The sequence below is a fragment of the Leptodactylus fuscus genome, chromosome 4, assembly GCF_031893055.1.
Source record: "Leptodactylus fuscus isolate aLepFus1 chromosome 4, aLepFus1.hap2, whole genome shotgun sequence".
Lineage (NCBI taxonomy): Eukaryota > Metazoa > Chordata > Amphibia > Anura > Leptodactylidae > Leptodactylus > Leptodactylus fuscus.
This window is the reverse complement of record NC_134268.1, coordinates 88,577,550-88,649,638: the sequence shown is the minus strand read 5'-3', so window position 1 is coordinate 88,649,638 and position 72,089 is coordinate 88,577,550. Positions and strand designations below refer to the sequence as shown.

The 72,089-nt window shown below is 44.2% G+C and overlaps 1 protein-coding gene across 1 annotated transcript; it reads left to right on the top strand.

The window, feature by feature from the left end:
- Positions 1-28,750: 28,750 nt before the first annotated feature.
- On the top strand, positions 28,751-54,027 carry RPP40 (ribonuclease P/MRP subunit p40). The gene is made up of 8 exons (XM_075270770.1): positions 28,751-28,875; positions 37,405-37,549; positions 40,746-40,811; positions 41,844-41,939; positions 42,028-42,153; positions 46,224-46,416; positions 49,631-49,765; positions 53,801-54,027. Exons 1-8 carry the CDS (start codon positions 28,759-28,761, stop codon positions 53,997-53,999), a joined length of 1,077 nt encoding a protein of 358 aa, XP_075126871.1. The 5' UTR covers positions 28,751-28,758; the 3' UTR covers positions 54,000-54,027.
- Positions 54,028-72,089: the final 18,062 nt, after the last annotated feature.

The window sequence follows — 72,089 nt, the reverse complement described above, 5'->3', positions numbered from 1 at the left end:
TCTCCACTATGTTACAAAGCATATTACAGTGATAAACAACATACCTTTGTTATGTATGTATGTATGTGTATTTCAAGAAAAAACAGGCCTTCATCTCCTCTGAGCACTGCTCCTGCTCCTTAAGTAGGATGAGTGATGGCATAGCAAACAGAGGATCAGCTCCCACTGCAGGAGATGGTAAGGGTCTGAATGGCAAGAGCAGCACTCCATGGAGGTGAAGGTCTGCCTCCAGTGCACCAACTTTTCTATTTGCATAAGACTTCTAAGTTGTGTGAGATCAATCCACTCTAAGTATCACCGTATTGAAGTCCAAATTACTATAAAAAGATTTATGAGCCAGCTAAGAGAAACACACACAGTTACAAGGTGCAAGTATGTGACCAATATGGATTCTGGTTTTTAATGGCGGATAGTGAGGTTTTTATACATTATAGGTGTGGTTATACATTGCAGAGACAAAGAGAAGGTGCGATTAGTATGAGTAACATTATTATTATTATTATTATTTATTTATATAGCACCATTAATTCCATGGTGCTTTACATTTGGGGGTTACATACAATACACAGAATATACAGGTAGATATAATACTAACTGTGACCGACTGGCACAGTGGGGTAGAGGGCCCTGCCCGCGAGGGCTTACAATCTATGGGACCTATGTGTGTAGTCAGTAGTAAGCCACATGTATAGTCAGAAACTTTCTGTTTAGTTAGCGCTCAGACGAGTAGGTTTTTGTTTGTGCCTTTTTTTCTGAAGTAAGCCTGTATTTTATTTGTTTTTCTCCAAAATAAAGACACAAGCGAAAAACCCTGGTTTTACAGGACATTGTGTCCCTGTCTATTACTGTTTCGGTTTGCTTCTGCTACAGTGCTAATCTCCCTATATTATAAAAATGAATTTCTTTCTGTCTGTCTGTCTGTCTGTCTGCCTGTGCTCTAATGCGAACCAAACGACTGGACCGATCTTCACCAAATTTGGTACAGAGATACTTCAGGTATCCGGGAAGGTTTAAGACGAGACTCCAACTCGCTCGGACGTACCGTTGCTGAGATACAGCATTCCAAACACAGTGCCCCCCCCTTAGCCAATACAAACCTGCAAGTCTTTCACTCATATTCCAACTGCAATACACACGGTCACTCCACATGCACAATACAACACTGATATCCAAACTGAGATACACGCATCAGAGGATTAGATACACAGATCAGCACACAGTATCACACACCAGAGGATTAGATACACGCGTCTGCACACAGTCCCACAAACCAGAGGATTAAATACGCACTTCTGCACACGGTTCCACATGCCGAAGGATTAGATACAGGCGTCTACATACAGTTCCACACTCCAGAGGATTAGATACGCGCATCTGCCCACATTTGTACATGCCATAGGATTAGATACACGCGTCTGCACAGAGTACCACATGCCGTAGGATTAGATACACACGTCTACACATAGTTCCACACGCCGAAGGATTAGATACGCGCCTCTTCACACAATACCACACAAGGGAGGATTAGATACGTGTGTGTGCACACAGTACCACACTTTGGAGGATTAGATACATGCCTCTGCACACAGTACCACAAGCCAGAGAATTAGATACGCGTCTCCGCACACAGTATCACACGGGGGAGGATTAGATACGTGCCTCTGCACACAGTACCACACGGGGGAGGATTAGATACGCGCGTCTGCACACAGTACCACACGGGTGAGGATTAGATACGCGCGTCTACACACAGTACCACATGCCATAGGATTAGATACGTGCGTCTGCACACAGTACCACATGCCGGGGGATTGGATACGCGCGTCTACACACTGTTCCACACGCCATAGGATTAGATACGCACCTCTTCACACAATACCACACAGGGGAGAATTAGATACACGTGTCTTCACACAGTTGTACACGCCATAGGATTAGATACACGCGTCTGCACACAGTAACTCATGCCGTAGGATTAGATACGCGTGTCTACACACAGTACCACATGCCGTAGCATTAGATACGAGTGTCTGCACACAGTACCACTTGCCGTAGGATTAGATACGCGCATCTACACACAGTTCCACACTCCAGAGGATTAGATACACACGTCTGCACAGAGTACCACATGCCGTAGGATTAGATACACGCGTCTACATACAGTTCCACACTCCAGAGGATTAGATACACGCGTCTGCACACAGTTGTACACGCCATAGAATTAGATACACGCGTCTGCACACAGTACCACATGCAGTAGGATTAGATACGCGAGTCTACACATAGTTCCACAAGCGGAAGGATTAGATACGCGCCTCTTCACACAATACCACACAGGGGGGGATTAGATACGTGTGTGTGCACACAGTACCACACTTTGGAGGATTAGATGCATGCCTCTGCACACAGTACCACAAGCCAGAGAATTAGATACGCGTCTCAGCACACAGTATCACACGGGGGAGGATTAGATACGCGCATCTACACACAGTACCACATGCCATAAGATTAGATACGCCCGTCTACACATAGTTCCACACTCCGAAGGATTAGATACGCGCCTCTTCACACAATACCACACAAGGAAGGATTAGATACGTGTGTGTGCACACAGTACCACACTTTGGAGGATTAGATACATGCCTCTGGACACAGTACCACAAGCCAGAGAATTAGATACGCATTTCCACACACAGTATCACACGGGGGAGGATTAGATACGCGCGTCTGCACACAGTACCACACGGGGGAGGATTAGATACGCACGTCTACACGCAGTACCACATGCCGGGGGATTGGATACGCGTGTCTACACACAGTACCACATGCCATAGGATTAGATACGCGCGTCTGCACACAGTACCACATGCCGGGGGATTGGATACGCGCATCTACACACTGTTCCACACGCCATAGGATTAGATACGCACCTCTTCACACAATACCACACAGGGGAGGATTAGATACACGTGTCTTCACACAGTTGTACACGCCATAGGATTAGATACACACGTCTGCACAGAGTACCACATGCCTTAGGATTAGATACATGCATCTACATACAGTTCCACACTCCAGAGGATTAGATACGCACGTCTGCACACAGTTCCACACACCATAAGATTAGATACACACATCTGCACACAGTACCACATGCTGTAGGATTAGATACGCGCGTCTACACACAGTTCCACACGCCAAAGGATTAGATACGCGCCTCTTCACACAATATCACACAGGGGAGGATTAGATACATGCGTCTGAATACAGTACCACACTTTGGAGGATTAGATACATGCCTCTGCACACAGTACCACATGCCAGATAATTAGATACGCATCTCAGCACACAGTACCACACGGGGGAGGATTAGATACGCGCATCTGCACACAGTACCTCACGCCAGGGATTAGATACACCTGTCTGCACACAGTGCCACACGCCAGAGGATTAGATACACGCGTCTGCACATAGTACCACATGCTGTAAGATTACATATGCACGTCTGCACACAGTTTCATTTACCGGAGGATTAGATACACACATCTGTACACAGTACCACACCAACAAGGATTAGATACTTGCGTCTAAACACAGTACTACACGGGGAAGGATTAGATACAGCTTTACTCCAGGTATCCATAACAACTGATCACAGGTTTTTCACTGATACCCAAAATGAGATACACATAATCACATGACGCTTATGGACATACACACAAACCACATACAAAATACACCAGTGCAAAACTGGACAATTCTTATGAGGCCACTACACAAACATAAAATGTAATATACCCGTGCGAAGCCGGGTCCTCCCTCTAGTATCTCATAAATATATGTACTGTATTTATGCAAGACAGGAAGAGTATTGCATGACATCAGAGGATGTATCGGGCATCATTGAGAAAATGCTAGGAGCTGCATGCTGAGAGGGGCTGCCTAGAATAGCACTGACACACAACTAGGAAGTATATGCCAGGAAGTATTGCATGAGGATTGAAAGTATGAGGAATTGTTAAAATGGTCCAAACATACAAAGTCAAGTTTGTCCCTTCATGTAACAGGAGTTGATAAAAGATTATATAGTAGTATTATGTGAAAGACCATTTGTTTGCATTTGTCTCTCAAACAATCTAACTTGATGTCAAGTTCTAGCTTTGGAGATGGTCCAATAATTACTGATGTCATTAGACTTTGCCCTGAGCATTAAACAGGAAAAAAGCACATAATGAAGCATTAAAGGGGTACTCCCACGTCGCATACTCACCCGTCTTCGTTCCTCTAAAATCTTCTGTCTTCCGGCTTTGTTTCGTCATTGGTGGGCGGGGTCACATATGCAAAGCCAAGCGGCGAGATGCCGCCGGCCCTGCGTGCGCGCTCATACACCAGTCTACCCTTCACAATGCAAATACAGACCCGACACCCTGCGGGTCTGTATTCGCATTGTGAAGGTTAGACTGGTGTATGAGCTTGCACGCAGGGCCGGCGGCATCTCGCCGCTTGGCTTTGCATATGTGACCCCGGAGCGGAGCGGAACAGCATCGCTTCTGCCGCTGCTGTCTTCATGCAGGGCAGAAGCATAGCGATGTGCCTGTGCCGGCGTCTAACAGTCCCCAGCATCCGCCTATTACAGCGGATGCCGGGGAGTTAGATGCCGGCACAGATGCCAGCAATATCTCTATGCTTCTGCCCTGCATGAAGACAGCAGCGGCAGAAGCGATGGGTGGGGGGGGGGGGGCGGGCGGAGGAGCGGAATAACAGCATCGCTTCTGCCGCTGCTGTCTTCATGCAGGGCAGAAGCATAGCGATGTTGCTGGCTTCACCTGTCCCCCAAAGGGTAAACTACCCCCCCCTCCAGGCTCGCTCCCGTGTACTTAGCCCCTCCTCCCTCCCCCCTGAGAGCAGGCAGACACATCACTTGACTCAGGAGCAGCTAAGTCAGGGCTGTGGCCACAAAAAATGAATAAAGTGAGATAGTGGCCAAACAAAGCAGTTTTGCTGAAGCATTGTATTTAGGAAAAGTCTTACATTCACATTAATAAGCAGTATAGCTAGGATCCTTGTGACGGGACAACCCCTTTAACTTCTCTCTCTCTCTCTCTCTGTATCCTAGTATATTGTTATTTGGTTATCACTGGTTATTTAGCATTACTATATACATATGCATGTCTCTTCAACAGGAAATGTTAGTAAAAGCAGCGATTGCTATGCATCTCACTATATGTGCTGTTTGTTGTGTGATTGTGTGTCTGCACATTAACTATAGTAGGTGAGAGTGTTAATTGGAGCCTTCCCTTATACTGTGTAAGTCCTGATGAAGACAGAAGGTAGGTTTGTTTATAAGGGATGTCAAGTGGTGTATCTCAGATCTGTATTGACAATCTGACCAGGTCGGCCAATCAGATAGTGTGTCAAGTGTTGTAGCCCAGACCAATGGTGATAGCCTAGCCAAGTGACTAGAGCAATGGGTGCCCTATTGGGCAAGTGAAGTAGACACCAAAACAAAAATCCAGATGGAAAATGTTTAAGCAAGTTTGTAAATAATTGAAGGATTCATATAGAGCTGAGCTTGGTGCTTGTATGAAAGGTGTGTTTGGATATTGTTTTAAGAAATTCCCCAGAATGGTAATATAGCAACTGTGGATTTTGTAATCTACTTCCTCTTGAACAAACTTCAAAAAGTAGTAAACAGAAGGAGGCCTAATCTGACAAGATTTAGAAAATGTAAAATACGATCCATTTCCTAATGTAGATTTTCAGTTTTTCATAGATTGTTCCAAATGCTGCAAAGAAGGATCACGTAAGACAAGGACTTTTGGCAGCCATGTAGATTGAATTCCATTCGTAGTTTTAGGTTCAGAGGCAGAGTTGAAGGCAGTCACTGATACATGTAAAATGGCTGCAGTTAAGACTGCAGATGTATATGTGGATTACAGTTATGCTTTTTGGGATTGCCACTGGTTATGGGCTCATCTGGTGTAGTAGGGACTTTGTTGGATCTGAGGGCAAACCAATCAAACATGTATTATTCTTTAATCTATTTGTTAAAAGCCATAGAGCTACCAAAGAAGGTGGCTATCAAAGGTATAAGTCTGTACAAAGGAGACAACCCCAGAAGTCATGGGTAACCTGATAACAGATGAGGTTGCCAAAGCTGAAGCATTGAAGCTACTCCCTGTGACAGAGGTTCAAAGTATACAGGTAACCAGGGCATGTGGATCTGTCTGTCTGAAATCTACTGGAGAAACAAATTCCACAGGCGAACGTTGCCAGTGGAAAGAGAAGACGACACAGGCATTTGAAGAATTGGTAAGCAACTTTGTTTGCCAAGAGCCCTGTACCTGTAATTACCCATCCAGCATGCAGCCCCACTTACTTAAGTAAAGGAGGCAATATGTTATATAGTACCCTTACATTGGTTGGTGCAGAGATTCACCAAATGCAGCAAAAAGGTTTGTGCAGGTTTACATAATCTGTGCTTGTCATAACCCAGATAAAACTGTGAAGGTACCTACCCAACACATTTCACAACCATCTTAACCTTTTCAGAGATTGCAAGTGGACTTTGTCTAACTGCCAAAGGTGGGTCAATATGAGTATGTCCTTGTCTGCTTTGGTCTCTTTTCAGAATAATTTGAGTCTTCCATTCACCATGTCACCTTCAGAGTATTGGCAAAGTGGAAAGGCCTAGGTTGGAAGTTTAGAAGTCTAAGGAAGAAATACAGAAGTCATGGACAGAATGTTTGCCCTGGTCCTGTTTTTGTGTAGACCACCCCTCTTTAGAAAGATCATGCTTGCTCCATAAGCTATTCTTGATTTTAACTCCTTCCCAGAACAAACTTACATAAATGCCTCATGTGTGATTCCTACTGTCACTACTACCCAATAAAGGGTTTGTTTGAGGATAACACTCACATCACCTACATCATGTGTTACAGTGAATAAGGCTAGAGTTAGCCGCGCCACTGTGCAGGTGCCACTAGCCCCCCAAGTGTATCTATTTGAAGGCCTGGTGACTGAAGTCTGAAGTCCTGATGACTGAAGTCTAAAGGCCTGAGGCCTTGAACTAATGGACATCACTAGACTCTGCTGTGTTTCCTCCTTTTTAATGCTCTGCCAGGCCTTAACTGCAGTGGTTTTCAGTTGCTGTTTGTTTGTGGGACTTTAGTCTTTAACCGGTTAAGGACCGGGCCCAAAAGTATGTTAAAGACCAGGCCTTGGGGTGTGGCCTGGATATGGAGGAGTGAGGACGCACACTGCCTCAGCTCCGTTCCTAGCCTTCAGATCCTGGTGTTTTTAGTGCTGACCGGCACTTCTACACTCACCCAAACCATGGACAGATCCCGGCGAAATCTTCAGAGGTCCTCCTCGACACCTCCTGTGGCCTCCAGGGATACTTCAATAGAGCGCTTCCTCCGCATTCCCAAGATGGCCGCCGCCATCGGATCCCCACCATGTGGCTCTGCCTCTCTGCCGCCCGCGAGCAGCCCTCCTGCTACCTGCAGCTCTCCAGCGGCCCCGGCTCTGTCCTCCATGGTGTCTGCGGTCCCTGGCCCTACCTCCAGTCCACCGGCTCCCTGGCTGCTTCACACCGATGAATGCCATGCGGCCCTCCCCTCCCCCACATCGGCAGGGGGCTCCGACACAGTGTGGCCTTCTCTTCCTCCATCACCTGTGGCTCCTCCGTTGTCTCCACGCCTTGGCCTCGTAGAGGACTCTCCTCAGTTCATTCACTGCAGTGGAGGTAGGCCTACTTCAATGTCTCCCAGTCCATCCTCTCCCTGGTTGGCTCCTGCTGTAATGTCTGTCTCAGACCCCCGAACCCTGGCGCCTCCTGTTGTTCCTCCTGGCACCTCTGTCCCTGGCCTTGGCCCTGCACGTGGCCTGGTGGGCTCCCCAGTGCCCTCTCCCTCTGGTATACAGGACCCCTGCCCTTCCACTTCTCAGCTGCTGCCTGCTGCGGGATTGTGTTTCTGGGGCCCCATGACAACTACTCCTGGCACTGGTTCTCCTACTGCTGATGGTGCTGCACTTGGCTGTGCTCTGGGCAACAACACAGTCTCTGTTATGTCCATTACTGACACTCTCAATGAGCTTCACCGACTCAGCGCCCACCTGGCGGACATTCCTACTAAGTCTGACATGGAGGAATATGTCTCGCGGTTGGAACAGTCTTATAAATCTGAACTTTCTGCGGTTCATTCTGCCGTCCAACAATTGGAAGGAAAAGTGGACACTCTGGAATCTTCCTCTGCCTCTCAGGGTGCCTAGCTCACCGCCCTTGATTCTACAGTAGCTTCTCATACTCAGCAGCTGCAGTACTTGTCGGATCTTTTGGATGATTTGGAGAACCGTAACAGGCGGAATAACATCAGGGTGCAAGGGTTTCCCAAATCCATTGAGCCCCAGCAGCTGGACGATACTCTGTGCCTCATTTTAAACTCTCTGCTAGGGGCCCCTCCGGACTCCCCAATTGAACTTGACCATGCTCACCGTTCTCTGGGACCACGCCCTCCCGATTCCTCGAACCCCAGGGACATCATTTGCAGGGTTCACAGATATCAACTGAAGGAGGCGATCATGTGCAAAGTCCAGGAGTCCCCCCAAGTCACGTTTCAGGATGCTGAGCTCCAATTACTCCCTGATCTCTCTCGCCTCACTCTGGCCAAGCGGAGAGCCCTGAAACCGCTCCTGGATGTTCTAGTTCAACATCAAGTGCCATACTCCTGGTGCTTGCCCTTTCATCTCCAGGTCCGCCATAACGGCCGCATGGTGTTTCTTTCTCACCCGGATGAGCTCCCATCCTTTGCTGCTGCCCTGGGACTTCCCTCTGTTCCTGTTGTCTCCTGGCCCTCATCCTCCGGAGCTCTTCCCTTGACTTTGCCTGCCAGGCCTCAGAGGCGCCGCTTGGGTGCGACCTCTGTGGCAGACAACCAGGACATTACACCTCCACCCACCTCTTGATTATTGAGATTATTGCTGTGTCATGTTTTTCTTCTGATGTTGTATTTTATGCAGGGTTCTGCCTGTTCCTGGGGTCTGCAGGTGGCCTTGCGGATGTTTTTTCCGTCGGCTCCTACGTTCCCCTTGGGCACGCATCCCTTTACCACTATTAAGTCGTTTAACATTGGTGATGTCGGGATTCTCCCTTCTCCTTTGCTAAGCCGGTCAGCTTTTCCATCTTGTATGTGTTGCTCTTGTTCTTTTTGCCTTGTGGTCTGGGGGTCCGGGGCGGGGTTACGGCTCCTCTGTTGAAAAACCCGTTTCCCACCGGGGCCTCCACTCTACTTAGTAGTCTGGGTTTTGGCATTTCTTTGCCTCTTTCCCCGCCCTCTTCGAGTGGAGGTTACTCCTCCACCCCACTTTTCTTCTTTTGCACTCGGTTCGTCTTTGTTCGGTTCGGTTCGTCTTTCTCTTTGTCTGCCCCCCCATTCCCTCTCATCTTCTCCTGCCTGTTTTTCCCCTCGTATCTCTGTCTCCCTGCTTCCTTATCCATGTCCTCTCTTAATTTCTGTACGCTGAATGTCAGGGGTCTTAATGTTCCCTAAAAACGTAGTCAAATTCTATACCAGTCGCATAAGAAGTACTCTCACATCGTTATTTTGCAGGAAACTCACTTCCAGAAAGATCATATGCCGGAAATCCATAGTCTGGTTGCTATATCCCAAACCAGGGTCAACTGTCATATTGCAGATCCCTGATCAGCAAGTTGGCAGACTTGTGAAGGTGTGGTAGTTCTCGGGGGCGATTTTAATTTCGTCCTGTACCCATTGGTGGACTCCTCTCCCCCCCAACCCCCTCACGCCCATTCGCAGCTGTGCCGCCTCGCTGCTACTCTCCATCGATCCCAGTTAGTTGACATTTGGTGCATCCTGCATCCACAGGGTAGAGATTATACCTATCACTTCCCTGACCACAACTCCTATAGCCGCATAGATTTCTTCCTTACGCTGGGTTCACACCTGCGTCTGGGGTCTCCGTACTATGGTTTCCGTCTTCTGCATGGCAGAAGACGGAAACCATAGATCGGGTCCGGCCGTGCGCGGCGGTGAGCGTTTTAGGCTCTCCGCCTCGAAACCGGATTTTTTTATCCGGACACAGAGTAGTGCATGTCCGACTCTGTGTCCGGATTATAAAACCCGGTTTCGCGGCGGAGAGCACAAAACGCTCACTGCCGCGCACGGCCGGACAGCTTTCTCACCCATTCAAATGAATGGGTGAGAAAGTCTCCTGCAGGCTTCCGTCTCCTGCATCTGTTTTATGCAGGAAACGGAAACCTGCAATAAGGACCGACAACGCAGATGTGAACGAGCCCTTACCAGTCATCATGCTCTTTCCTGGTCCCCTGCTGTTCACATCGATTCAGCCCTCTGGTCTGACCATGCGCCCATGTTCATCTCTCTTGAGGTTCTGGGCCTAGCGCATCGCCCTTTTACATGGACGTTAAACAAAAGTCTGCTGAAAGACGCTACTTGTAAATCAGCCATCGATACAGCCATCGGGGACTTTCTCCTTACCCATGCACACAGAGCCAGTTTTAGACAAAGTGGGGCCCTGGGCAAGTTTAACAGTGGGGCCCTAAATTCCAAGGAGTAATCTAAAACACATAATCACTATAAAGTACTTTACTCTCCGCATGATTTGTGCGCACACCACGTGGAAAACACACGGATCCCATTATAGTCTTTGGGGTTTGTGTGCTTTCATTTTTATAGCATATTTTGTAAGGTGAGATGGCGAAAAATCGGGTTTTCTCCTTTTTTTTTTTTCGGCGTTCACCGTGTACATTAAATATTATTTCAGTTTTGTTGTACAGACTGTTACATTTGCGGTGATACCAAATATGAATTGTTTTTATTAATTTTTAGTGCTTTTTTTATATAATTCATTTTTTAAAGAAAAAAAGGGATTTTTGGGCTTTATAACATTATTATTTTTTTCATACATTTTATTTTTTTTTCACTTTTTTCAAACTTTTTCATGTGTCCTTATACAACACTTGAATCAGTTGATGCTTTGATGAAAGCATCAACTGATTCTGCGTTGTAGCTTGCAAGACACAGCATTCACAGACATCGCTCACTTCCTCCATCGCCCAGCAGGATCAACCAGAAATGTGGGGGCTCCATCAGCCTGGGGTCACTGGCCAGACCCCAGGCTGCCTTTTACTCATATCGACACCCCCCGATCTCGCCGCGGGGGGGTGCCGATGGGGACATTAACTCGGCGGATCTCTTTTGAGTACACATCGAAGCGGTTAAAACGTCCAGCCGGAGCTGTGTTCGACTGGACATTATTGAGGGCGGGGTTAGGTGTTAGTAACACCTAACCCCTGAAACCCCCCGCACCCCACCCCCCGCCAAGGAGGTACCTAAAGACCGGACATATTTCGGCAATGGTCCGATCTTTAGATACCAGGACCGAAGGCCGTAATTTTACGTGTGGCGGTTCTTATGTGGTTAACAAGTGAAATGCTGCTCAGTTGGGTTGAGATCAGATGACTGACTTGGCCATTCAAGAATATTCCACTTCTTTGCTCCTAAACTCCTGGGCTGCTTTGGCTTTATGTTTTGGGTCATTGTCCATCTGTATTATGAGATGCCGGCCAATCAGTTTGGCTGCATTTGGCTGGATTTGAGTACACAGTATGTCTCTGAATATCTCAGAATTCATCCGGCTGCTTCTGTCCTGTGTCACATCATCAATAGACACTAGTGACCCAGTGCCACTGGCAGCCGTGCATGCCCAAGCCATAACACTGCCTCCGCTATGTTTTACATATGATGTGGTATGCTTTGGATCATGAGCTTTGCTACGTCTTTGCCATACTTTTTTCTTTCCATCATTCTGGTAGAGGTTGATCTTGGTTTCATCTGTCCAGAGAATGTTCTTCCAGAACTGTGCTGGCTTTTTTTAGATGTTTTTTTTTTTTTTTAGAAAAGTCCAATCTAGCCTTTTAATCCTTGAGGCTTATGAGAGGCTTACACTATGCAGTGAACCCTCTGTATTTACTTTCATGGAGTTTTCTGTCTATGGTAGATTTGGATTTTAATACACCTACATTCTGGAGAGTGTTGTTCACTTGCCGGGACTTTAAAGATGGTGGCCACTCTGCTACAGAGAGGCCGCCATAGTGAGTAGGTCTCAGCTGTAGAATACTGTAGAATATTCTACAGCGGAGACTTGGCATTAATGCCCGCAATAGGAGTGCACTCTGAGCATGGGATTGCAGGTCAGGACCCCCCCTCCAATGAAAAAATGGCCATGGGGGCCTTATAAAGGCTCTCAAACTTGTATCTTCCTTATCAGATGCAAGCATCTCATAGGGATTTAACTAGTCAGGGTTTTCTCCTATCGCTAATCGACAAGCTCTGTATTTAGGAGACCGGGCACAAGAGAGAGGCTTAAAACTAGGTTTAATGGACTGTACCAAGTGCAACTTACCAAATTCATGCCATTGAAGCTGCAGGGCACGCCATGCTAGCAACTGTAAATGGTATTGAATCCCCAAGTAAATACATCATTCTGTCTGGTTTTTTGTCTTCTGAAGTACCAGGCATTGATTTCCTGGTTTCCAAATCCCATAACTTTTTTTTTTACTTTCTGTTCACAGAGCCATTCACGGTATTGGCAATTTGGGACACTATCATCACATCACAGCTTACAAAATTTAGGCAACCTAATCCAACCTCCGAGACAAAACCCTTTGCAGAACCCTATAAACCACTGTGAAAGTATATGGGGTTTTTTCTACCAAATTTACGAAATACTGCATCCAAACAGTATGTACCTTCAGAGCTGGCTCCAGGAGTTGGTGGGTCCCTTGGGCATCTCAGTGGGCAGAGGCAGATCCAGGGCCGGGCAACCGCCCGGGGCCCCACGCCCGGCGGGGCCCCGCGGCGTAGCCCGGAACGCAGGTCGCATGGCCAGCGGCAGCACAGAGCATAGTTCGGCAAGTGCCGGAGCCCACATAGCCTCTGGGGGCCCCCGGCACTTGCCCGCCCCAGCACAGAACTAACGGGGAATTCTGTACTGGAATTCCCATTAGTTAGGGACCGTTGCTTTCAGCAATATGTGCAAATGCACATACCGCTGAAAGCTGTCAGTGCAGGCTGTGGTCGCGCGGCCCACGGCCTGCACTGACTGTAGAGTGACCTCTGCCCCGACAAAGCGTCTTCCAGGGACTGACGTCATCAGCGCTTGCAGCCAGAACATGGAGGAGGACGCTGGCTGCTCTTCGTAGGACATGTCATGTGGAACTTCAGGTAAGTAAAATTCTCGGGGTGTGGGGGCCCTACTGTGATGCACATAATACTGAGTGGGGGTCTACTGTGTGGGGGCCCTACTGTGATGCACATAATACTGAGTGGGGGTCTACTATGTGGGGGCCCTACTGTGATGCACATAATACTGAGTGGGGGGTCTACTGTGTGGGGGCCCTACTGTGATGTACATAATACTGAGTGGGGGTCTACTGTGTGGGGGCCCTACTGTGATGCACATAATACTGAGTGGGGGTCTACTGTGTGCGGGCCCTACTGTGATGCACATAATACTGAGTGGGGGTCTACTGTGTGGGGGCCCTACTGTGATGCACATGATACTGAGTGGGGGTCTACTGTGTGGGGGCCCTACTGTGATGCACATGATACTGAGTGGGGGTCTACTGTGATGCATATATTACTGAGTGGGATACTGTGTGGGGCCCTACTGTGGCGCATATAATACTGAGTGTGGGGCCCTACTGTGGCGCATATAATACTGAGTGTGGGGCCCTACTGTGGCGCATATAATACTGAGTCTGGGGGCCCTACTGTGGTGCATATAATACTGAGTGGGATACTATGTGGGGGTCTACTGTGGTGCATATAACCCTTTGTGTGGGGGCCCAAAGTGGAGAATATAATACTGTTTTGGGGCCTAAAATGGAGCATATAATACTGTGTGAGGGGCCACTGTGAAGCATATAATACTGAAGGGGGGATCTATGCCCCAGGTGAAGAGCTATTGGTGCCGGTATTGTAGCTCTTTACAGTCAGTCAGGAACAACTTCTTCACAGCAGTGTGGGGAGGAACGCCCCCCCAGTACTCGTCCATAGACGAATATTATCAGGAGGGGAGGGGGCGTTCCTCCCCTCTCTCACAGTACAGCGCTATTGGCACTGCTGTGAAGAAGGACGTTCGAGAGTGTCAGAAACGCCCTTCTCATTGTGAAGAGCTACGGTACCAGCACTGATAGCTCTTCACATGGGGCACAGATCATGAAAGTCGGCTTTCTAGCGGTATATAACAACTGTAGGGGGACATTAAATAATGGGGGTCACTGGAGGAGGACATTAAACCATGGGAGTGCAGTGATGGAAGCCAATAGCCTGGGGAACATTAAAGGGGGTGTGCAGGATAACATTTTTTTTTTTTTTTTAAATTATAGGTGAAGCTAGGCATCAGACATACAGCTCTATAAATAGATGGTGAGACCCTCCTTTATCTGTGAGCAGGAAGCTAGGTCACATGTGTGGTGCAGACACAGGAACAGGCTCGCTCCCGTGTACTTGGCCCGTCTCCCTCCCCCTGTTGGTCAAATACAGCTAACTAGTTAAAAAAAACGCCTCAAAAACGCATTTTTAGGGCTAATTTTTTCAAAAAATCCTGGGGGGGGTGTTCTATACCCCCAGACACCCCGATAAGTAGGGCCCCGCCATAGTCAATCGCCCAGGGCCCCGCAAAGCCTGGATCCGCCACTGTCAGTGGGGCTCCTGTCAGTCATGGTGGCTCAGTGGTTAGCACTGCAGCCTTGTAGTGCTGAAGTCCTGGGTTCAAATCTCTGCCAAGGGCAACATCTGCAAGGAGTTGCTGAGGGAGAAGAGGCTCAGGAGAAGAGAGGCAAATGAAAATATGTGCTTGTAATTTTCCTTCATCTTCACTGGGACTAAACTTATTACCTTCTGGAGTTTGAGCCGAACACAGAATATAATAGTGTTTGATGGGTGACGAACCCCAAAAGTTTTGTGTTCTGGCAAACTCAAAACTTTCTGAAAATGAATCACTTTGCTCATCCCTAGATACAATGCAGTTTTTAACAAACTTTTAAGACAGAAAAACACAATTTTAGGCCGGGCCCCACATTGCAAAAATGCAGCATTTTACAGTACCTGCAAAGCGAATGAAATTCTGGCTAATCCCATCCAAACATTGCAAAAAAAAATCTGCAAAGGTAGAGATGCGTTTTCAAAAAAGCTTGCGTTTTTTTTTTAAATAATTGCAGCATTGCAATTATATCTGCAGAAAGTCTGCAGAGGAAAACTGTGAAAACGCAAACACAATGCTTCTCTCCTGTGCTTTATTGTTTTTTGTTTGCTGCGCTATGCTACGTGGGGCCTTAGCCTTAAACGTTGTTCAATCTGTATTGTGGTCTCTGTTTTAAATGCAGACCATAACAAGTGTTCAGAATCATAATAGAATCAGTCTCTTCCAGCATGTCTGATTTACCTATACAGTGCACTACTTCTATAACGTCCATGCATGTCAGGGGACTGTAGATTTGAGGTTCTCAGTACCTTCTAATAGATGTCTGCATGCAGCGTTCTTCTGTCCGCTTGAGAAGTCGGACATCTTCACTTGCGGACAGGGAAGAAAGGGCACGGAGTGCAAAAGAACGCACCCGATGACCATTGAATGACAGGTGTCACGGACACAGCTAGTGTCCGCTCCTAATTTCCGTGCCAGATTTTGAGCGGACACTAGGAGCGGACACTACCTGTCGGACCCCGACGGTAGTGTGAACGCTCCCTTACAGTGGTGCAGATCAGAATAATAAATGTAAGAGAAAAATAAACTTTGTTAAGGCTATTCCTACGTGTATTTATTGTAAAAAGGGTATTCTAATAATAGAATCCCTTTAACTCATTAACCACTCCATATCTTCATCATAAATAATACTGAGAAACAAAAGTGGCAAGGTTAAATTAAAGCAAAACTTAAAAAAAAAGAAAAGAAAAACATTGTAATGGGGTAGTTTTATTTGCCGTTGCACTATGACATTAAATGATCAAACTACACTGTACAGTATTTGCTAGAGAATAACTAAGCTAATGGTGCACCCTGCTGGTTAGTACTGATGTCAGCAGCTTTGGTAAATATTAAAAAAGATTTTAATATCTATTTATTAAAGGAAATAGATATAAAGATTCTTATTAAAGAACACAAATAAGCTTTTTTCCCCTATTACGCTTAAAGAGGACCTTTCACCATATCTGGGCACAGGCAGTGTTATATACTGCCAGAAAGCTGACAGTACGCTGAATTCAGCGCACTGTCGGCTTTCCCGATCCGTGCCCGGTGTAAAGCGCTATCGGTCCCGGTACCGTAGCGCTTTACAGTCAGAAGGGCGTTTCTGACCATTAGCCAGAGACGTCCTTCTGCCTCGCGGCGCCAATCGCACTGTGCTGTGGAGCGGGGAGGAACGCCCCCCTCCCGCTCCTGATAATGCTCGTCTATGGACGAGCTGTGTGAGCAGATGGAGGGGGCATTCCTCCCCGCTCCACAGCACAGCGCGATTGACGCCGCGAGGCAGAAGGACGTCTCTGGCTAATGGTCAGAAACGCCCTTCTGACCATAGAAGAGCTACGGTACCGGGCCGTAAGCTCTTCACACCGGGCACAGATCGGCAAAGCCGACAGTGCGCTGAACTCAGCGCACTGTCAGCTTTCTGGCAGTATATAGAACTGCCTGTGCCCGGATATGGTGAAAGGTCCTCTTTAAGCATGTTGTCTGACATTGTACAAAAATGGGACTGGGGCTGTAAATTGTATAAAAGTGAAAGAAAAAACATAACCCATCAGCAATAAACATCAATTTCACTGCAGAGAACCGTTGGTCTTGCTCCATTTGTTTATACAGTGGGGCAAAAAAGTATTTAGTCAGTCACCAATAGTGCAAGTTCCACCACTTAAAAAGATGAGAGGCGTCTGTAATTTACATCATAGGTAGACCTCAACTATGAGAGACAAAATGAGAAAACAAATCCAGAAAATCACATTGTCTGATTTTGTAAGAATTTATTTGCAAATTATGGTGGAAAATAAGTATTTGGTCACCTACAAACAATCAAGATTTCTGGCTCTCACAGACCTGTAACTTCTTCTTTAAGAGTCTCCTCTTTCCTCCACTCATTACCTGTAGTAATGGCACCTGTTTAAACTTGTTATCAGAATAAAAAGACACCTGTACACACCCTCAAACAGTCAGACTCCAAACTCCACTATGGTGAAGACCAAAGAGCTGTCAAAGGACACCAGAAACAAAATTGTAGCCCTGCACCAGGCTGGCAAGACTGAATCTGCAATAAGCAACCAGCTTGGATTGAAGAAATCAACTGTGGGAGCAATAATTAGAAAATGGAAGACATACAAGACCACTGATAATCTCCCTCGATCTGGGGCTCCATGCAAAATCTCACCCCGTGGGGTCAAAATGATCACAAGAACAGTGAGCAAAAATCCCAGAACCACGCGGGGGGACCTAGTGAATGAACTGCAGAGAACTGGGACCAATGTTACAAAGCCTACCATCAGTAACACACTACGCCGCCAGGGACTCAGATCCTGCAGTGCCAGACGTGTCCCACTGCTTAAGCCAGTACATGTCCGGGCCTGTCTGAAGTTTTCTAGAGAGCATTTGGATGATCCAGAAGAGTATTGGGAGAATGTCCTATGGTCTGATGAAACCAAACTGGAACTGTTTGGTAGAAACACAACTTTTCGTGTTTGGAGGAAAAAGAATACTGAGTTGCATCCATCAAACACCATGCCTACTGTAAAGCATGGGGGTGGAAACATCATGCTTTGGGGCTGTTTCTCTGCAAAGGGGCCAGGACGACTGATCCGGGTACATGAAAGAATGAATGGGGCCATGTATCGTGAGATTTTGAGTGCAAACCTCCTTCCATCAGCAAGGGCATTGAAGATGAAACGTGGCTGGGTCTTTCAACATGACAATGATCCAAAGCACACCGCCAGGGCAACGTAGAAGTGGCTTTATAAGAAGCATTTCAAGGTCCTTGAGTGGCCTAGCCAGTCTCCAGATCTCAACCCTATAGAAAACCTTTGGAGGGAGTTGAAAGTCCGTGTTGCCAAGCGACAGCCCCAAAACATCACTGCTCTAGAGGAGATCTGTATGGAGGAATGGGCCAACATACCAACAACAGTGTGTGCCAACCTTGTGAAGACTTACAGAAAACGTTTGACCTCTGTCATTGCCAACAAAGGATATATAACAAAGTATTGAGATGAAATTTTGTTACTGACCAAATACCTATTTTCCACCATAATTTGCAAATAAATTCTTACAAAACAGACAATGTGATTTTCTGGATTTTTTTTTCTCATTTTGTCTCTCATAGTTGAGGTCTACCTATGATGTAAATTACAGACGCCGCTCATCTTTTTAAGTGGTGGAACTTGCACTATTGGTGACTGACTAAATACTTTTTTGCCCCACTGTATGTCATCACTTTCATTCCAGCAAGAAGAGATGTGAGTGTAACTGCACACACTAGAGGATGTGTGGTGATTTGTGGTAGGGTTCTCCAACCCAATAATGCCTGTGAGGAAGAAACCCTGGCATAAACTAGTTATGAATAAAAATCAACTATACAGTTTATTTATTTTGTAGCTGGTAAAGCTTGGGACAAATAGCTTGAAATAAGATATTATCCCAAAATGCCTTGCACCACCACCACTTCCTATATCATCTCAGATCTGGCTTCAGTATGGTCAGGGATGGCTGAAATGTAAGATATTTCAATCTATTGGTCTCAAGCTGTACTAGGTACAAAATTAAAGGGGTATTCCCATCTCAAGGATCCTATCTATACTGGTAGCTTATGTAAATTGAAGACTTTTCTTAAATATATTACTTTAGAAATGCTGCTTTGTTTTCCTGCTATGTGAACTTATTCCTCCCATTGTTTACACAGTGTTTCCATAACATCGCACATGTGTGATAGATAGGACAAGTAACGTCACTCACTGTTATCAAGCAAGCTAAGGGGGGGGGGGGAGAGTAATACAGGAAGTGAGAAGAAGAGACAGCAGGAAAACTGCTGAAACAGTGAGATAGGAAAAACCCTTAAATCAACCTGCATTCATAACTTGTGTGTGCTGTAGTATACTTCTCCAGGCAGCAAGGACTGGAAAATGCAGGTACTGTGTTGCTATTGCTACAGCAGGGAAATTATTATTACTTTTTTTTTTACTTTATACAATTCTCCGCATCTGTTTCATTTTTATGAGGTGAACAACCTCTTAAAGAGGACCTTTCATGTTCTCGGGCACACACAGTATTATATACCGCTAGAAAGCCGACAATGCGCTGAATTCACCACACCCTCCTGACAGTTGTGTCCATAGCGATGTACTGTCAGAAGGGGCGTTCCTTACCGCCCAGCCATGACACTGAGTGGTGAGAAAGGCCCCCCTCTTGACAGTACTCATCCATAGACTAGTACTAGGGGGGTGATATAGGCAATACATTTCTTATCACTTTGGACCAAACTATAGTTCTTGGCTTGAGGACCGCCACTGAAGTGAATAGAGCAGGGTCGTGCATTACTACAGAGTCCACTGCTACATTCACAAAACTTCCCCCATTGTCAGGATTGGTGAGGACAGGAAATACATCATTTTAATGGTGTTACCCCTTTAAATCTTCCATTTTAAAAATTAATGACCAAAGTAAAGCTTATTTTGGGCCAATTGTAACAGTTCCGAACCAACTCCCTCCTTCCTGAGTAGTCAAAACATACAGTTTTCCAGTAGTCATAGGAAGGCCAGCTTCTAAGTGATCACAACAGTGCTCCCATCCTCACCCGGCAGTAACATGTAGCCTCCCCTCAGTGATGCAATTACTGACTAATAATATATTATGCAATAAGCTTCTTAGCAACCATCATGTTATCCTTTTTGAGTATACTGCAAAAATTCACATAGATTAAAGTTAATCTCACAGATTTCAGGCCATTTACACAGCAGTATAAATTATGCAGCAATGAGTAAAATAGCAGATTAGAAAAAAACAGTTTATCAAAGCCACAGAATATCTCACGTCTGCACATGTATAATATTAACACTTAGCTGTAAGCAAGCCTTGCATTATACAACAGTACAGTGTGTGTACATGAAGAGTAACTGCTATGTCTGTTTTATGACCATTACATGAGATACCGGTATATATTTTGCAATTTTTAGCAATTTCCTCTTCTGTGGGCTCTATATGTAGTTTCCACTTGAGTTGATGGGTGCCGACTAGCTGCCACACACAGTGAGTAAAGGCAGATCTACTCTATACAGTGTTGGCCAAAAGTATTGGCACCCCTGCAATTCTGTCAGATAATACTCAGTTTTTTCCAGAAAATGATTGCAAGCACAAACTCTTTGGTATTAATATCTTCATTTATTTTGCTTGCAATGAAAATGAAAAAAAGTCAAATCATTGATCATTTTCACAAAACTCCAAAAATAGGCCGGACAAAAGTATTGGCACCGTCAGCCTAATACTTGCTAACACAACCTTTAGACAAAATAACTGCGCACAACCGCTTCCGTTAACCATCAATGAGTTTCTTACAATGCTCTGCTGGAATTTTAGACCATTCTTCTTTGGCAAACTGCTCCAGGTCCCTGAGATGTGAAGGGTGCCTTCTCCAAACTGCCATTCTGAGATCTCTCCACAGGTGTTCTATGGGATTCAGGTCTGGACTCATTGCTGGCCACTTTAGAAGTCTCCAGTGCTTTCTCTCAAACCATTTTCTAGTGCTTTTTGAAGTGTGTTTTGGGTCATTGTCCTGCTGGAAGACCCATGACCTCTGAGGGAGACCCAGCTTTCTCACACTGGGCCCTACATTATGCTGCAAAATTTGTTGGTAGTCTTCAGACTTCATAATGCCATGCACACGGTCAAGCAGTCCAGTGCCAGAGGCAACAAAGCAACCCCAAAACATCAGGGAACCTCTGCCATGATTGACTGTTGGGACGTTTTTGGCTTTCTCAGGTAAGATTTGGCAAACTCCAGCCTGGCTTTTTTATGTCTCTGGGTAAGAAGTAGGGTCTTCCTGGGTATCCTACCATACAGTCCCTTTTCATTCAAACGCCAACAGATAGTATGGGTTGACATTGTTGTACCTTCGGACTGCAGGGCAGCTTGAACTTGTTTGGATGTTAGTCGAGGTTCTTTATCCACCATCCGCACAATCTTGCGTTGAAATCTCTCGTCAATTTTTCTTTTCCGTCCACATCTAGGGAGGTTAGCCACAGTGCCATGGGCTTTAAACTTCTTAATGACACTGCGCACGGTAGACACAGGAACATTCAGATCTTTGGAGATGGACGTGTAGCCTTGAGATTGCTCATGCTTCCTCACAATTTTGCTTCTCAAGTCCTCAGACAGTTCTTTGGTCTTCTTTCTTTTCTCCATGCTCAATGTGGTACACACAAGGACACAGGACAGAGGTTGAGACAACTTTAATCCATTTCAACTGGCTGCAAGTGTGATTTAGTTATTGCCACCACCTGTTAGGTGCCTCAGGTAAGTAACAGGTGCTGTTAATTACACAAATTAGAGAAGCATCACATGATTTTTCAAACAGTGCCAATACTTTTGTCCACCCCCTTTTTATGTTTGCTGTGGAATTATATCCAATTTAGCTTTTTGACAATTATTTTTGTGGTTTTCCATTGAAGACAAATTAAATGAAGATAATAATACCAAAAAATTTGTGATTGCAATCATTTTCTGTAAGAAAATGAGTATTATCTGACCGAATTGCAGGGATGCCAATACTTTTGGCCAACACTGTAGCTGTCTCTCTCATTCAGATGCAACCCCAGGATCATGCAAAACATACATTCACCAACTAAAAAAAAAAATAACACACCAAGAAGGAGCTGTTGGAATTGAATGAAACATATTTCTGAATGTAATGAATGTTAATATTTATTAGGGAAAACTATCACTGAAAAGAGGCTCTACTGTACTACCCTTCTGGGCCATCTCTAGCCTGGAAACAAGATGATATACTGTCGAACATGGAGGTATACAGGTTCCTTATGGTTTGTCCTGCCATCATTAAAGGGATTCTACCACTAAAACGCTGTTTTTTGTGCTTTACAGGTCGGAATAGCCTTTAGAAAGGCTAACGTCTCTTACCTTTAGACGTGGTCTCCGCCGCGCCGTTCCTTAGAAATACCATTTTTTACCGGTATGCTAATGAGTACTCCGCAGCAATGAGGGTGGGCCCCAGCGCTCAAACGGCGATGGGGGGCGTCCCCACTGCTGCCCAAGAACCCACTCCAGCGCCGCCTTCTTCTTCACCTGCATCCTCCCATTCTCTGTCGTCTTCCTTCTTCGCCAGCTCTGACGCCTGCGCAGTCGGCTCTGCCAGCGAGACACTGGTAGAGCCGACTGCGCATGCCATCCAGCGGCCATATTTTCGAGGCCGCAAGGCAAGACTGCGCAGGCGTCAGAGCTGATTAAACCCATAAGAAATTGTTGCAAATGAATTTTTTTTTGCAATTGCACCCCATTCAACTCATTCACAATTTTTGCCAGCTTCCCAGTACATTGTACAGGATATTGAATGTTGCCATTACAAAGTACAATTTGTCCCACAAACAATAAGCCATCATGTGACTCTGTGTACTGAAAAATTAGAAAACTATGGCTCTTGGAATAGGGGAGAGGGAACAACAGAAATGGAAAAACAAAAATTGACATAGGCATGAAAGAGTTAAGAGGGCTGTTTAAGATTGAAAGGAAATAGGAAAAATGCAAGGAATGGTAAAACGTAAAAGAAGCATTAGCGATGTGTTAGATTGAATCCCTGCACTCATTTGTTTACCTGGCAGCAGTGATGACGTCACGTCTACAACATATGATCATATCAGCCAATCACTGATTATCTAGTCACATGATGTAGATGTGATGTCGCCATTGATACAGCCAATATTGACTGTACAGGAATTTTATGCAGTAAGCAGCGGTGAACCTAGCCTCTCTGCTGCCTGAGGCAGATGATAGAAAGACACCCCCCATCCCCCCGGACTGAATTGTGTGTAAGGGGGTGTACTGGTGGTAACATTACAGTAAATCCAGTGCAGTAACGTTACAGGAGACGTCTCTGACTAATCGCTCACATTTCCCGACCCTTCCCTTTGGAATGCCATGACCAACTTCTTCCAGCTGTGAATTGTGCCCCACAGTGGCCCAGCCAACCTCTATTATGCCCCACAGTGGCCCAGCCAACCTCTATTATGCCCCATAGTGGCACAGCCATGAACTATTATTATACTCTGGGGTCTTTTCAGACCCCAGAATATAAAGATTGGAGATTCTGGGAGGTGACAAACATAAAAACAACCGTTACTTACCTATCCCAGGCTCCAGTGCACTCCCTGCAGCCTTCGGCCATCTTCAATGTTGGGCCTGATGTCATATGGGCCAGACTGGCGTCGTGACACATAATGACGTTGGCCTGCCCCATGTAACGTCTATGATATTACCATAAAGGTCCGAAGCCTGCTAGGAGTAACACTGGATCCAGGAGAGGTGAGTAACATTGGTTTTAATGTTTCTTCACCTCCCCTGAATCTCCGATTCTTATACTATAATAATAGAGGTAGTTGTTGGGGTTCGCGGGCCCGCACCTGCTCACAGCTGTCTCTTCTCCCCTCTTCTGTGTCTTATAGTATAAGGGAAGCGGGAGCAGCCATAAACAGGGATAGGTAGGTAAATAGGCCGTTAACTGCTGGGGATACTCCAGCAGGTAACTGCCTATTAAAATAAAAATTATCCTCACCTACCTGCGATTCCTTAACCCCTTAGCGACCTTTGACGTACTATTACGTCATGGACGCGAGGTACTTCGCGCACCATGAAGTAATATTACGTCATGGTGATTCCGCCCGCTCACTAGCTGAGCGGGTGGAATCGGAACTGAGTGATAGCTGTTACTGACAGCTATCACCCTTTTCCATAACCTCCGGTCGGTACTTTTACCGATCGGAGGTTTTAACCCTTTGATTGCGATGGTCAAACATGACCACCGCAAACAAAGGGTGCCGCGATCTCTTCCCCCCCCCCGCCGGCACCCCCCGGACCGAGATCGGGGGGTGCCGGTATCTGTAATACGTAGTCTGGGGTCTGGTTAGTGACCCCAGACAGCCCTGAGCACTCACTTACCTGGTGATGCTCCCGGCGTCTTCTGGAAGTGAGCTGTCCCGTCCGCACAGCTCACTTCCTGTGTCTAGAGTGAGACACGTGCAGGCTGTCACTGCAGCCTGTGTCTCAGTCTAGAGTAGAGAATCAGTGATGCAATCTTCACTGATCCATGTGTCCCATAGGGACACAAGAACAAGTAAAAAAAAAAGTGTAAAAAAAAAAATAAAGTATTTGAAAACAATTAATAAAGTTATAAAGTCCCAAAAATCCCTTTTTTCTATAAAAAATGAATTATGTAAAAAAAACACAAAAAATTAATAAAAACAATACATATTTGGTATTGTCGCGTCCGTAACAACCTGTACAACAAAACTGAAACAATATTTAATATACACAGTGAACGGCGGTAAAAAATAATGGAAAAAACCCGCCGGAAGTAGTGATTTTTTGCCATCTCACCTTACAAAATGTGCTATAAAAAGTGATCAAAAAGTCATATGCACCCCAAAATAGTACCAATAAAATGCACAGGTTGTCCTGCAAAATATAAGCCCTCAACCAACACTGTCAAGCGAAAAATAAAAATGTTACGCCTCTCAGAAGATGGCGATGCAAAAATCACTGATTTATGTCCCCAAATGTGTTTTTGTTCTGCAGACTTAGGGTGCATTCAGACTACGTAACGCCGGGCGTGTATGAGAGCCGTACACGCCGGCATTACGGCAGACTGCCGAACACTTCCCATTCACTTCAATGGGAGCGCTCGTAAACGCCGCTGTTACGAGCGCTCCCATTGAAGTGAATGGGAAGTGTTCGGCAGTCTGCCGTAATGCCGGCGTGTACGGCTCTCATACACGCCCGGCGTTACGTAGTCTGAATGCACCCTTAGTATCGCATAAAAAAATAACATAAATGAGGTATCGCCGTAACCGTACCAACCCGCAGAATAAAGGTCACATGTTACTTATACTGTACGCTGCATGGCGAAAAATGTAAAAGGTAAAACTCAATACCAGAATTGATTTTTTCTCTTTTAAATCCAGCAAAAAAAGAGTTAATAAAATGTAATCAGTAAGTTTTAGGCACCCCAAGATGGTGTCATTACAAAATACATCGCATCCCGCAAACAACAAGCCCTTATATGGCCACGTCAGCAGAAAAATAAAGAAAATATAGCCTCTACCAATGTGAAGACAAAATCACGCAAAATCGCCAAATCATTAGAACACAACTGGGTGCGGCAGGCAGGGAATGTATAAGCTGTGCAAGCGAATATCAGGGGACACCCTATATTTACAGCTTATGAGGGAAAATATACCAGAAGTGACCCCCGTGTGACTCCCCCAATCATAGGAGGTACTGGGGGTACAGTAGGGAATTTAGTGTCTGCAATGTCCTCCGCACCGCTTATATATTCCCTCTTCGCCATCCGCTGTGCAGTCACGTCCGGGATACTAATACTCACTACACCCCCTGATAAATTCTTTTAGGGGTGCAGTTTTCAAACTGCGGTCACTCCTTTGGGGAATCCACTTTTCTGGTACCTTACAGGCTCTACAAACATGACATGGCATCTAGATACCAAACATCTGAATCTGTACTCCAAAAGCCGCATCGCGCTCCTTCCCTTCTGCCCCCTGCTGTGTGCCCAAACTGCACTTTATGCCACATGTATGACACTGGTGTAACCGGGGTAATGTCATATGTGAGTATAAACTGATATTAGGGCACATATATGACACTGGTGTACCCCGGATAACGTACGTAATGTCATATGTGGGTATAAACTGATATTAGGGCCCAGCCAGACACAGAAGGGAAGAAGGAACATGGCACCTCAAAACTATTCCAGCAATATATGCCCTCCAAAATCCAAATAGCGCTCTTTCCATTCTGAGCCCCAACATGTACCCATACATCAGATTATGATCCCATATGGGGTATTGCCGTGTTCAGGGGAAATTGTGTAACAAACTGTGGGGGGCTCTTAATTCTCTAAGTACTTGCAAAAATTAAAAATATGGCGCTAAATGGACGATTTATTGGAAAAAAAGTAATTTTTCATTTTCACATCTCAATGGTAAAAAAATCTGTGAAACACCTGTAGGGTCCAAGTGCTCACTAAACCCCTTGATAAATTCCTTGAGGGGTCTAGTTTTCAAAATGGGGTCGTTTTTTTTTTTTTTTTTTTGGGGGGGGGGGGGGGGTTTCCACTGTTCTAGCACTTCAGGGGCTCTCCAAATGCAACATGGTGCCTGAAACAGATTTCAGCTAAATTTGCCCTCCAAAATCCCAATAGCGATCCTTCAGCTCTGGACTTTACAGTGTGCCCATACATCACTTTACATACACATGTGGGGCATTTCTGTAGTTGGGGCAAAGTGCTTGACAATTTGTGGGGTGCATTTTCTTTTTTAACCCCTTGTGGAAATGCATAATTTGGGGTTAAAGCTACATTTTATAGCAAAAAATGTCACTTTTCCTTTTGTTGGGCCAATTCTGTTACACTCCTGTAGGGTCAAAGGGCTCACTAAACCCCTTGGTAAATTCCTTGAGGGGTCTAGTTTCCAAAATGGGGTGACATTTTGGGGGTTTCCACTGTTTTGGCACATTGGGGGCTCTGCAAAAGGGACATGGTGCCTGAAAAGTATTCTAGTAAAATCTGGCCTACAAAATCCAATTAGCGCTCCATCCGTTCTGAGAGCGACCGTGTGCCCGTACATTAGGGTACCAGCACATACGGGGTATTGTCGTGTTCAGGAGAAATTGTGTAACAAAATGTGGGGTGCAGTTTCTCCTTTAACCCTTTGTGAAGATGAAAAATTTGAGGCTACAGTGACATTTTATTATAAAAAAAAGTAATTTTTCATTTTCACATCTCAATGGTAAAAAAATCTGTGAAACACCTGTAGGGTCCAAGTGCTCACTATACCCCTTGATAAATTCCTTGAGGGGTCTAGTTTCCAAAATGGGGTGACATTTTGGGGTTTTCCACTGTTTTGGCACCTTGGGGGCTTTGCAATCGGGGCATGGCGCCTGAAAAATATTCTAGCAAAATCTGGCCTACAAAATCCAATTAGTGCTCCATCCGCTCTGAGAGCGACCGTGTGCCCGTACATTAGGGTACCAGCACATATGGGGTAATGTCGTGTTCGGGAGAAATTGTGTAACAAAATGTGGGGTGCAGTTTCTCCTTTAAACCTTAGTAAATGTGTAAATTCTAGGGCTAAATGAATATATTAGTGACAGAAATTGAAAAATGTAAATTTGACCTCCATTTTGTTTTAATTGTTGTGAAATGCTGAAAGGGTTAAGAAACTTTCTAACTGCTGTTTTAGATTCTTTCAGGAGTGCAGTTTTTAGAATGGGGTGACTTTTGGGGGGTTTTATTAGAGAGGCCTTTCAAGTTCCCTTCAGAACTGAACTGGTCCCTTGAAAAATGTGTTTTGGAAATTTTCTTGAAAATTTGGAAAATTACTGCTTGACTTGTAAGCCTTATAATATCTGAAAAAAATGAAAGGGTGCTTAAAATTTGATTGCTACATAAATCAGAGACATGGTTAATTATATTTATGAAAAAATTCGGGTAGTATGACTTTCTATTTGAAAGGCTTGCAATTTCAAAGTTTGAAAACTGCATTTTTTTCAAAATTTTCACCAAATTTCCTATTTTTTCATAATTAAAGACAAAACATATCAACGAAAATTTACTACTGACATGAAGTACAATGTGTTACGAAAAAACAATCTCAGAATCACTTGTGTAAGTTAAAGCGTCTCAAAGTTATCGCCATTTAAAGTGACACATGTCAGATTTGAAAAAAGAGGCCTGGTCCTTAAGTCACTTTTGGGCTGTGTCTCTAAGGGGTTAATGGAGCCGCTGCCTCCTCCCTTCACCCGTGCATAAGACGTCTGTGTCTCAGTGCAGGAAACATGATGACGTCTTAGCATTGCTGCCTGCGCCGAGACGTCAGAGGTCTAAGCCAGCCAAGACAGGTCGGCTCAGCTTTGTATTCATGTCTTGGGCTAATTTAGGGGGAAAAAAAGTAAAAATGCCACCTCTCTGACAGTGCGGCCTGAGGCGGCCGTCTCACTAGCGCTGTGCCCCTGCCGATAAGTAATGTTTGTTTTCTACAATCTTTGACCCATTATATTTGATTTTGGTGAATGAATATAGCCCACAGTACCAAACACTCTAGGTCACACAAGGTCAATATCTCTCCATGTACAGCCTGCACCAAATGTACCGACAGATAACATGTGCTGTGCCTAATATTCTGTACAACCACTGATTAGTACATGACTATGGCATTGGGCCAAACACATGAGCTCTTCCTGATAATAAAGCTATAGGGACATTGCACTATGAGCTCTCCGCCAGCAGAGGGCAGTGTGGTACACTCAGCTCGCATGTACCGGGCAGGAAATGTCGTGTGATTCCCGCCCCTTCCTCGTCTCTTAGGTTATGAGGGAATGTTGTAAATAATACAGCTTTGACCAGTTCAGTGTCCTATTAATAATTAGTGTGGAGGAGAGGTCGGGATGCTGTCCGCACTGCAGGTATGTCCGCGGCATCTGCTCGTGTGTGAGAAGTCCAGCTTTCTGCATGAGAAGTCCCGGCATAGCACACACGTGGAGACACACTACTACAACTGCTGTGTGAGTACTGTAGATGGATGTGTGCCGTGGAAGACAACGCTGACGTAATAACTGTACACGGCTGATGAGGCTTAGAGGGCGAAATACGTATCTTATAGTGACGTATCGCTAGACGCGATCTATAACAAGAAATAGAAGTAGCTTTGTGTAATGTAGGCAGCCAATCACAAACCGTGTTTTATTTAGTCAATTAGGTTAGCTAATGAGAAGTGACGTTTGATTGGTTGCTGTGGGCAGTATGGGCGGGGCCAGTAATTGTACATTGTAATAAAGGCACACACCTGGGGAAGCGATGACTGAACAGTTTTGAAGCTTTAACCCCTTCTTGCCACAGCCATTTTATGATTTCCTGACATGTCACTTCATGTGGTAATAACTTTGGATCGCTCCTCACCAAAGTAATTTTTAGATTTTTTTACCATGATACATTGTAGTTCGTGCTAAATTTTAAATATTTTGTATTTAGCTTTGAAAAAATAAGAAGTGTGGTGAAAATCTGGAAGCATATGCAATATTCAAAGTTATAAGTGAAATTATCAGCCTTTCATACAGCTGGAAATACCACCCAAGTTAGGTCAGAAATCTAATTTACCATATCTCTACTTTATGTTGGCATCAAACAACTTTTTAATGTTTTGGAAATTATAAGGCTCAGGCCCGGTTCACATCTGCGTTTGGGTTGTCCACTTGGGGACCACCCAAACGGAAACCCAAACGCATTAAAAAGCGGAAACCAAATAGACCCCATTATAGTCTATGGGGTCAGCAGGTTTCCCAGGTAAGGGCTTTTTAATGCATATAGGTTTCCGTTCAGGGGGTCCCCAAGTGGACAACCCGAACGCAGATGTGAAACCCGGTATTACAAGTTTTCCAACTTTTCAAGAACATTTAAACACTTTTTTTCTAGCTGACACATCGGAATAGCCTTAAGAAAGACTATTTGTCTCCTACTTTTCTAAGTCGTCTGCAGCCCGCCGTTCGGTGAAAAATCAGTTTTTTTGTCGGTATGCAAATGAGTTCTCGCAGCATCGGGGGCAGGCCCCAGCGCTCAAACAGCACTGGGGGCGTCCCAATGCTGTGAGAAAACTCTCTCCAGCGCCGCCTCCATTTTCTTTAGCAATCGCCTGTTCATCTTCTTTTTCCGGCTGGGGTCAGACTTGTGTGCGCCTGCGCAGTTGGCCCTGCCATCGGGACTCCATTTTTTGGAGGCCGCTTACACGCACATGCGCAGTATGCTCCTGTTCACCATAGAACTACAGTTTCTAAAGGCTATTCTGACGTGTCAACTAGAAAAAAATGAATGAAGATATTAATACCAAAGAGTTTGTGCTTGCAATCATTTTCTGGAAGAAAACGAGTATTATCTGACAGAATTGCAGGGGTGCCAATACTTTTGGCCAACACTGTAGTGTATGAAACGAAAGGAGTGCTATTGGTGCTTTAGAGGGCAGATTTTGGTAGAATTTGTTTCAGGCACCATTTTGCATTTGCTGAGCTCCTGACGTGCCAGAACAGGGAATGATATTTGGAGGGAAGATTTGCAGGAAGAGTTTTTAGGTGCCATGTTGCATTTTCATTAACTGAGGTAACAGTGGCAACCCCCAAAATGTGACTCCCATTTTGGACACTACACCTCTCAAGAAATGAATTTATAAGACTAATGAGAGGTAATAGTTTTGTTTGGGAATTATAGTACCAAAGTAAGGAATGTATAACTGTAATGGGGAGCAGGTGATGATATACGCAGTAACTGCACAGAGCCACGGAATAACAATATATAACAGTTTAATAAAGAAAGGAGGGGAAGGGAATGGGAGAGAAGGTAAGAAATAAGTATACAGTAGCTAAGCAAAACATATAACTTCAATATGACAGTGCGCACAACAAATAGTGGTAATTACCCCTCTAGTGTCTTTAGTTAGAACCTGTATACATTGGCTAGGAGAGGCCTCTCTTAAAGTAAGTCAGTAACAAGGTGCACCTTATTAATCTTCCAGGCAGGGGCCTGCTTTATCTTCCAGGCAGGGCCTGCTTTGTCTTCCAGCACACAAAGCTGCTTTAATGCTTGACCGAGCTGTATGGCCCCTCACTCTACTCACACTCTAACATACCTCTGTTTACAAGCTGACACAAGGCAGGAATAGTGAAGTCTCTCAGGGTCCTTGTTCAGCAAAGGAAAGTCCTTAATGGGCAAAGCAGCCTGCAGCAGGTCCTCCTAGCATGACATGTGTCCCCCTTCTGCCTGCAGCTTCCTGTATGCACACCTTTTCCTCTCTGGAACATACCATCTTTCTCTGAGCTGTAGGGGGGGTTCTTTTGTGAATAGATTTGCCCTGCAATTTAGTCTTTCAGCAGTAGATGGCAGCAGAAGATCAGACAAATGACACAGTTATTCCATAAGCCCCTTACATAACCCAGGGGTCTCAAACTTGCGGCCCGCGGGCCAACTGCGGCCCTTGGGACGAAAGTTTGCGGCCCCCGCGCAGCTCCCTGAATGTCCCGCTATAGTCATCTTTCGGCCGGCACACTAAGACACGCCTCCAATAGTCAGGTGACGTCTGACGTCACACACAGGTCCTTAAGTCTTAAACTTCAGCAGTACTAGCTTTCCACTGATCACCCATCGCTTTTATTGCTGTTATAACAGATGGGTGATCAGTGGAAAGCTAGTACTGCTGAAGTTTAAGACTTAAGGACCTGTGTGTGACGTCAGACGTCACCTGACTATTGGAGGCGTGTCTTAGTGTGCCGGCCGAAAGATGAAGAGATGTAGTACTGAGAGGAATGTGAGATGGAGCGTGTGTGTGTCAGTAACCTAGGGGCAGAGATGGAGGAAGGGACATGAACCTGGGGTCACAGATGGAAAGGGGACATGAAAATGGGGGCAGATGAAGGGGGTATCTGAAATTGGGGCAGATGGAGGGGAATATGAAACTGGGGGCAGATGGATGGGGCACATGAAACTGGGGCAGATGGATGGGGCACATGAAACTGGGGCAGATGGAGGGACAACATAAAACTGGGGACAGATGGAGGGGGGACATAAAATGGGGCAAATGAAGGGGGATATCAAACTGGGGGAGAAATGGTGGGGGGAGATGAAACTGAGGGTGGATGAAGGGGGGCTCTTAAACTGGGGACAACTGGAGGGTGCATTAAACCGTGGGAGTAGCTGGAGGGGGACCTGTCTGCCTCTAGTTGTCCCCAGTTTATTGTCACCGTCCAGCTACCCCTACAGTTTAATGTCTGCTTCTAGCCTCCTGAGTTTAATGTCCCCCTCTAGTTGCCCCCAGTTTAATGTCCCATTCAGCTGCCATTAATTTATTGCCCCCCTCCAACTACCCCCACTGTTTTATGTCCCCCTCCAGCTGCCCCAGTTTCATGTCCCCTCTAGTTTCCCCGAGTTTAAACTGGGGCACCAGGAGAGGGACCTAATACTGTGGGGCAGTTGGAAGGGAACATTATAATGTGGGGACATATAGTGTACGGGTGACTGTAGGAGGATTATACTGTGTGGGGGCACATGAAAAATGAATAAGAATGGGTGGAGTCATAAAATTGGGCGGAGCTAAATTTGCTGCGGCGAGCATAGCTTGTGGAGAACCTGATGCGGCCCAGCCTCACCCAGACTCTACCTCCAGCGGCCCCCGCGTAAATTGAGTTTGAGACCCCTGGTATAACCCCTCGATGTGTGGTACAACTTGAAGCACTCCTTCATACAGAGGCCAGGTTTTTCACATTGGTAAATGGTATCATATCGTATCCGGCCTTTTGGAGCTAGCGCTGCATCTTTTTTTGGGTTCTTCCCTTCTTAGCAGTTTGGGGGACTTCACCAGTGAAATTTTGCCCCTGGAACAATACGAACACCCTCTCTTCCAGAAGTACTAGGTCCTTTGCCTTCTTGGCTTCCAAAAATTAGAAGATTTGAAAATAAAGGAATGTTCCTGTCCTTGCCTACACATTGGATTAGCCCTTAAGTGTTATACGTTGCCATTTGTACAATCTGCACAGCACACTTATACAGCACACTTCCTTTGAAAGATCAACCCCTCTCATGTATGTGTTGTAGGCAAGAATGCAGTCTGTCTTGGGGTATCAGTACCACATACAGGGACAGGAGTGCTGCCGTTTCCATGAATTGTGGTCAGTACAAGGACATCCTTCTTGTCCTTATACCTGACTAGCAACATGTTCTCAGTACATAGTGCCATACTCTCACCGTGGCAGGGACCTAGGGATGCCTTTCTGGTTTTTGCAATCAATGCCACATGCTACAGTAGCTCAGGAAAAGAGGGACTTAAAAAGTGAAATACAGGTATAGAGGTTATCCACATAGAGGTGGTAACCATGATCCAGTAGTGGTTGCAGCAAATCCCACACGCTTTACTCACTAACTCCTAGGTTGGAGGAACGTTCTGGGGGCTCAGTTCTGTTGTCCCTTCCCTCATAAACCTGAAACCTGTGAGTGTTCACTAAACTGCTCTCACACAGCTTATAAATTTTAATGCTATATTTTGCCCTTTTGCTGGACAGGTATTGGCATTTTGGGGAAGACATTGTGCATTATCATTATAATCAACAAACTTTAGACTCAGATCGAGTCCAGGTCATGGCCATATAGTAAATTGGAGTGTTTTACAAAACATCTGCACTCTAATATTGTCTAATTTCAGTTTTTTGCACACAACCCCAAAATATCATCCTTTCTGCTGCATCCACAGGGGCCCACCGACTTGGGATTCTGTGCTAAAAATTGTTGTTTGTACTTATTTGTTTGGGCCTCTACATAGTTTACAAAATCTACAGAGAAAAAGACTTTTAGGCTGGTGCCCCATGTGGCGTAAACACCGTGATTTGCCCGCAGCAGAAACACTGCTGGAAAAATCTTGGTGTTTTACAGTCAGAGCAAAGTGCATGGGATTCTAGTGACCCCCGTGGCCACTTTGTGGTAAAAACCATGGTTTTGGAAATTGCAGCATGTCAATTATAACTACGGAAAAGCTGACGGTTTCCCTATAGGTATAAATGAAACAGAAAGTCCTCAGAGGAAACCTGTGAAAACTCTTTGTCTAAAGCAAAGAAAGAAAAGAATGGAAAATTAATAAATTTACAAAAGTAAAAACCTGCAGTCAAATCTACCTGTAATTTACTTATTCAAGGCTACTGAGAAAACACATGGTGACATTTTTTGTAGTTGGACCTGAGGGTTCTGGACTAGTTCTGACGCCACCTCACGTGATAGTACCCAGCCTCCATCCCCAGGTCACTTTACCTCCTCTCTCCTGCTGGCACAGGTTTTTATCTGTGCTATGGGGGTGGTTGACTATGGAAAAATTGGCCACAAAAGCGCAGGTCCAGTGGGAACAAGAGAGGAGAAAGAAGGTGGTAACCCGGGGGACAGGCCTGGTTCCAATCACGTAACCTGAAGTTGGAGGCAGCCCGAAACTCCCAAGTCCAACTGTAAAAAATTCCTTGGCAAGGTAAGTTAAATTGAAGTCCATAGATTATCCTTTAAGGCCGGGTTCAGACGGAGTTTTTTTGAACTGGATTTTGAGGCAGAGGCCGCCTCAGAATCCAGTCCAAAAAATGGCTAGCCGCGACTGGAAACAGCATTCCACACATTCTTTTTTTTCACGAGCAGGAACAAACTGCTTGCGGAAAAAGAAAATGACCAGCTCCCATTGATTTCAATAGGAGACGGTTTCTTGAGCCGGATTTTGACGTAGATTCTGCGTCAAAATCCGGTCCAGAAAACTCCATCTGAACCCGACCTAAAGGCTCTGTCTCATAAGAAGCTCCAAATACTGTGTCCTTTGTGTTTACACAGCTATATGTGAAAGTTCCAGACTGAAATAGAGAGACAAGTAGAAATGTTAACCACAATGTGCATTACAGGGAACATGGAAAATGAAGCCTAATCCGCCGGCAGCATGTTATAGAGCAGAAGGAGCTGAATAGAATGTTATATAGTTCTGTGACAAAATATATACAATATGGCTTATTCAGTTATATCTTTCTATGCAGAGAAGCAGTCATCTAGTTATAGGGTGGACAGTGATTGACAGCTATCATTGTATGGAGGGCTGTCAGTCACTGGTAAGACCACCCCCATGGCTAAAGGACTGTTTCTCAGCAAAGCTACAAATAACAGTCTATACTGAATCTTTTCCCATAAATCTATGCCTTCTCAGCTCCTGCTGTTCTATAACCTGGTGCCTGCATACTGCACTGGATCTTCATGGTTCCCTTTTAAAATGCCATAATTTTTAACCTATGATGTATTTTAAAACACGAAGCAAAGTATATCTAGATATTTTACTTCTGTTTAAATGATGGCGACTGGCATGGGGAAATTAGTTTTTCTTAGGTTTTAAGCAAAATGTGGCCTTTTTTTATTTTATTTGTCAGCGAAGAAACCAATGTAGTGCCTACAGATGTCACTTTTGTCAGTACCTTGGACAGGGGATCTTGAAGAAAAAAAAAACAAAAAGACTGTAACTTACCAGCATATCAAGCTGTATTGGTATAAGCAAGTTATCACTAGTTTCTCCAAGTTTTTTTGTGTTTTATTTATTTATTTTTTTAATCTACCGTATATACTCGAGTATAAGCCGACCCGAATATAAGCCGAGGCCCCTAATTTTACCACAAAAACTGGGAAAACTTATTGAGTTGAGTATAAGACTAGGGGGGAAATGCAGCAGCTACTGGAAAATTTCAAAAATTAAAATGGTCTGAGTTTTTGGGTGCAGTAGTTGTTGGGTGCTGGGGAAGGGGAGGGTGTGTTTTGGTTGTCTGTCTGCCCGTTCCCTGAGCTTGAGGACTGGTTTTTTTTCCCCCACTTGGAATTCAGCCTGGCTGAATATAGGGTATCTGCAGTGCTCCTATTAACCCCTTCCCAACGGAACAGGAGCACTGCAGATACCCTATATTCAGTAGACTGGGCACCTAATGTGTATGTGTTTCACAGTAATTTTCTACTTTTATATGTATTCTAGGAAAAGGAGTCCTTTAGAACTTTTATTTACTTTATTTTTTTATTATATTTTTTTTTTAAAGCTTCTTTTTTTTTTCCACTATTTTATTTTATTTTTTTCTTTAAATGTACCGTATTTTTCGGACTATAAGACGCACCTAGGTTTTAGAGGAGGAAAATAGGGAAAAAAATTTTTGAAGCAAAAACTGGTAAAATATTTAATATATGGGAGTTGTAGTTTTGCAACAGCTGCAAGGCCACATTGACAGGTGACCCTGCAGCTGTACGGGGATGCATAGAGTGTTTTTTTTGTGGGGCCAGCTGTACTTTTTAGTTATACCATTTTGGGGGATAACTCTATTGCTTAGATCACCTTGTATTGAAAAAAAAAAACAGGAGGTGATTTAGAACTTTTATTTATTTCATATTTTTAAAGCTTTTTTTTTTTTTTTTTTTTTACTATTTTATTCCCCCTGTATTGCCGTCTATGGGCCATTCTGTCTATTAGTATTACGGCTGGTCATAGAGACCAGCTGCAATACTAATATAGCCGTGACAGGCCGGGGAGCCTCATTAGGCTCCCGGCTGTCACCCGAACAGGTCGGCTCCTGCGATATCGCCGCGCAGGAGCCGGCCTGCAACGTCACAGGTACGGGGCCGGTGGGGACCGGCCCCGGGGAAAAAGGGGCCGCCAATCCAGACTAAGACCCGGCATCCGCTGTACTAGAGAGGCGGATGCCGGCACGGGATAGACGCCGGGGCCTGAGACACCGCTACGATCCTCTGCCCTGCATGAAGCATGCAGGGCAGAGGAGCGCAGCGGTGTCTCAGGCCCCGGCACCTGTAATGGCGTCTATCACTTGCCGGCTTCCGCCTCTCTATTACAGCGGATGACGGGCGCCACCTTCAGACTATAAGACGCACCCTTCTTTTCCCCAAAAATTTTGGGGAAAAAAAGTGCGTCTAATAGTCCGAAAAATACGGTAGATTGTGAGCCCCACACAGAGCTCACAATGTACATTTTTTTCCCTATCAGTATGTCTTTTTTGGAATATGGGATAGAAATCCATGCAAACACGGGGAGAACATACAAACTCCTTGCAGATGTTTTTTTGCCCATGGCGGGATTTGAACACCAGGACCCCAGCGCTGCAAGGCTGCAGTGCTAACCACTGAGCCACCGTGTGGCCCTTTTTTTTTTTTTTCACAATTTTATGGGCGATTCTATACATTACTATTGTGGCTGGTCATAGACCCCCCCACCCCTTCCTCCCCCCAAAAAAAATATTTTATTTTTTTTTTGCTTGACTCAAGTATAAGCCGAGGGGGGCTTTTTCAGCACAAAAACTGAAAAACTCGGCTTATACTCGAGTATATACGGTATATAAAGTTGTACTGTATATTCATTGTTTTAGTCTGATTTAGGGGAAACACTGATACCTTTCATGAACAGAAGTAAATGACAAAGATGCTTTTCTTTAAATGACCAGTACATCCTTACATAGTCTTTCCATTAATGTTATTTTTACAGTGTTGCTATTTTATTAACACAGGTATCTATTTTGCTCCCTGAATGTGGACTTCTTCCAGGAAAACTGAAGCATGTGATTGATGGTATGGGGAGCTATTTTGTAGTGAGGAACTTGCCCCTTCATGAATTTTTGACACAAGAATTCAATGACAGGTTTATAAAAAAAGGTAAGAAACAAACAAAAAAAAATCACATTTCTGTTACTATTTAATCATGCTATGTATAAGTATTTTTTATAAAGAGGTTTTGCTTGGGACTATTGTTGCTTGGGGTTTGCTTGATACTAACTATTGTTGACTCGTCTTCCCAGAGATCCACTGTTTGTAGAGGCCATGACCCTCACGAATGCTGTTGCCTATGTCAATGATACCACGTTCATTGGTCACATGGTACAGTTACAGCTTAGTCCCAGTCAAGTGAATGAGACTGAGCTTTAATACCAAGCACAGACCCTATGGTGTGTATAGTGCAGTGCTTGGAATTCAGTGAAGAGGCTGCAGTTCTAAGTCGAATGCTACAGTCAGTAAACAGCTGATCTGTGTAGGTATTGGCTTTTGGCCTCTGGGTGTTCACATGTAGGAATTTGACACTGAATTTGACAAGCAGAATATTTTTCACAAAAACCAACGCTGAATTGGAAGCAGAGTTTGGAGCTGAAAAAAAAAAAACATCCACCACCTCCCAGTCAAATGGATTCCACCTCAAATTCAGTGTCAATTTCCAACATGTGAACACCCCCTAACAGTTAAGACCCCCAAAAAACCACTTTAACCCCTTAGCGACCTTGGACGTACTATTATGTCCTGTGCGCTAGGTAGTTAGTGCACACGAGCGTAGTAGTACACCCGAGGCTGCCAGCCACCCGCTCAGATAGTGCGGGAGTATTTCCCGGGGCTCCGGTGGTGAGTACTTGCAGAGTTCTCCGCAACTTCTCTTTTTTACTTTTTACCCTCCTAATGTATTGCTCCTGACGATCCGGTGTTTAGGTGAAACACATTGAGCAATTCATGAGGGGATATATGTTACTTTTTTCCCCACTGTATGTTTTGAAAGAGGATTTGGTCAGCCACCATTTGTGCAAGTTCTCCAACTTAAAAAGATGAGGTCGGCCTGTAATTGACATCATAGATAGGCCTCAACTATGAGAGACAAAATGAGAAAACAAATCTAGAAAGTCACATTGTCTGATTTGGAAATAATTTATTTGCAAATTATGGTGGAAAATAGGTATTTGGTCACCTACAAACAAGCAAGATTTCTGGCTCTCACAGACCTGTAACTTCTTCTTTAAGAGGTTCCTCAGTCCTCCAGACATTACCTGTAGTGATGGCTCCTGTTTGAGCTTGTATACAGTATAAAAGACACCTGTCCAAAACCTCAAACACTCCAAACTCCACAATGGTGAAGCCTAAAGATGAGCGAGTAGTATTCAATCGAGTAGGTATTCGATCAAATACTATGGTATTCAAAATGCCCGTACTCGGTCGAATACCACGCGGTAAACGCAATAAAAGTTCGATTCCCCTCCCACCTTCCCTGGCACTTTCTTTTACACCAATAACAGCGCAGGGGAGGTGGGACAGGAACTAGGACAACGTAGGCATTAAAAAAAACAGATACAGTAGAGATGAGCAAGTAGTGAAATATTTGAAGATTCGATTAGATCTCAATATTCGACTATTCCATCGAATACCTACTCGATCGAATACTACTCGCTCATCTCTAGTGAAGACCAAAGAGCTGTCGAAGGACACCAGAAACAAAATTGTAGCCCTGCACCAGCCTGGGAAGACTGAATCTGCAATAGACATGCAGCTTGGTGTGAAGAAATCAACTGTGGAGCAATAATTAGTAAATGGAAGACATACAAGACCACTGATAATCTCCCTCGATCTGGGGCTCCAGGCAAGGTCTCACCCTGTGGTGTCTAAATGATCACAAGCACAGTGAGCAAAAATCCCAGAACCACGCGGGGGGACCTAGTGAATGAACTGCAGAGAGCTGGGACCAATGTAACAAAGCCTACCATCAGTAACACACTACGCCGCCAGGGACTCAGATCCTGCAGTGCCAGACGTGTCCCACTGCTTAAGCCAGTACATGTCCGGGCCCATCTGAAGTTTTCTAGAGAGCATTTGGATGATCCAGAAGAGTATTGGGAGAATGTCCTATGGTCAGATGAATCCAAAGTAGAACTGTTTGGTAGGAACACAACTTGTCGTGTTTGGAGAAGAAAGAATGCTGAATTGCATCCAAAGAACACCATATCTATTGTGAAACATAGGGGTGGCAATATCATGCTTTGGGGCTGTTTCTCTGCAAAGGGACCAGGATGACTGATCTGTGTACATGAACGAATGAATTCGGCCATGTATCGTGAGATTTTGAGTGCAAACCACCTTCCATCAGCAAGAGCATTATAGATGAAACATGGCTGGGTCTTCCAGCATGACAATGATCCCGAGCACACCGCCAGGGAGACGAAGAAGTGGCTTTGTAAGAAGCATTTCAAGGTCCTGGAGTGGCCAATCCAGTCTCCAGATCTCAATCCTATAGAAAACCTGTGTTGCCCAGCGACAGCCCCAAAACATCACTGCTCTCGAGGAGATCTGCATGGAGGAATGGGCCAACATACCAGTAACAGTGTGTGCCAACCTTGTGAAGACTTACAGAAAACGTTTGACCTCTGTCATTGCCAACAAAGGATATATAACAAGGAACTTTGTTATTGACCAAATACTTATTTTCCACCATAATTTGCAAATAAATTCTTTCCAAATCAGACAATGTGATTTTCTGGATTTGTTTTCTCATTTTGCCTCTCATAGTTGAGGTCTACCTATGATGTCAATTACAGGCCGAAGTGGAAGAACATGCACAATTGGTGACTGGCTAAATACTTTTTTTCCCCCACTGTATGATAGGAGTGCTTGCAGTGAATAGGGTGGAGATCTCTATGAGTGCAGCTGAGTTATTTTGCCGATCCTCGTTGCAATGCAGGAGAAACCCACTATACCCTTATTAGGTCAGTGTTATGGACTCGTTGGAGAAGAAAAATTAAAGATGGGAGTAGAATAGCCTATAGGCTATTCCAACGTGGCTTCAACAAAAAGGTGCTTGGGTAATGATAGACTCCTTTTTATTGTTATAGTGCTTTTAAAGTGTTTTTCTAATATAAGTTATTGATATTTTATAGGAGTTTTCCTAAAATATGTGAAATTTAATCTCTAGGTCCACCTAGCTATTTACAAAGGCACTTCTAGATTTTCCCGCTTGTATCAAACTTTTATAAAAGGAATAGGAGTAATGGAAATCAACTGTTTTCATAACGCTTTTTCATTGTTATGGGTTTTTTTTTCCTAGGTTTGTTTTATGCACTTTCATATAACACAAGAGTTGACCAAGACAACTGTGCTGCAGTGCTGCCAGGTAAACCTTTATTTAACACAAATGGCAGGAATGAATTTTGAACCAAAGGAAATGGATATTTCATGGGTATAATTGTACTATATTATATATTAGGCTAGAAGGGTAACTACAGTGGATGTAAGAATAAAAGATTGTAATAGTACAACCTGGGTGATAAAACTGGAAGTACACTGTAATGAACTGACACTTAGTCCATATTCACACGTTCCAGATTTTGTCAGGAATTGGTTCAAAGATTTCACTCCTGAATTTGGATAGAATCTGCTGACAAGTAAATGGGGGAAAAAGTAATTGTAGAATAATGAATGCACCCTTGATTTAGAATCCTCATCATGTTAATTGTTGCCCTGTACACTGCACAGAATACCCACAGAATAGCTTCACTGTACTATGCAAGTCTAATCCACATGAGGCTGCTGAATAATAAAAAAGCCTCCCAATTGAGCTCTATTGGGAGGCTGATTTTGAGGCGGATTCCTTATCAAATTCCTGACCAAAAAAACTCTGTGTGAACTCAGCCTTAGGGTGCGTTCACATGATGTAACGTTGCCACAAAATCACGGGCGCAAAATAACGCGGCGTATACACTCCTAACTCCCATTGAAATGAATGGGAGCATTTTGAGGGCGTCATCTGCCGTCACATGTATACGTGTCAGATCACGCTCAACGTTACATCGTGTGAACTTACCCTTCTATGTGAACTAGTCCTAATCCTTATATTTCTCTGAGAGAAAACAAGATTCTCGCCCACTTCAGTAGAATCAGAGCTAGTATAAGAGCTGATCTATAACTTTCTGGGAGTCATTTCTTTTGTTAAAAGAAACTCCATATTGTTTAGGGGCGCAGCGGCAATGAAATGATGTATGACATTTAGCACTTTCTACTTGGCAGATCCTCTTTACTTACTAAGTTGCATAAATGGACTTTATTATTTAGACATAGATGAGGCTTCCAAATTTATTATAAAGTTTTCTAAAATTAAGACTGCTTTGAACATAATCTGTATGTTCGTTGTGATTTTTATTTTCAGGAAAGCTGGTTTTGTCTGTAAATAAAGACACCTATGAGGAGTTGGGTCTGGAGGGCAAACCCTCTCTGTATTCCGGGAAACCTGCCATGCGACACAGTAAGTTTGAGATGTGTGGTTGTTTATTTTGGGAGTGGTACATTTATTCTTTTGTGAAGTATTATGACTGCTGTACAATATTTTACAGTTGTTACAATAGATCTGACCGACAGTGCCATGTCACCTGGTGGCAAAAAGTTCCAGCGTGTGAATTGGGCCTTGACAGAGAAAAAGCCTTTGACTTTTGATTTTCTACTTGCTTGGGATAATTCTGGTAAATAACACCTTTACTGCTGCTACTACTACTACTCGTAATTTCTAATTTCCGTTTTCATTTATGATTGATAACATTTAAAGGGTTATCTGGGAATCGAATCAACACAAATATTTTTTAATTTTATTTTATTTATTTATGTATTTTTTTTCTGGACCATATAATATAAGTATAATGAGTAATAATGAAGATATATTTCATGAGCTCCACATTACTAATTATTGTTAAAATGCAATATTTGATTCTTTTATGTTAAAAAGAAAAAAGTATTGTAATTTTACTGGTTAGCCAATTAAGGTATTATACCTACAAAAGTGTTGTAGATATACCTTTAACCAGAATAATTACATTGGCAAGCTTTCAAAGCACAGAGGCTCCTTCTTCAAGTATTTCCAAATAAATGACTGAGAACACAACATTAGCAAGATGCTACAGAAAGGCAATTACCGTATTTTTCGGACTATAAGACGCACTTTTTTTCCTCCAAATATGGGAGGAAAAAAGAGGTGCGTCTTATAGTCCGAATGTAGTAGTGGCCGATAGTGTAGTGGGCGGGGCAGGCACATAAACTTGCAGCGCCAGTTTAGTCCGGTCAGTTAGAAGCAAAGGAGGTATGTTAATGGTCTGAGAGTGGTTACCGTATCATGTCCCTACACTTCAGCCCCTTCCTGACATCTGCTGTTTCAATAAGGTAGATGCCGTGTCTTAGAGATGGTGACCGCTCCTGCAGAGCGATTGCTCTACAGGAGACCTGATAGCTATGGCAATCACTCTGCAAGAGCGGTCACAAGCCGTAAAAGATGTCATTAGTACTGGTACATTTCTTACCCCCCCCCCCCCCCAATGAGTTAAAAAACCGCCCGTGTACCAACAGGCTACTACATCCGCTTCCTGACATCAATACCATAATTGCCGGGTCTTAAAGATGGTGGCCGCTCCTGCAGAGCGATTGCTGTACAGGAGACCTGATAGCTATGGCAATCACTCTGCAAGAGCGGTCACAAGCCGTAACAGATAATGTCATCATTACCTCTTCCCCCAGAGAGTTAAAAAATTGCCCATGTACCCAGACCACTTTAGATGTCGGGTCTAAAAGATGGCGGCCGCTCCTGCAGAGCGGTTGCCATAGCTCCCGTGTCTTCGCTGTACAGGAGACCCGATGGCTATTGCCATTGCTCTGCAAGAGCGGCCAGAAACTTTCACCTGTTCTGTTGCAGGCCAGCTCCTGCAGAGCCGACCTGTTCCTGTGCCACGCGGCTCTGCGGGAGCTGGCCTGCAACAGAACAGGTGAAAGTTTCTGGCCGCTCTTGCAGAGCAATGGCAATAGCCATCGGGTCTCCTGTACAGCGAAGACATGGGAGCTATGGCAACCGCTCTGCAGGAGGGGCCTTCATATAGAGAGCATCTCCCATAGACTGCAATACAGTTGTATTACAGTCTATGGGACTTGCAATCAAATGATTGCAGGTTCAAACTCCCTAGGTGGGTGAAAATAAAACATTTAAAAAAAAAAATTTGAAAGCTATGAAAAATATATATATAAAAAAAAAAGTTCAAATCACCCCCATATCCCTAGAATACATATAAAACAAAAACATTACTGTGAAACACAAACACATTAGGAATCCCTGTGTCCAAAAACCCCCGATCTACAAACTTACGAAAATATTTTTCTCGTATGGTGAATGCTGTAGCAGAGAAAAAATTGGTACTATTCCGTTATCGGGCCAGCAGAGCTGTTCAGCACCAGCATCGGGACATGCTGACTGCTGGCCCGATGCTGGCTGGCACTGGAGCTGTGTAAAGGAGCAGCGGATCACAGGATGCCAGAGACGCGCTCCCAGACCCTGCCCTCACTCGCAGTGCAGAGAGGACGCAGGTTGACTTGGGGATTGCGGTGATTGTCGGTGAGCACAAGCTTGTCAGCGGCCGAGCTGCACGTCCCAGTGCCGGGAGGAGGACACTGTGAGGACGTCACCCACTGATGCTGCGGCTGCAGTGACACGCACACACACCACCTGTTATGGTGGCACACCGCTTATGCCAGGCCAGGCTCCACCATACTCTCCACACCGCAAGTGAGGGCAGGGTCTGGGTGCCCATCTCTGGTGTCCTGTGATTCTCTGCTTTTTTTTTTTTTTCCTATTTTTCTCCTCTAAAACCTTAGTGCGTCTTATGGTCCGGTGCGTCTTATAGTCTGAAAAATACGGTTCATGAGAACCTCATTGTTATTGTCTTATCTTATTGCACAAACCTACCACCTCAAAAACCTTGAAAGCTTGCAAATGTACTTATTTTGGTTAGCCAATAAAGGGATCATACCTACAACATTTTTGTCTTTTTAACACAGTAGTATCAAATATTGCATAATTTTTTTTCTGACTAACTCCAGGTTCATATGTGCACTTGGGTTTCCATTTTTCGTGTCCACGTGGGGACCCGGAAAACGGAAACCAAATCCACTTAAAAAGAAGTTACCCTCTGAAACATTATAGTCTATGGCAGGGGTCCTCAAACTGCGGCCCGCCAAGCACTTCTGTCTGGCCCCACTGACAACGCCGGCAGGCGTGCATTTATAATGAAGCACCTGGGGAGCTCGGGCTAGGCCATGGAGCGCACTTCACTTTACCTATTGGAGAGCACTGCTACTGATGTCTGCGCAACCTGCGCTGCCTCCGGTGTCCACCTGTGTCCTCCTGCCACATCTCTTGTATGCGATGTAAGGAGGATACAGGAGGCGCCGCTCCTGATGTCTGTGCGACCTTCTCTGCCTCCGATGTCCGCCTGTCACATCGCATGTATGCGAGGATACCAGAGGCAGATCAGGCCATGCAGACATAAGGAGCGGTGCCTCCTGTATCCTCCATACATCGCATACAAGTGAGGTGACAGGAGGACACAGGCGGGCCTCGGAGGCAGAGCAGGTCGCACAGACATCGGGAGCGGTGCCTCCTGTACCCTCCTTACATCGCATACAAGCGATGTGGCAGGAGGACACAGACGGACACCGGAGGCAGCGCAGGTCGCACAGACATCAGGAGCGGTGCCCTCCAATAGGTAAAGTGAAGCGCGCTGTCTCCATGGCCTGGCCCAATATAGTCAACTGTGCCCCTCCATCACTTCGTCAGTCAGGTCACCCTAGCAACGTGAACTGACCTGACGCAGCCCAAATTACAGTAAGCAAAGCCACTACCGTACTACAGTTTGCTGTGCTGCTCAGCAGTGGTCTCACTGGTCAGATTTAGTGCCTGCTGCCTTCCTGGATAGGACCCTACCTGTGCCCCCTGAAGTAAGCAGTATAATATTTTACTGTAGGATAAATAACACCTCAGGGGGCGTTCACACTTGTGCTCGGTGTCTGGTGTATGCATTTCATCCTGCATGTCTGACTTCGTGTCTGGCTAAAAAAACGGTTTCCCCGCAGACAGGCCACAGGCGGACACTGGTGGTCACCTTTACAAACCCATTCAATTGAATGGGTTTTAAAGGTGACTACCGGGTTTCCGTGCCCTGTCCAGTTTCGCTGGGACTGTAGATGGAAACCCAATGGAATGCATACACCAGACACCGAGCACAAGTGTGAATGCCCCCTGAGATTGAAAATTGAGTGTCCCCCTCCACCCCACGGGTGCATTCATCTCCATTTTTTCTCAATAACACATAGGAATAGCCTTAAGAAAGACATCTAAAGGTAGGGGAAGAATAGCCTTTCTTAAGGCTATTCCTACTTGTTATCGAGAAAAAATGTGATATTAATGGTAGAATCACTTTAAACTATATTTTGGCCCTCCAATGGTCCGAGGGACAGTGAACTGGCCCACTGTTTAAAAAGTTTGAGGACCCCTGGTCTATGGGGTCCGCCAGGTTTGTGCCCAAAAAATACGGAGAGAAAAGTCCAGCTTGCAGGACTTTTCTCTCTGCATTTGTAAAGTGGAATGGAATCCCTGAACACTCATCGAGTGCAGATGTGAGTCCAGCCTAACACAGCACCACACCTATTTTTCCTTATATTGTTTATATTCTGTGTTGACCTTACTGATGGTTTTACTTGGTTGGCTTTTGTTTTTCAGAGGAACCATCTATATTATCTTATTTTTCAAAATATGCTGTTAAAGAGTGTCCATTTAGGATAAGTTCTAGTGTTTCAAAGAATCTGCACAGTCCTGTGCTGAAGAGTGAAGAGTTGCATGGTAAAGAAGGTGAATCATGTAGTGCAACTGAGTTTTTTGAATGGCTTGGTGCTGTCAGCAATAATATTGACTGGTAAGGAAATTATTCTCCGTTTTCATCCAGATTATAACTTTTATTATTACTAATTTGACATATAAAAATATGATATGGAAACCACAATGCACTACAATTACGTTTAATATAAATCCTAGTATAAAATGAATGTCATATCAGTTATACCCACAAAAACCTCTGCGGACTTTCTGTGAATAGCGCTGCTTTATGGCAGCTGAAATAAATTGGAGTAAAAAAAAAGAAGTCACACTTTATAGAGTCTAATAAGCAGTGACATACAGTCTCCACCACAGAGACCAGGGATCAACATGGAGTATTCATACAAAGCCTAAGGGTGCATTCACACTAAGTATATGCTGACTGATTCTGAACGTTAAAACACGTTCAGAATCAGTGTGTTCAAAGCAGATCCCATTCATTTCAATGGGAGCCGGCATACGAGCGCTCCCCATAGAAATGAATGGACTGCTTTTTTCCCTATTGGTTTCAATGTGATACGTGTGTATCACATTGAAACCAATAGGGAAAAAAGCAGCCCATTCATTTCAATGGGGAACGCACGTCTGCCGGCTCCCATTGAAATGAATGGGATCTGCTTTGTACGCGCTGATTCTGAACGTGTTTTAACGTTCAGAATCAGTCAGCGTATACTTAGTGTGAATGCACCCTTATATAGGTCTTCTGCAGTACAACAGAGCTTCCATATTCTAATGGTAGTGAGATGACTCATTATTTTATCTTCATCTATACTGCAAAACTGACTAGTCAAAACAGGAAATAACAAAAGTGATTAGTTTGTAAAATGTTGTTTAAGATCATATGCCTGTGAAAGTTCATCTACATGTTAAAATCAATGTTTTTTTCAAAGTAAATGTTTATTAGTTTTTTTTTTTTCAGAAAAAGTAAATACATGAGTATTTGTAAAGAAAAATTCACAGATTTCTTGGTTACAAAATAATAGAACATCATGTACTATAATGGAAATAAATAATTAGGAACATAAGGGTTATGGTATGGGGTTCCAATAAAAAGGGCAAAGGTAATTGCAAAGTATTCAACTTTGAAAGGTGTGTTGGGGGAGGGGTCAGCATCGGTATCGTTTTGACCTGGCAGTCTGAAGATACCTAAAATCTTGTCTGCAGTAACATTCAGTTCAAACCAGGAAGGTTTCTAGGAGTGCTTGGAAGCAGGTGAATTCATATATTGGAAAAGGAGCAAAGTCTGTTGGTTCTAATGGCAAATAATTTTTCACATATACAATGTTCAGTCACTATGTTAATCACAGAAAAGCAAGTTGGGGAACAATGAGAACTCCACTTCCAAGCCACCAACAGGTTAACTGATAGCAACGCATGTCCCACCAATAAGCTATATTTAAGTGGGTAGTCATTACGCCCAATGAGTAGTAGGGCTAGAGCAGCATTAGATATAAGGGCCCATTCACACGGGCCCAGAGGGGGCAGATTATGGTGTGGAATCCACGTCATAATCCGCCCCCTCAAAATGGTGGTCTATGGAGACCGCTAGCATTTGTTTTTCCGCTAACGGTTTTTTGCCACTAGCGGAAAAAAGAAGTGACATGACCTTTCTTGAGCCGGATTCCGCCTCAGGAAGTCAATACAAGTGAATAGGAGGCGAAATTGCGTCGCGGTTTTTACGGTCCATTCACTGTCCGGGAGGGAAAAACCACCTGGCGTTTTCTGAAGCGGTTTTTACCAAAAACTGCTCAAAAAAAAACGCCACAAGGCGGACCAAATTACGCCACACGGTATTCACATGAGAACTAAGCCTAATGTTTTGATAGTCAAATTGAGAATTAGTTCAGAAATGGATTAAATGTAGACAGCTCCAAAATAAGTGATACAAAATAGGTACAGAGAGCCTTTATGTCGCCATTTCTTCAACAGAAGTTGGAGAATCCTGGAAAGATTTGTTTTAGCTTCAGTGAGGCATAATTCCTCCTTATGACTAGTTTATATCAACGTGATCGAAAGGGTAGACCTCATCACCCATTTACAAGCCAAGTCCCAATGGGGCCTAGAAAAGGAGTATCTGAGATCCATCTCCCAGTTACACAGAAGTAACCTTTTTGTGTATTCTGTATTTTCATCGTCAAAACGTTTAGTATCACATATATGGGGGCTTTCCCTTCAGTCAAAATATAATTGAAGAATTTTAGTAGGGACGGAAATCTTTATTATTTAAAATCGGTTACTCAATTTCTTTAGATTTTTATTACCTATCTATCCCTTTCACATACTTTTGGTCATAGCACATAATCAAACACAGGTTACTATCTCATCAAACTCCTCACCAGCTCCTCCAAACTTTCTCACTTTAGGGGAAGAACAAGCTGACCCTGCTTCTACTAAAGAACCATCACCATTACTTTCCAAACTCTCTCATAAATAATACCCACAGGTTTAGTCAATCTATCTGGTGCTAATGGAGCAAAAGAAGTACCTTTTCCCCCCTGTGAAATAATGTATCCATCTTAGTCACCATCATTATTTATTTATTTTGGTATGTCTACTTCATCAGTAGACCTAGGGGAACTTCTTCTTTTGTTTTTGCTGGCATTTTTAAAAGAGAACACTCTCTCCCACTCCCCTTAAACCAAAAAAAAAGATTGCCAAATATCCAGATCTTATATGAAGGATTAAAAAAAATTATAAAAAAAACATTCATAAACACGTCAAACAACTAAAGGGTGTAACATTTTACACCAGACTGTCTTAGGCACAATTCACATCTACACCGTAATCTCCATTGCAGGCTTGGTACTTTCAAGCATTGCGACCTCTTTCCTGTACTACTGATATAACGTTCATGGGTCACATGGTACAGCTAAAGCTCAGTTCCTTTCAAGTGAATAGGGCTGAACTGCAATGACATGCTAAATATGGTGTTGTGCTTGGTATTCAGTGAAGAGGCCACAATACTACCCTAAACACTGTAGCCTCTTCAACCAGCTAATGGTTGGGGGTTATGAGTCTCATAACATATGTAAGTCCCGGAAAAACCCTTTTAGATGGAAGCAGTATTACAGTACTCTGTATTCTGAGCTGAGATCCTCACCATCTCACCTCTGTTATCTGAAGGACAGGTCACCAATATTTTAAATCCTGGAAAACCCCATTAATGTTAAATATATGTCATGGTTTATATATCACAATAATCAACCCATAATGTTATACAAATATGTCAAAATAATTTTGCTGTTTTCTTTTAGTGACAATGAGTCTTCTAGCTTCATATCGAGTTTTTGCTGTCCAGAGCCAAACATTTTAATCGAACAAACACATTTATGCACAATTACTGGCTTTATAACACCAGTGAAAATCCAACAGTTGGTGAATCAACTACGGTAAGAAATTTTAAATATTTAATTCCCCCCCCCCCCCCTCCTAAAACTTGAGTGGTCCTTTTTAGTATGGTAGTGAATATTTATACAGCTTTATTTAGCAAAAGTTGTGGGAATAAAAGGACAAGCATTTAAAGCTTTGGGACCTACATCTGTCTTGAGAGTTAAGGTGCGTCAACTCAGTTGTGCTTGGTGAAGTGGACTTTGGCTTTGGCATCAGGGCTGTGACTGCATTCTGAGGTTGCTGGCTCGCTGCTTTGTGCCATTTCCGTAACAACGTAATATAGCTAGCTTGGCTGTTTCAGTTGTTCCGAATGGATATGGCTGCAGCATTAGGTGGAACATAGCTGGAGAATCTTGTCCTGCTTTTGTCAGAGTAATGTAATGAACGACCATTGTAGCATGCTGCACTATTTTGTCCTGTAACATGGGTCCAGCATGTGATTAATATGGCTTTGCAGTTATGTTTTGTTTTCTGGTATAAAAATGATAAAGAAGATGTGAATGTAGCCTGAGTTAATTACTAAGGAAATCCTTTGCCTTCTTTATTATAAATTTTGTAAGCTTTTTCAGGGTTGTAGAACCTAAGGCCGGGTTCACATGGAGGTTGCCTTAAAATCCGGTCCAAAAAACGGCTAGCCGCAACTAGATGTCGGTGCAGTGCTTACAGTGCATCGGCATCCACTCGCGTTATTCCGCTCCAGATTAGGCCCAAATGAATCCACCTAAAGAAGGGGCATGTCGCTTCTTTTTTCCGCGAATGGGAAAAAGGAAATGGATGGCTCCCATTGAAGTGAATGGGAGGCGTTTTTTTTTTTTTTGAGACGGATTTTGACGCGGATTCCACGTCAAAATCCAGCCCAAAAAAACCCGTCTGAACCCAGCCTAAGGATAAGTTCACACTGGCTTTTTTGGTCAGGATTTTGAGGCCATATCTGCCTCAAAATCCTGACCAAAAAGACTGCTCCCATTGAAATCAATGGTAGCCGGTCAGTTCTTTTTTCCGGGAGCCATTTGTTCTGGCTCCCCGAAAAAGAAGCGAGTTGCTCATTCTTTCAGGCGGATTCGACTCGCGACATCCACCTGAAGACACTCCCTCCCGACTAGGCCCATTCATTAGAGCCTAATCTGGAGCGGAGTGCACGACTGGATGCTGGTGCACTGCATGGGCATCTAGTCACAGCTACCTGTATTTTGGTCTGGAACCTGAGGCGATTAAAAAAACCTGTGTGAACTTACCCTAACAGTTTAGAATGGGATTACTGAGTAGAACAGGGGTCAGCAACACCTCAACACAGGGCTCTCTCTAATGTCTGAAACAGTGCTTCAGGTAAACCAATGTTTTTTTGCACGGTTTTGCCACCAATAAAAATTTGCTTTTACTGACTTCAGATGTTTGACAGTGTTTCTGTTTTGTATTTCTGTTGTTTTGCACTCTTGCATTTGTATAACTACTGTCTCATCGCTTGGACTGTTTTCTATCATTGCAATAAATACTTTTGAAACTAAAAGGCAGTGGTTTGTGCAACATGGGGCCCCAGTTTTAAAAAGTTATTCAATGCAACTCCAAAAAAGTTCCTATAAAGACTACAACTTGTCCCACTACAGCAAGGAAAAAAAACTGTAAAAAATGCTATGACCACTGGAAGACCGAGAACAACAAATTTTACTGCCTATGCTATGCAATGTAAAGGCTGAAAACTGCAGGGTCCTTCAGAAATTCCTGCAGGACCACCCCTCCTTATTACAGTTGGTGTTTGATTCCACAGCTTCCTTGGCAGTATTTACATTGCATGTACACAGCATTAGGAGTTTAAATAGAAAATATTTGGATATTAGATTTAGACATAAAATTAATGTTTTACTGGTCATGCAAGATCCACACTAGTGTTCGGCCTTCCGTTCTTTGGGTCTGCTTGGGAACCCCAAAAACCTGAAACCCTATCCGTTTAAGAACCGCCAATTTTATGCTGCTTGTTAGACTTTTCTCTCCTTTTATTTTAAAGGGGCTCTATCATTGGGAAAAGTCATTTTTAGATAAGCATATCCTTGCATAGCCTTTTGAAAGGCTATTTCACACATAACTTTTGTATGTAAATTAACGCAGTAGATTTTGAATAAGTCTGTTTTTATTCATCTGTTAATCAGCTTAGACAGTGCACTGGAAGTGTCTCTGCACTGTCTGCTCTATGTGTATGCACAGCAAAGACGAGTCCTCAGCACAGCAGCCTCTGCTATACATACACACAGAGCAGACCGTGCATAGAGATGCTTCCTGTGCACGGTCTAAGCTCATTAACATATGAATAAAAACAGACTTATTCAAAAGCTACTGAGGAAATTTACATACAAAAGTTATGTGTGAAATAGCCTTTCTAAAGGCTATGTAAGGATGTGCTTAACTAAAAATGGCTTTTCCAAATGATAGAGCCCCTTTAAGCAGAATGGGGGATGGAGTACCCAAACACTAGTGTTAACCCTAGTGTAACAGGTACAAATTTCCATCTTTTAGAAATATTTATTCATAATAGAGATGTGTCCTTTTAATAAAAAAAAAAGTCTCAAAGACTAAACAAGTTATTTTTCTTATTCTTTTAGTAGGTAATTTGGCCGATATAAAGGGAAAAAAATCTTTTAATATTTAAAGGAATTCTATCATTAAAAAAACACATTTTAAACTAGAAGCACGTTGAAATAGCTTTTATAAAGGATATTCATCTCTTACCTTTATCTTGAAGGTCCATGCTGCCGTTTTTGAATTTTTCTTCATTGTGCTCAGAAAGCACAGGGGGACACCCCCTGTGCTCTGAGCACAGCGTTGTCATCCATTTCAGCACTGCCTTTTTCCTGCTCTGTCGGCAATCTCCTCCTTTTAACTTTTCTTCTTACAGGAGAACACCATAAAATGGCCGACGAACATGCATAGTTGGCTTCTCCATCGGCCATTTTTGTGGTAGGCAACACTGAAATGGATGACAACGCTGTGCTCAGAGTACAGCAGGTACGCCCCCTGTGCTTTCTGAGTACGGGGGAACACCTTTGTGCTTTCTGAGCACAATGAAGAAAAATTCAAAAATGGCTGCGCGGACCTACAAGATAAAGGTAAGAGATGAATATCCTTTATAAAAGCTATTCCTACGTGCTTTTAGTTTAAAATGTGTTTTTTAATGATAGAATCCCTTTAAGCAATTCACCTATATAAATATTGTATTCCTTCTCTGTATATGGAAACCAAGTAAGTATTCTTTTATATAAATATTTCTGAGCTCATTTGCACCATCGACACAACAAAACTTTGTTTTCCTTCTCCTAACTGATTAAGTAGTATATTGTTCCATCATTGCTGGTTAGGTAAGCTTGTTTATAGAGATTTGTACATTTAATGAGTTACGGGAATGTGCCTGAGCTTTAATGTGTATTTGATATTTGTAACACTCAGAAAATGGGTCACAGGGCAGAATCCTTGTACATATCTCCAAAGACCAATGTCCGCTTAGTGAAAAATCCTGGAGTCTTAGACCTGGGGCAAATTGGTACATGTATGGTCAGCTTAATAGTGATGTATTGGCAGCTGCATAAGATTGTTCTTACTAGACAGCATATAGGGGAATGCAGGGAAGATACTGATCTAGTCTTCCAAGCATTCATCCTGACCACCACTGCCTCAGGGAATCCTGCAATGTTATTAAGACATCACAAGTTACTATAGCAACCATCCTAATGCAGAACAACTGCTTTAACATCTGGGAATACAGCACTCCAATTGACATCCCATTCCAGTCAATGGCACAAGGATGTATTATGCCCTCATACACCTCACATACAATACAGTTAAAACATCTCAAGGACCATTCTGTGCCACCATGTGTTTATATGTGGTGAATGGGATGGGTTATTGCATACATAATTCTGTAATTTTCAGGAAACCTTTTTTATTTCTGAACAACTTATGACTGACTACCGTACTTAATGTATTGTAGATCACATTGTATTCTGTCATTTTTTTATTGTTTTTATTTTTCTCTGTTTTCATTTCAGTGAATATTTCAATGAACCAAAGCTAAGTCAGTGGGTATCCCTTATGGTACATGGTTTCGCAGACAGCCCTATATCCTGGAAAGAAAGTGAACATGGTTTCTTTAAAGGTGGTGAAAATTTGTACAGTTTTGTCATCTTTAATAATGAGGACTATTGGCTTCAAATGGCTGTTGGAACATATGATGGCTGCCCTCCCTAATAAGGACTGGAATTGCTTGCTTACAGTACGGGAGGTTAATTTTTTATTTTTTTTTTCCACTAAATAATGTGTTTCCAAAGATACGCTTGTAAACATATGAAAATGTATGTGGATTTTTTTTTTTTTTTTTGTGATCTAGTTTTTGAAATCTTGCTAAGTCTAGAGATCTATTACACCAGTGCCTTAATAGCGAGCATCAAACATTCTAAAATGTGCTGGTTATCAATCTTCTACCTGTTGAGAGCTGTTTTAATAGTTCTTGTAGAGCTGCTATTCAAGAATTGATAATGAAGTATACATTTACCAGCACATTTTAGTGAATTTTTATTCCATTGACCATGAAATCCTTTTTTATATATAAATATATATATATATATATATATATATATATATAATATAATTTTTTTTTTTTTTTTTTTGTAACATTTTTCCTACTTCTAACTTATTTTAAGATGTACTACAGGACTTTAAAGAGGTTGTCCAGGCTCTGTGCACTGTCTAGTACAGGGACCAAATGCATCTCTAAATAGTTCCCCACCAATCAGATATTTATGCCCTATCCCAAGAAAAAATAAAAACATGCACAACCTCTTTTAACATTGATTTCCTATGTTTAAAATGGCGCCCAGTGTTTGATTGTGGAAGGTCTGACCTCTAGGATCTCTACAGATCACAACAGTAGAGAGGCCACAATTTATGTAGATCTAAAAGTGGATAACATGCACTGAATTTTTCAATTTTTTTTTTTTTTTTTTGTGAGGAAGGATGTTTCCTCAAGTCAATCGGCATCCTGAGATGTGATGACAGGTTGCCATTGAGTTGTTTTGGCAGTTGGTGGGCCTAACCAAGTCTGTTAGGCTGACATTCCTAATGCATGAGTATTGCAGTGTATTATGTAAGTGATCAAAAGTTTGCAAGACAGCTAATATATATATATATATTTTTCTCTTTACACAGTCTTCTAGAAAGAATAACTGTAGGTCTTACAACATTCTAAGAATATGATTTATATTGCATGTTGAATGCCATGTGTTGTTTTGGCAAGCTATGTTCACCTTCATGTAACTTTGTAATAAACACAAATTATTAAATATTTTAAAGGGGTTTTCCATGGAGTTAAATTTACTTTCATTTATCGATCTTTTTCTTCATAATGGATCCAAGGGTTCCATTCTGTTTTGACGCCTAGGTTACGAAATCTGTAACAACCCCCAACCTCCAGATTGTTTATATATACCACAATCACAACAACACCAAAATACTTGATATCTCAAAAATTCTGGAAAAGAAGAATGCAATATTTGGTCATCAACCACAAATGTGCTAAACTTATACATATATTGTACAGTACAAAAAGCTAATGTTACCAAATTCTAAATTAAACCCCTTCAAGACAGAGCCTAAAAGTACCTTCATGACCAAGCCTCATTTTTAAAATCTGACATGTGTCGAAGAGAAGGTCAAAGCCGTGTTTATGACTAATTGACCAATAATCCTGGGTAACTGTCGTCATCCTAATTAATTAGGCGGAGTGCCAGCAGTAAGGAAATGGCACCAGACACAATGCTGGTATTAGTTCCTCTCTCAACCAAGGAGGAAATACTGACGCACTTTTATTAAAACAACGTGGGGTTAAATAGCAGCAGAGAAAGGAAGAGAGATAACAAGTTTTCATATTCGTTCCTGATTGGTATGGTACATCTCAATCAAACAGAAAAAGTTTAAGCAGTTCCATATATAGCCAGCTCCTCCCAGTCCTGCATAGTAACCTTGGGGAGCTGTCTTCTGACAGCAAGCCAAGCATTTGTTTTTCTTGCACCCATCCTGGATGCAGGCGCAATCTTATCATAACATTATACCAATTTCAAGCATAAACAACTATATCTAGCATTCAGCTTTTAAGGATAACAATGTTTTTCATACATTACATGCTTATAACCTTCACATCACTTTTATTACTTTTATTTTCAATTCCCAATGGTAAATAAAAATCATTGAAACATCTGTAGAGTTAAATTGCTCACTTGTACCCCTTGATAAATTCCTAGAGGGGTATTTTTTCCAAAATGAGGTAATTTTTTTTTTATTATTTTTTTTTTTTTTTAGAGAGTCGGGTTCCACTGTTCTGGCACTTCAGGGGCTCTGCAAATGCAACATGGTGCAAATTCCAGCAAAATCTGCCCTCCAAAATCCCAAGTTCTCTTTCTGTCCTGGACCCTACTATGCCCATACATCAGTTTATTTCCACATATGGAATAATTTCATGCTTGGGAAAAATTGCATAGTAGATTGTGGAATGGGCATATAGATTAGTGGAATGAATATATTAGAAGACATAAATTGTAAATTGGACCTCCATTTTGTTTTGATTTCTGTGAAATGCTGAAAGAGTTAAGAAACTTTCTAAGGCTAAGGTCCCACATACTGAGCCACAGCCAAAAACGGTGCGGATAAATCAGTGGCAGAAACACACACCTTTTTTTTTTTTTTTTCTACAACATTTTTCATAGAAATTTTGCTGAGATTTCTTCTGCGGATTTTCTGTTTAATTTTAGCCGTATGGAAAATGCCAGCATTTCTGTAGGTATAATTCACATGCTGCAATTTGCAAAAGTAGTCTCTTATGACCTTATGGGGACACCATCTGAAAAAAAATATATAAAAAAATTAATAAAGTAAAAAAAAAATAATAATAATTAAAAAAATAAGTAAAATAATACGCCAATAAAATCCTGTTATTAAAGGTTATAGCCCCACCCCCGACAACACGATACAAAATAAAAATTACCATAACAGAGAGAAAAACTATTTTATAAAGTTTTTCAGTGGCACTTTGTGTTATTAAATTAAAAAAAAGAAAAGTGAAAACCAGATATAATTTCCCTCCTATTTCATTTATATTTTCCCAGATATAAAAAAAACTAAAACACATTCGAAAATAAAAATAAAGCCCTATGTGTTCCCGAAAAAAAGACGCAAAAATTAGTTGAATGAGACGTATGAGAAAAATGTCACAGTCCTCAAAACCGCACATACAAAAAAACCTAAAACGTGTCTGGTCCTGGACCACAAATTGGCCCGGTACTGAAGTGGTTAATAGTGATTTTGCTACCCCGCATTATATATTGGTACATAGAGATATACTGTATCTTTCTATTCCAGCATATTGTGTATGCTTGCTTGCTTGTTTTTTGTTTTCTCAGTTATAGTAATGTGACCACCGCCTACTTTTGACATCAACATTAAATAACCAATGACAAAAGGCACGTGTCATCAGCCATCTAGGTGCACTCATCATTGCGGAAAGCACAATGGATCAACACAAGTATGCATCTATCCTTACGGACCATGTTTACCTCTACATGCAAATTGTTTTTCCTTTGGATGATGGCATCTACCAGCAGGACAATGTGACGTCTCATAAAGCTTGCAGTGTACGTGCGTGGTTCGAGGAGCACCAGGATGAGTTTACCGTACTCCCTTGGCCAGCAAATTCCCCGGACTTGAACCCACTCGAGAATCTGTGAGACCACCTCGATCGGGTTGTTTGCACCATGGATGCTCAACTACGTAACCTAGCACAGCTGGACACAGCACTGGAGTCAGCATGGCTCAACATCCCAGTGAACATCGTTACAACATCCCCTCTCTTCCTGCATGTCTTCGTCCACTCTGCGAAAGGTGGTTATTCTGGATTTTGACTGGTGGTCACATTAATGTGAGTGGACTGTGTAATATACTTGCATAGACAGATATATTTCTATGTAACAGTATATTATGAAGAAAAACAAAATTCCTTTTTAAGCCTTGGGTCAGAAAAATTCCATCACTAATGGCTCGAGTTGTGGTTCACTTCTAACAATTTTTGCCTTCTGTCAACAAAACTGGGTAAACCACATGGGAAATTAAGTCCAATAAAACTGTAAACACAGGGATCAAATCTGATCTGTGGCAAAAAAGTACGGCTGGGATGTTATTGAATGAGGTCTTAATATATTTGGCTCTATAAAGGCCACACCCTTTGAAAAGCCACTCTTTTTTGCCGCAATTTGACATTCACTGATCAGTCTGTCAATTTGACGTCAAGGTTGACGTATCTGGAAATCATACTTTCACAGTTGCATACATAACATCTAAGGCTCTCTGACCTATTAACACATGCATCAGCGTGCCACGCTCACACCTATGTCCTTGACTTACAGAGTCACTAACTTGTACTAACATGCCTCTCTTACATTTATTCTTAAGTGACTCAGAATGTGTCACTCTCACAGCTGTACCCTAATGAATTTACTGTGGTGGCTGTGTCTGAATTTTGGCATAAAATAGAAGCATTTTAGATACTGGGAGAAGGTGGCAGAAAGGTTTCGGACGTGTGCGGTCCAGGGCGGGTCTTGAGTAGGCCTCAGCCCAGGTGTAGATCCTTGGCTCATTACTGGGTCAGAAAAGGCTGCAGCTCCTGCATTCCAGTGCAGATCCATGGAGTGAAAGGAGGTGTATGGTTCTGTCCTGTAACCATGAGTCCAGTGAGACAAAGTTGTGCTTGTTTTGTTCATGTGGCTGGTAGTAAACCACATGTATAGTTAGTAGAGATGAGCGAACAGTGTTCTATCGAACTCATGTTCGATCGGATATTAGGCTGTTCGGCATGTTCGAATCGAATCGAACACCGCGTGGTAAAGTGCGCCATTACTCGATTCCCCTCCCACCTTCCCTGGCGCCTTTTTTGCTCCAATAACAGCGCTGGGTAGGTGGGACAGGAACTACGACACCGGTGACGTTGAAAAAAGTAGGCAAAACCCATTGGCTGCCGAAAACATGTGACCTCTAATTTAAAAGAACAGCGACGCCCAGCTTCGCGTCATTCTGAGCTTGCAATTCACCGAGGACGGAGGTTTCCGTCCAGCTAGCTAGGGCTTAGATTCTGGGTAGGCAGGGACAGGCTAGGATAGGAAGGAGAAGACAACCAACAGCTCTTGTAAGAGCTAAATTCCAGGGAGAAGCTTGTCAGTGTAACGTGGCACTGACGGGCTCAATCGCCGCAACCCAGCTTTCCCAGGATCCTGAATGGAATACACTGTCAGTGTATTCCCGTATACCCGATATATACCCCGATACCCGTTCCAACGGTGTGCCCCCCCACCTTCACCCCAGAAATACCCTGCAAGTCCCCTAGCAATAGAATTGGGGCTATATACACCCACAATTTTTACTACTGGTATACAGTGCCATTGTCTGACTGGGAATTCAAAGAATATATTGGGAATACAAATACCCTCATTTCTTGCTACTGCCATATAGTGCCAGTTTCTGACTGGTAATTCAAAGAATATATTGGGGTTACGTGCACCCACAATTTTTACTACTGGTATACAGTGCCATTGTCTGACTGGGAATTCAAAGAATATATTGGGAATACAAATACCCTCATTTCTTGCTACTGCCATATAGTGCCAGTGTCTGACTGGGAATTCAAAGAATATATTGGGGTTACGTGCACCCACAATTTTTACTACTGGTATACAGTGCCATTGTCTGACTGGGAATTCAAAGAGTATATTGGGAATACAAATACCCTCATTTCTTGCTACTGCCATATAGTGCCAGTTTCTGACTGGGAATTCAAAGAATATATTGGGGTTACGTGCACCCACAATTTTTACTACTGGTATACAGTGCCATTGTCTGACTGGGAATTCAAAGAATATATTGGGAATACAAATACCCTCATTTCTTGCTACTGCCATATAGTGCCAGTTTCTGACTGGTAATTCAAAGAATATATTGGGGTTACGTGCACCCACAATTTTTACTACTGGTATACAGTGCCATTGTCTGACTGGGAATTCAAAGAGTATATTGGGAATACAAATACCCTCATTTCTTGCTACTGCCATATAGTGCCAGTTTCTGACTGGGAATTCAAAGAATATATTGGGGTTACGTGCACCCACAATTTTTACTACTGGTATACAGTGCCATTGTCTGACTGGGAATTCAAAGAATATATTGGGGTTATAAATACCCTCATTTCTTGCTACTGCCATATAGTGCCAGTTTCTGACTGGTAATTCAAAGAATATATTGGGGTTACGTGCACCCACAATTTTTACTACTGGTATACAGTGCCATTGTCTGACTGGGAATTCAAAGAGTATATTGGGAATACAAATACCCTCATTTCTTGCTACTGCCATATAGTGCCAGTTTCTGACTGGGAATTCAAATAATATATTGGGGTTACGTGCACCCACAATTTTTACTACTGGTATACAGTGCCATTGTCTGACTGGGAATTCAAAGAATATATTGGGAATACAAATACCCTCATTTCTTGCTACTGCCATATAGTGCCAGTTTCTGACTGGGAATTCAAAGAATATATTGGGGTTACGTGCACCCACAATTTTTACTACTGGTATACAGTGCCATTGTCTGACTGGGAATTCAAAGAGTATATTGGGAATACAAATACCCTCATTTCTTGCTACTGCCATATAGTGCCAGTTTCTGACTGGGAATTCAAAGAATATATTGGGGTTACGTGCACCCACAATTTTTACTACTGGTATACAGTGCCATTGTCTGACTGGGAATTCAAAGAATATATTGGGGTTATAAATACCCTCATTTCTTGCTACTGCCATATAGTGCCAGTTTCTGACTGGTAATTCAAAGAATATATTGGGGTTACGTGCACCCACAATTTTTACTACTGGTATACAGTGCCATTGTCTGACTGGGAATTCAAAGAGTATATTGGGAATACAAATACCCTCATTTCTTGCTACTGCCATATAGTGCCAGTTTCTGACTGGGAATTCAAAGAATATATTGGGGTTACGTGCACCCACAATTTTTACTACTGGTATACAGTGCCATTGTCTGACTGGGAATTCAAAGAATATATTGGGGTTATAAATACCCTCATTTCTTGCTACTGCCATATAGTGCCAGTTTCTGACTGGTAATTCAAAGAATATATTGGGGTTACGTGCACCCACAATTTTTACTACTGGTATACAGTGCCATTGTCTGACTGGGAATTCAAAGAGTATATTGGGAATACAAATACCCTCATTTCTTGCTACTGCCATATAGTGCCAGTTTCTGACTGGGAATTCAAAGAATATATTGGGGTTACATGCACCCACAATTTTTACTACTGGTATACAGTGCCATTGTCTGACTGGGAATTCAAAGAATATATTGGGGTTATAAATACCCTCATTTCTTGCTACTGCCATATAGTGCCAGTGTCTGACTGGTAATTCAAAGAATATATTGGGGTTACGTGCACCCACAATTTTTACTACTGGTATACAGTGCCATTGTCTGACTGGGAATTCAAAGAGTATATTGGGAATACAAATACCCTCATTTCTTGCTACTGCCATATAGTGCCAGTTTCTGACTGGGAATTCAAAGAATATATTGGGGTTACGTGCACCCACAATTTTTACTACTGGTATACAGTGCCATTGTCTGACTGGGAATTCAAAGAATATATTGGGGTTATAAATACCCTCATTTCTTGCTACTGCCATATAGTGCCAGTTTCTGACTGGTAATTCAAAGAATATATTGGGGTTACGTGCACCCACAATTTTTACTACTGGTATACAGTGCCATTGTCTGACTGGGAATTCAAAGAGTATATTGGGAATACAAATACCCTCATTTCTTGCTACTGCCATATAGTGCCAGTTTCTGACTGGGAATTCAAAGAATATATTGGGGTTACGTGCACCCACAATTTTTACTACTGGTATACAGTGCCATTGTCTGACTGGGAATTCAAAGAATATATTGGGAATACAAATACCCTCATTTCTTGCTACTGCCATATAGTGCCAGTTTCTGACTGGTAATTCAAAGAATATATTGGGGTTACGTGCACCCACAATTTTTACTACTGGTATACAGTGCCATTGTCTGACTGGGAATTCAAAGAGTATATTGGGAATACAAATACCCTCATTTCTTGCTACTGCCATATAGTGCCAGTTTCTGACTGGGAATTCAAAGAATATATTGGGGTTACGTGCACCCACAATTTTTACTACTGGTATACAGTGCCAATTTCTAACTAGGAATTCAAAATGCGCAAGGCTCCCGGAAAGGGACGTGGACGAGGCCGTGGGCGAGGTCGGGGGAATGGTTCTGGGGAGCAAGGTAGCAGTGAAGCCACAGGGCGTCCCGTGCCTACTCCTGTGGGGTAGCAAGCATTGCGCCACTCCACAGTGCCAGGGTTGCTTGCCACATTAACTAAACTGCAGGGTACAAACCTTAGTAGGCCCGAGAACCAGGAACAGGTCTTGCAATGGCTGTCAGAGAACGCTTACAGCACATTGTCCAGCAGCCAGTCAGACTCTGCCTCCTCTCCTCCTATTACCCAACAGTCTTGTCTTCCTTCCTCCCAAAATTCCGAAGCTTTACAGAACAATAACCCAAACTGTCCCTGCTCCCCAGAGCTGTTCTCCGCTCCTTTCATTGTCCCTCAACCTGCCTCTCCACGTCACGATTCCACGAACCTAACAGAGGAGCATCTGTGTCCAGATGCTCAAACACTAGAGTCTCCTCCATCTCCGTTCGATTTGGTGGTGGATGACCAGCAACCCACCCTCATCGACGATGATGTGACGCAGTTGCCGTCAGGGCATCCAGTTGACCGGCGCATTGTGCGGGAGGAGGAGATGAGACAGGAGTTGGAAGAGGAAGTGGTGGATGATGAGGACACTGACCCGACCTGGACAGGGGGGATGTCAAGCGGGGAAAGTAGTGTGGATGTTGAGGCAGGTGCAGCACCAAAAAGGGTAGCTAGAGGCAGAGGTCAGCAGCTTAGGCGAAGCCAGGCCACACCCGGAATCTCCCAAGATGTTCCAGTTCGTACCCAGCCCCGAAAAACTCCCACCTCGAGGGCACGTTTCTCGAAGGTGTGGAGTTTTTTCAAGGAATGCGCCGAGGACAGATATAGTGTTGTCTGCACAATTTGCCTCTCGAAATTGATTAGGGGCTCTGAGAAGAGTAACCTGTCCACCACTTCAATGCGCCGTCATTTGGAATCCAAGCACTGGAATCAGTGGCAGGCAGCAACGGCAGGACAAAGGCCGCCTGCCGTTCACGCCACTGCCACTGCCTCTGCCTCTGCCACTGCCACTGCTGACTGTGCTGGCGATGCACTCCAGAGGACGAGCCAGGACACCACTTCATCTGCCTCCGCCACTTTGTTGACTTCTACCTCATCCTCCCCTGGTCCTGTCTTATCTCCTTCTCCTGCACCATCAAAGGCACCATCAGGCGTTTCTTTACAACAACCCACCATCTCTCAGACATTGGAGCGGCGGCAGAAATACACTGCTAACCACCCACACGCGCAAGCCTTGAACGCCAACATCGCTAAACTGCTGGCCCAGGAGATGTTGGCGTTCCGGCTTGTTGAAACTCCCGCCTTCCTGGACCTGATGGCAACTGCGGCACCTCGCTATGCCGTCCCTAGCCGTCACTACTTCTCCCGGTGTGCCGTCCCCGCCTTGCACCAGCACGTGTCACTCAACATCAGGCGGGCCCTTAGTTCCGCGCTTTGCACAAAGGTCCACTTGACCACCGACGCGTGGACAAGTGCATGCGGACAGGGACGCTACATTTCACTGACGGCACACTGGGTGAATGTAGTTGAGGCTGGGACTGCTTCCCAAACTGGCCCGGTGTACCTCGTCTCCCCGCCTAACATTCCTGGCAGGGACACGAGAAGAACACCCCCCTCCTCCTCCTCCTCTACCGCCTCCTCCTCCGCCACCGCCTCCTCCTCCGCCACCGCCTCCTCCTCCGCTGTTAGATTGACCCCAGCTACGAGTTGGAAACGTTGCAGCACTGGCGTTGGTAGACGTCAGCAGGCTGTGCTGAAGCTGATCAGCTTGGGGGACAGACAGCACACTGCCTCCGAGGTGAGGGATGCCCTCCTCGATGAGACGGCAATATGGTTTGAGCCGCTGCACCTGGGCCCAGGCATGGTCGTTTGTGATAACGGCCGGAACCTGGTAGCAGCTCTGGAGCTTGCCGGACTCCAACATGTTCCATGCCTGGCCCACGTCTTCAACCTAGTGGTGCAACGTTTCCTAAAGAGCTACCCCAATGTTCCAGAGCTACTGGTGAAAGTGCGGCGCATGTGCGCCCACTTTCGCAAGTCGACAGTAGCCGCTGCTAGCTTAAAATCTCTCCAGCAACGCCTGCATGTGCCACAACACCGGCTTTTGTGCGACGTCCCCACACGCTGGAACTCAACGTTTCAGATGTTGAATAGAGTGGTTGAGCAGCAGAGACCTTTGATGGAATACCAGCTACAAAACCCTAGGGTGCCACAAAGTCAGCTGCCTCAGTTTCACATCCATGAGTGGCCATGGATGAGAGACCTTTGTGACATCCTACGGGTCTTTGAGGAGTCCACAAGGAGGGTGAGCTCTGAGGATGCGATGGTGAGCCTTACAATCCCGCTCTTGTGTGTTCTGAGAGAATCCCTGATTGACATCAGGGATAACTCAGATCACACAGAGGAGTTAGGGATAGCATCCGATCCGTCACAGCTGGAGAGTAGGTCCACACATCTGTCCGCTTCACTGCGTTTAATGGAGGAGGAGGAGGAGGAGGAGGAGGAGGAAGAAGAGTTGTCCGATGATGTGATGGTGATACAGGAGGCTTCCGGGCAACTTCGAATCGTCCCATTGTTGCAGCGCGGATGGGTAGACATGGAGGATGAGGAGGAAATGGAGATTGAACTTTCCGGTGGGGCCAGAGGAGTCATGCCAACTAACACTGTGGCAGACATGGCTGAGTTCATGTTGGGGTGCTTTACAACCGACAAGCGTATTGTCAAAATCATGGAGGACAACCAGTACTGGATCTTTGCTATCCTTGACCCCCGGTATAAAAACAACATCTCGTCTTTTATTCCGGTAGAGGGGAGGGCCAATCGCATCAATGCTTGCCACAGGCAATTGGTGCAGAATATGATGGAGATGTTTCCAGCATGTGACGTTGGCGGCAGGGAGGGCAGTTCCTCCAGTAGGCAACCAAGTTCTCACCGGTCCACACAAACGAGGGGCACACTGTCTAAGGTCTGGGACACCTTGATGGCACCCCCTCGCCAAAGTGCCGCCACGGAGGGTCCTAGTGTCACCAGGCGTGAGAAGTATAGGCGCATGTTGCGGGAATACCTTTCCGACCACAGCCCTGTCCTCTCCGACCCCTCTGCGCCCTACACGTATTGGGTGTCGAAGTTGGACCTGTGGCTTGAACTTGCCCTATATGCCTTGGAGATGCTGTCCTGTCCTGCCGCCAGCGTCCTATCTGAGAGGGTGTTCAGTGCAGCCGGTGGCATCATCACTGACAAGCGCACCCGTCTGTCAGCTGAGAGTGCCGACCGGCTCACTTTGATAAAAATGAACCACCACTGGGTAGAGCCGTCATTTTTGTGCCCACCTGTGTAAAGCACCCCAACATGAAACTCCATGTCTGTACTCAACCTCTCCAATTCCTCCGCATCCTCATACTCATCCACCATAAGCGTTGCACAATTCTGCTAATACTAGGCTCCCTCCACCCTGATTTCCCCCAACTCTGCTGGTTAGAGGCTCCCTCCACCCTGATTTCCACCAACTCTGCTGGTTAGAGGCTCCCTCCACCATGAATTTGCCCAAACTGGGCTGTTTAGAGGCTCCCTCCACCATGAATTGGTCCAAACTGGGGTTTTTAGAGGCTCCCTCCACCATGAATTGGTCCAAACTGGGCTGGTTAGAGGCTCCCTCCACCATGAATTTCCCAAAACTTGGCTGTTTAGAGGCTCCCTCCACCATTAATTGGTCCAAACTGGGCTGGTTAGAGGCTCCCTCCACCATGAATTTGCCCAAACTGGGGTGGTTAGAGGCTCCCTCCACCATTAATTGGTCCAAACTGGGCTGGTTAGAGGCTCCCTCCACAATTAATTGGTCCAAACTGGGCTAATTAGAGGCTCCCTCCACCATGAATTGGTCCAAACTGGGCTGGTTAGAGGCTCCCTCCACCATGAATTGGTCCAAACTGGGGTGGTTAGAGGCTCCCTCCACCATTAATTGGTCCAAACTGGGCAGGTTAGAGGCTCCCTCCACCATTAATTGGTCCAAACTGGGGTGGTTAGAGGCTCCCTCCACCATTAATTGGTCCAAACTGGGCTGGTTAGAGGCTCCCTCCACAATTAATTGGTCCAAACTGGGCTAATTAGAGGCTCCCTCCACCATGAATTGGTCCAAACTGGGTTTTTTAGAGGCTCCCTCCACCATGAATTTGCCCAAACTGGGCTGGTTAGAGGCTCCCTCCACCATGAATTGGTCCAAACTGGGGTTTTTAGAGGCTCCCTCCACCATGAATTGGTCCAAACTTGGCTGTTTAGAGGCTCCCTCCACCATGAATTGGTCCAAACTGGGGTGGTTAGAGGCTCCCTCCACCATTAATTGGTCCAAACTGGGCTGGTTAGAGGCTCCCTCCACCATGAATTTCCCAAAACTTGGCTGTTTAGAGGCTCCCTCCACCATTAATTGGTCCAAACTGGGCTGGTTAGAGGCTCCCTCCACCATGAATTTGCCCAAACTGGGCTGTTTAGAGGCTCCCTCCACCATGAATTTGCCCAAACTGGGCTGTTTAGAGGCTCCCTCCACCATGAATTGGTCCAAACTGGGCTGGTTAGAGGCTCCCTCCACCATGAATTTCCCAAAACTTGGCTGTTTAGAGGCTCCCTCCACCATTAATTGGTCCAAACTGGGCTGGTTAGAGGCTCCCTCCACCATGAATTTGCCCAAACTGGGGTGGTTAGAGGCTCCCTCCACCATTAATTGGTCCAAACTGGGGTGGTTAGAGGCTCCCTCCACCATTAATTGGTCCAAACTGGGCTGGTTAGAGGCTCCCTCCACAATTAATTGGTCCAAACTGGGCTAATTAGAGGCTCCCTCCACCATGAATTGGTCCAAACTGGGTTTTTTAGAGGCTCCCTCCACCATGAATTTGCCCAAACTGGGCTGTTTAGAGGCTCCCTCCACCATGAATTGGTCCAAACTGGGCTGGTTAGAGGCTCCATCCACCATGAATTGGTCCAAACTGGGCTGGTTAGAGGCTCCCTCCACCATGAATTGGTCCAAACTGGGCTGGTTAGAGGCTCCCTCCACCATGAATTGGTCCAAACTGGGCTGGTTAGAGGCTCCCTCCACCATGAATTTGCCCAAACTGGGCTGTTTAGAGGCTCCCTCCACCATGAATTTGCCCAAACTGGGCTGGTTAGAGGCTCCCTCCACCATGAATTGGTCCAAACGGGTTTTTAGAGGCTCCCTTCACCATGAATTGGTCCAAACTTGGCTGTTTAGAGGCTCCCTCCACCATGAATTGGTCCAAACTGGGGTGGTTAGAGGCTCCCTCCACCATGAATTTGCCCAAACTGGGCTGTTTAGAGGCTCCCTCCACCATGAATTGGTCCAAACTGGGTTTTTTAGAGGCTCCCTCCACCATGAATTGGTCCAAACTGGGCTGGTTAGAGGCTCCCTCCACCATGAATTGGTCCAAACTGGGGTGGTTAGAGGCTCCCTCCACCATTAATTGGTCCAAACTGGGGTGGTTAGAGGCTCCCTCCACCATTAATTGGTCCAAACTGGGCTGGTTAGAGGCTCCCTCCACAATTAATTGGTCCAAACTGGGCTAATTAGAGGCTCCCTCCACCATGAATTGGTCCAAACTGGGTTTTTTAGAGGCTCCCTCCACCATGAATTTGCCCAAACTGGGCTGTTTAGAGGCTCCCTCCACCATGAATTGGTCCAAACTGGGCTGGTTAGAGGCTCCCTCCACCATGAATTGGTCCAAACTGGGCTGGTTAGAGGCTCCCTCCACCATGAATTGGTCCAAACTGGGCTGGTTAGAGGCTCCCTCCACCATGAATTGGTCCAAACTGGGCTGGTTAGAGGCTCCCTCCACCATGAATTTGCCCAAACTGGGCTGTTTAGAGGCTCCCTCCACCATGAATTTGCCCAAACTGGGCTGGTTAGAGGCTCCCTCCACCATGAATTTGCCCACACTGGGCTGGTTAGAGGCTCCCTCCACCATGAATTTCCCAAAACTTGGCTGTTTAGAGGCTCCCTCCACCATTAATTGGTCCAAATTGGGCTGGTTAGAGGCTCCCTCCACCATGAATTGGTCCAAACTTGGCTGTTTAGAGGCTCCCTCCACCATTAATTGGTCCAAACTGGGCTGGTTAGAGGCTCCCTCCACCATGAATTTCCCAAAACTTGGCTGTTTAGAGGCTCCCTCCACCATTAATTGGTCCAAACTGGGCTGGTTAGAGGCTCCCTCCACCATGAATTTGCCCAAACTGGGCTGTTTAGAGGCTCCCTCCACCATGAATTTGCCCAAACTGGGCTGGTTAGAGGCTCCCTCCACCATGAATTGGTCCAAACTGGGCTGGTTAGAGGCTCCCTCCACCATGAATTTGCCCAAACTGGGCTGTTTAGAGGCTCCCTCCACCATGAATTTGCCCAAACTGGGCTGGTTAGAGGCTCCCTCCACCATGAATTGGTCCAAACGGGTTTTTAGAGGCTCCCTTCACCATGAATTGGTCCAAACTTGGCTGTTTAGAGGCTCCCTCCACCATGAATTGGTCCAAACTGGGGTGGTTAGAGGCTCCCTCCACCATGAATTTGCCCAAACTGGGCTGTTTAGAGGCTCCCTCCACCATGAATTGGTCCAAACTGGGTTTTTTAGAGGCTCCCTCCACCATGAATTGGTCCAAACTGGGCTGGTTAGAGGCTCCCTCCACCATGAATTGGTCCAAACTGGGGTGGTTAGAGGCTCCCTCCACCATTAATTGGTCCAAACTGGGGTGGTTAGAGGCTCCCTCCACCATTAATTGGTCCAAACTGGGCTGGTTAGAGGCTCCCTCCACCATGAATTTGCCCAAACTGGGCTGGTTAGAGGCTCCCTCCACCATGAATTGGTCCAAACTGGGGTTTTTAGAGGCTCCCTCCACCATGAATTGGTCCAAACTGGGGGTTTTAGAGTCTCCCTCCACCATGAATTGGTCCAAACTGGGGTTTTTAGAGGCTCCCTCCACCATGAATTTGCCCAAACTCTGCTGGTTAGAGGCTCAATCCACCCTGATTTTCAAAACAAATGTTGGTGCCAACCTCAACTTACTACAAGGGCCAAATTCACTGCTGGTGACAAGCTCTCCTCACTGCAAGTGCCAAATACACATGTTTCAAGGTGTTTTCCTACTGTCAGAGAGGTGGTATTGAGTGTGTAAAGTGTGTAGTTGTTAGGCTGTGATGTTGGGGTAATAGAGGGTCTTTGGTGTGTTAGATGCCCCCAGACATGCTTCCCCTGCTGTCCCAGTGTCATTCCAGAGGTGTTGGCATCATTTCCTGGGGTGTCATAGTGGACTTGGTGACCCTCCAGACACGGATTTGGGTTTCCCCCTTAACGAGTATCTGTTCCCCATAGACTATAATGGGGTTCGAAACCCGTTCGAACACACGAACATTGAGCGGCTGTTCGAATCGAATTTCGAACCTCGAACATTTTAGTGTTCGCTCATCTCTAATAGTTAGGTTAACATTACTGTATAGTCAAAAAGGTATTTATTTTGTTTTTGTCTGAAGTTAAGGCTGTATTTTGTTTTGTTTATTTTGTCCCTGAAGTCAATGTTTATTTATTTTCCAGTTTTTTTTTCTAAATAAACCGGTTTGCTGCATATTATGTGTCCCCGTCTTGATTGTTTGGGTCCACACCACTGCTTTTACTGGGCTATCTTCCCCACAGTAAGTACAGGAGCATGTTATACTGTGTGGGGGCCACTGTGGAGCATGTTGTACTATATTGAGGTCCTCTGTGAAGCACATTATACTATGTTGGGGCCACTGTGAAGCACAGTGAACTGTCTGGGGGCCACTGTGGAGCAAAGTGTGCTGTTTGGGGGCCCTTCACTATTTATATCAAACAGTATCTATTTTATAACAGACATAATATTAATACAGGCTGTAATAACATTACTATAAAACAAATCACTATAACAGTCACTATAAAACAAATCCTGTGCAATGTAAACAGTGAACATTAATTGTTCCAAAGTATACCAAATGCAAATTTTTACCTTTCAGTTTTGTATCATTGAAAGCTCTCTAAAACTCCATTCACATGACCATATTTTGCAGGTCCATAACTGTCTGCAAGTGTACTGTAGATTCGCATAGTATTAAGGTTAAATTGCCGTGATGGCACTTTGTGATAAATTAGTGGATTTTGGGTTGCAGTTTGGGCACTCAGTCTCTAAAAGGCTCACTGGTATAGACTGTTATGAGTATACTTTATTAGTAATGCTGGATTGTTAATCCCTTCTGATTGCTAATGGGCATTTGAATGGACAAAGTGTATAGAGTGCCTCTAGTATGCCTTGCTTGTCTTACATGCCCCACTGTGCTCTGATCACAGAGTTTACATTATAAACATACACAAGAGGTGGGAACGCTAGGGTTGAAGTGTCCTTCTCTTAGACGTCTCCTTATTGTCCCAGTATCGGGACCTGAAGCCAGTGATGTGGATTGCATGTTTGGCACTGCCTAATGACATGGCATTCACTGATTGTCCATTCCTCCTATGTGGGGTGGAGATGTAGGTGGAGCTCACCCTATTTAGCCCTGCAAGCTCAGTGTGGCAGTGCCGCCACCATCTATGCGGACATGCTGTCCAAGTGTGTTGTATCTGATCCACTTCATAGCTATGATCAGTCCCCTGATGATTACAGTGCCTTGTGAAAGTATTCGGCCCTCTTGTACTTTTCAACTTTTTGCCACGTTTCAGGCTTCAAACATAAAGATATCAAATTTTGTGCGGCGTGCAATGTTATTTGGCCCCTTTACTTTCAGTGCAGCGAACTCACTCCGTTCAGTTCAGTGAGGATCTCTGAATGATCCAATGTTGTAGTAAATGACTGATGATGATAAATAAAATCCACCTGTGTGTAATCAAGTCTCCGTATAAATGCACCTGCTCTGTGATAGGCTCAGGGTTCTGTTTAAAGCGCAGAGAGCATCATGAAGACCAAGGAACACACCAGGCAGGTCTGAGATACTGCTGTGGAGAAGTTTAAAGCCAGATTTGGATACAAAAAGATTTCCCAAGCTTTAAACATCCCAAATAGCACTGTGCAAGCAATCATATTGAAATGGAAGGAGTATCAGACCACTGCAAATCTATGAAAATGGAAGATGGTTAAAATTGAAAGAGCTGAAAACTGCTGTTCACAAACGCTCTCCATCCAACCTCACTGAGCTCCAGCTGTTTTGCGAGGAAGAATGGGCAAGAATTTCAGTCTCTCAATGTGCAAAACGGATAGAGACAAACCCCAAGTGACTTGCAGCTGTAATTGCAGCAAAAGGTGGCGCTACAAAGTATTAATGCAAGGGGGGCGAATTTTAGCACGCTCAATTCTTCAGTTTTTTCTTTGTTAACGTTTAAAATATTCAATAAATTTTGTTCCACTTCACAATTGTGTCCCACTTGTTGTTGATTCTTCCCCAAAAAATTTAAATTTGATATCTTTATGTTTTAAGCCTGAAATGTGGCAAACTATGGTTGAAAACTTCAAGGGGGCCGAATACATTCACAAGGCACTGTATGTTTGAGGAAACACGTACGGTCTTATTTTCGGACTATTATTCAGCTCCCTGATATACAATAAGAGTCCTTAGGGTCCTCTCTTTTGGCTTGCCGTGTAAAGCCTATTTATCGTTGGAGCAGTGAAAAATGCCACTAAAATCTTCTTAAATATACAGGTCCATTTATATATATTTAGTGATATGTATCAAACGTAGCTTCAGAAGAATGTCACCAGACACTAGAGGTTGTTATAGTAGTATATAACATGTCCTATAATACTTACTGGTGAGGCATTACCATGAATTGTTAGTTTCCATATTTTTTAATAGACTTCTCTGACTTTAAGATCTACAGTGGGGCAAAAAAGTATAGTCAGTCACCAATAGTACAAGTTTCACCACTTAAAAAGATGAGAGGCGTCTGTAA

Coding starts and splice junctions, on each gene's coding strand:
- RPP40 (XM_075270770.1), top strand. CDS start 28,759: ATGCTGTCCGCACTGCAGGTATGTCCGCGGCATCTGCTCGTGTGTGAG. Junction 40,812..41,843: donor CTGTGCTGCAGTGCTGCCAG/GTAAACCTTTAT, acceptor TTTTATTTTCAG/GAAAGCTGGTTTTGTCTGTA. Junction 49,766..53,800: donor CAGTTGGTGAATCAACTACG/GTAAGAAATTTT, acceptor TTTTCATTTCAG/TGAATATTTCAATGAACCAA.